We start from the raw sequence: 65,685 nt of genomic DNA, 5'->3' as shown, positions 1-65,685 counted from the left end.
CTTTCTAACATTACATCTAAATTTTCCTTAACAATAAACATTTGGTCCTCTCCAAATAAAATACCCTTTATGGGCATAACAATTCATTATATTGATAATGATTTTAAATTAAATAATCATTTATTACATTTTGATACAATTTATAATTATAAAAAATACAATACAATATAAAATGTAAATTTAAAAATATCGATGGCTCTAAAAAGAGCTTATAGTAAAAATGTACCTAAAAAACATGTATAATTATGTTTAAAAATTTCTAATTGTATTTTTTGTTTATTCCTTTTAAATCAGCACTTCTATTAATATTTTTAATATTTTTAATTCTGTATTAAAAGTAAAATTTGAAATTGATTTTTTTTGCATTACATTAGACAATGCAATTAATAATTTTGCATTTCTAAAAATTTTAAAACAAAAAGATAATTTTGATAATGTGTGTGTGCAAATGCTTTTGCCATATTATACATTTGGCTGTCATGGCTGCATGAATACAACTTTAAAAAAAATAAGAAATTTTTTAAAAATTTTTAAACTTTCTATATCTAAATTTAATAAACTCGAAAAAATATATCTTGAAAAAAATCCACACTTAAAATTTCCTCAAATTTTGGATATACCAACACGTTGGAATTCAACATACCAAATGCTTGAAAGAGCAATATTGCTCAAACCCTATTTGACAACAAATACCAATCATTTACAAAATACCAATCAAGAAAATTATATTAGTGCCTTAGCCTGGAATAATATAGAAATATACCGAGAATTTCTGGAACCATTTAATTTTTCTACAGAGATGGCCTCATGTACTATTACTCCAACAATTTCAACAATTATTCCTTTATATTCCAGTATTTTTGAGCATGTGGAGAGTTATATCCTAATGCTATTTTAAAATAGCTTCTTTAGCTGCCTTAACAAAACTTAATAAATACTATAATTATAATAAACACCTCTTTATTATTTCAACAATGATTGGCCCAAGATTTAAACTATCAAGTCATTTATTAAAGCATAATAATATGGAAACTCTTATTGGATATCTTACTAATGAATACAATATTTATAAAATAAATAATCAAAAATTGCCAGAGATTAACTAGCAATTCCGGCCACCTCATCTAGCTCTGAAAGGGCTTTTTCAGAAGGACGGTATGTTATAACAGACCAACGTTGTTCACTAGATGAGCATACTATACAAGCTTGCTTGTGCCTAAAAAGTTAGATGCGCATGCAAGATTCTTCTTAAATACATAAAATTATTTCCTCTTCTTATATTAAAATTATATCATTATTTTGCATTATATTTTGTATAAATAGACAGCTATGTTACATTTTTAGTTAACTTATTTTGCTATGTTCTTTGTGATAAATAAAATGGTTCAAAATCAATACGTTTATTATTGTTGATACAAAAAATACAAGAATAAATCAAAATTTTTTATATTCACATCACCTAATAAAATCCTAGTTTAAAAAAAGAATTTGAATTCAGTAAAATTTTGAGAGTTGGTTCTTAGCCCTGATTTTATGGTATCATGATTTTTTTTCCCATGTTTATTTAAAATTAGAAATTAAGGGTTTTATAATCACTATTTCTATTCTTTTAATTAGTAATTTGAATTTAAACCAATACCAATATAAACCAATAGTTACCAATATAAACCAATACCAATAGCAATACCAATACAAGAAATAGAAAATATTGTTTAAACCAATACCAATATTTTAGACCCAATACCAATACCAATACAATATTTTGTTAATATTGGGTTTTTACTATTGGTTCCCAGCCCTACCTAGGATGGAGATAAAATTAGATCTGTATATCTCGAAAGATATATTTTAAAAAACAATTATAAATTTAATAAAATAATTTATAATGTTAAACATTTTAGATATTTATAAATATAATAAAATTTATATTGTTATAGTTGTGAAAATTTTTATTTATTTTTAATAATTTATTAAATAAAAGAACAATCGTTTAATTTTGTAAATATAAACAGCATGGATATACGAAAATCTTTTACACATTGTATTAATTATATATTTAAATTATTTATAAAATTTATGTAATTCGAAATAGAACAGCCATCAGTTGATTTGATTACAAAATCTTCAAATGACGTTGGTAATGGTATTAACTTAATATATCTTTTATTTAAGTCTTTCAATTAGAAATACAAGTAATAATATACCCGGAAAACAAATGATTTCAATTAAAGTAAAGATTTATTAGTTACCATTTTATAATAAAAATCTTTTATTTTCTTTTGTCGTTTATTGTTGATTACACTTGAAACGCGACAAATTATTAAGAAAATCTCAGAGTTATAAAAATTTTTGACAGAATAGAGTATTCGTTTAGAGCAAAAAGTGCTCTGCAGGCCCTTTCCATGTGCAATTGCACTTTAGATTCCCCTGCCTAATATCCAAACATTGTTTTTTATTTTAGCTACCTTCCGGATTAGTATCTGCACTAATGAAAGGTATTTTCAATTTTAAAAAGTCTAAAAACCTATTTAAGAAATAGCACAAGTGAAAACTGTTTAAATATATTATCCCTATTAAATATTCATATAGATGAAAATTATATTCAAGATGAATTAACTAAATCTCAAAAAAAAGTAGGCCTCTCTTTATAAACTCAAAACATAAAATTGCATAGCAATTTGATTAGAATATGTTCTTTTAGTCATATAATTTTTATATGCAAAACTATTATGATAAATTTTTACTCATGATATTTATATATTTTTTATATTATACTATTTTTAATGAAAGTATTGTACAATAAAAATTATTTATATTTTGATAATAATAGTCATTTGTATTAATTGTGATTGTTAAATTTATTTTATAAAATACCGTTATTTGCAACAATAATTACTTTGTAATTTTATCAATAAAATAAATACATAGTTAAATAAAGGGATGTTATTTAAACTAAAATATTCTAATAATAAATAATAAAATTTTGTTATATGCAAAAATTTAATCAAAATAATAATTCTTAACTTAGAATGAGACATATAGAGTGATTATAAAAAATGGGAGGTTTGGGGGACAAATTTCCTTTTCTTTCTACACCGAATGGATTGAATTAATTTACTATTGAACGCTAAACATTAAAAAAAAAATCAGAATAATGCATTCAGTCGCTTATTAATCATAAATTTGGCCAAGCTTCGTTACTAATATTTTTTATATTTTGTGCTTTATAGTGATTAGGCACTATAAAGCATAAAATATTGGTAAATTTTAGAATTAGTATATCCAATTGTTCAGCCAACTTTAACAAATATGATATATTGATAACTACTGGAAAATTAATATTATATAATATATTTTAAAGACCCGACCGAACGCTGGAGAAAATGGGATTCGGGAACGAAAACCCCCCAAAAAAATTTACCCCCCCCCTCTATGGATAAATCCTGGCTGCGCATTTTGTGAATATTATTATATAAAAATGAATAATCAAATAAAGTGTTCTCGCACTATTATTTTTATCTAACACAATAGATAAAAAAATAAAATGAGGCAATTAAAAATATATCAAGGAGTAAGTTTAAAGTAACTGTAAGTAAGAATAAAATTATAATTTATAATGACAAAAGAAAAATATATCAAGGAGTAAGTTTAAAGTAACTGTAAGTAAGAATAAAATTATAATCTATAATGACAAAAGAGCTTTTCGCAAATATATCGATCTTTGGGAAATGTTGTTATCTTATGATTAGTGTATCAAGCCATATGCGTAGTCACGGGAGGGGGAGAAATATTTCTCACCTGCAGAAATTCAAACCAATTTTACTAAAATGTCATTGTCAAGGCTATGAATATATTATATTTAAAAATTATGGGCCGGATTGTATTTTAAAACGGGTAATTAGAATTTTCTCCGTATGTATAAAGAATAATTTTTACCTTCATTTGAGGTCTATAATTATTATTAGGAATATAATTGTTACTAAAGTGTTTATTATTATTGAATCTATTGACGTTTGTATAATTATTATTTCTAAAATAATTATTTTTCGAATCCTGTGTTGGCTTATTTTTAATTATTTTATTAACTTCAGTCTGGGTTTCATTTTCCAACGAAGACAGCGCGATCGCTAAACGCACGGTCTCTTCAAAAGTAATATTGCCTTCGATATACTTTGACCGAAGTTCTTTGTCCAACTCAGGTAAGCCTACTCCTAGGATAAATATATCTCTTAAAAGTTCATCAAAAGGCGGTTTAAAATTACAAAGAGAATAGACAGTTTTAACTCTAATTGAAAAGTCAATAATCGTCTCACTGCATCTTTTTAACGTAGAAAAAATTTCCCTATTTACGAAAATGCTCGAACTATCCTTGAACACCAAATTTAAGCTTTTTATTAAAGTATCATGATCTATCATCTCTAAATTTATTGGAAAGTGAAAGTTCTTAATTTTGATAAGATTGTCTATTCCGATATAGGCTAAAAGCAGGTCTTTTTTTATATTTAAATCTATAATATTTCTTATTTTATAAATTAACTTCAAGTTAAATAAGTAGTCCTGAATATTTACTTTTTCTTTGACGAATTCTGGAATATGGAATTTAATAGCTACTTCCATTGAGTCTTTAACTTTAATAGGAACTACTTCCATTGAATCTTCAACTTTAATAGGAGCTACTTCCATTGAGTCTTTTACTTTTACTTTAAATTTATTAAATCAAATAAATCTTCTCTAAAAATCGTCGCCAATGAAGTGTTTTATTAAGTAAGTAAAATAAGTAAAGTAAGTCAAAGTATTCTTTATACACAATATCACGTATATATATATAATGAATTCAATTCTTCAGGTTATGTAATTTACAAACGAAAAGTTAATATTATATTCAATTTAAATTCAATTTACAATTACATTTATATTAGTTTTAAAAAATAGTAAATTTTTAAATATATATTATAAATTGTGGCACTGTGACAGTGACGTTGTTGCGACACGGCTTATATATATTATTATTGTAGATAGATATTATTAGATGTTATTTTTTTATTACATAATTTATAAGTTTAAGTAAAAAACATTAAAATAACATAAAGAGCCAAATCAATCAATATAATAATTCTCATACATTGGACAGGTAAACAAAATTTTTAAATAAATGAGCAGGTAGATGCACCAAAACTTGCTCATTGCAGACCTCTAATCAGGATGTCATCGTAAACAGCAGATCATAATGGATTTTACCTCTGCCAAAGAATCCATTTATAAATGATATGCGTCTGCCACTTTTATTTTCCCATGCATTTACCACTAGAGGTCCAAATGACAACATTTTCAGGTCCAATAGAAATTTAGTTAACATCTCAAAGGATGGAACCACCAAGTTGGATTAAGAAAAAAAATAATCATTGCTGAGATAGGAACCTAAGTCCATCAGATTTGTAATCGCCGCTCTTACCGATTAGGCCATAGATACTTTTCAAAATTCCCGATTTTTTAAATATATATTATAAATTGTGACATTGATAGTCTGATAAGGCTTTTATATATATTCAGTGGCGTAGACAAGAGGGAGGGGGGTTTGGGGTTAAACCCCCCTCCCCTAACCCCTCAAAAAAATTTTTTTTTTTTTTTAAATTTATTTAAAAAACTGTTTCAATTTAGAAATAAAATAAATAATATATACGATATTAAAATAAAATATATTTTTATGAACTAATAAAATATTAAATAACAATTAAATATATATTGTAAATATATTTTTATTGTTTAATTAGATATTTTAAATTTAATAATAAAATTTAAATTGTTAAACTAAATTTAGATAGTTTTTAAAATTTTTATTTAATTCCCACATGGATATAAGAAAATTTTTACTAAATAAATTTATATTTAAATTGATTTAGAAAATTTATGTAATTTGATTTAGAAATAACAAAATCCTCAAATGACGATGGTAATGGTATTTACTTTTATAATATCTTTTATTTAAATCTTGCAATTAGAAATACAACCAACATACTCAGGGAAAACAAATGAGTTAGTTAACCCTTCAATACTCCGGTGGGGTGTAGGAAACCCCAGGCATGCTGGAAATGATATTGCATAAAAACGGTTAATTATCATGATCTGGATTCTTCTGTAGCTTCATCAAATATATCTTAGTATCTATATTCCAAATTTCACATATTTTGGTTGAGTAGTTAACATATAAGCATTTTGTGACTGCTTTGGGTTTGTGAGACCCCACCGGAGTAAATTCGTAATTTTTTTTAAAATTTTTTTTTTAAAACTTTTATAATTATAAATATATACCACTATATTATAAAATTTATTAAACGAAATTTGAATATAACATATTTTGAATGAGATATATGAAATTGAAAACACAAATATTTTTTCTGGTGGAGTTATTTTATGTTTATTTTCTCCAACAAACTCATTTTTTAAATTATTTCTATCATCTACTATGATTTTTGCAGATTCTAAAAGTAAATATAAAATATATAAATGTAATATTTTTTTTGAGGTGATTTGGATAATATAATTAATAGTGAGGATGAAGATTTTATGTATGATAGTGATCATGATTAGAGAACTGCAAAGTATTTTTTTCGCAACCCAAGCCTGAATTTAAAAAATTTTTTTGTCCGAGCCCGACCCGAGCACACATTTTTTAGTCCAACCCGACCCGAGCCCGACCCGAATAAAATTTTGCAATTTAAGTTTTAATATTATAATAACCAAAAAAAAATTTATGTGTATTTATTCAGTTCAGCCACCTTAAATAAAAGTTTATTTGACGGCCATAATCTATTCAAGATATATATTAAGTTGCATTTTATTAAATTTGTAAAAAATATTATAAAACGATTAATATACAAGCGAATTTAAAAATTATAACGATTATATAATATAATAAGCATCATTTATGCGAATATAGGATATAAAAGTTAATAAATATATAAAAAATATAATGAACATATTATATTATATTGACCTCATCAATATCATTATCAAAATTATCACAAAGTGAATAATTATGATATATAAATAAAGAGGCGTCCAGTTTATCTGGCTTTAAACGAGTCCTTCTCTCCTCAAAGGCCCTACCAGCAGCTGAAAACGCCCTTTCACTGCTAGCCGACGAAGAAGGGATAGCCAGGAATTTAAGAGCTAAAATACTCAAATTTGGAAACTCATAATGGTTTGTTTTCCACCATTTTAAAATATTATCGTCATCAATACATAATTTCGGATCTAGGTATTTTTTTAGCTCGTCAACTTCGGCGCTAGCATCAGAATACGCATTGTCAGCCTCCCATAGAGAGAAGTCCAAAAACGTATCTACCACCTCTGTAGTTTCTTAAGAAAAAAATAATCATTAATAATATTAAGATATATATTTACTTTATTATTTTTTAATAAATAGTTTTATTAATAAACCATATTTTCATAAATTTGTTACCAGCACATCGACCCTTTTTCATATATGAGTTTAATATAGGAAATAATTTATTGCGGATACCATCAGCAATATCTACTAAATTTCTAGAAATTGTCGTAGGATTTGTAATGATGCTTTTAACATCAATATTTCCATATATTGAACCAATTTTGGCAAAATATTGGCAACAATCAACAAAGCCTTCCCCATGAATTGTATCAAATGATCTCAAATCACGTTCACAAAACATAGTAAGCACCTTTGTGCACTCTTTTTTCAATTTTGTACAACTTTTGAGTTTTTTCGGATCAGTACCAAAAAGACTATCAATTGTTAATTGTGTCTTTTTACTCTCTGCTGTTGTACTTGTATTTGTATATACACATTTATGTCTTTTAAGTTGATTTGTGCCTAAAATAATTTAATAAGATCATATTTTATGTATAAATATCTAACCTGTTGTTATTGAATTATATACATAAATAAATTTGCATATAATACAAATGACATAATTAAGCTTTTCTTTATTTTCATCATATATAAATGAAAATTTCTTCCATACATCAGATTTTCCATTAAGATTCTCCCTTACTTCATACTCTTTTATCTTAATCTTTTCACCAATTCTTTTTAATTTTGCATCGATTGAGATAATTTTTTTTATATGGCTGTGTCTAAAATCTAAAAAAAATATTTAAAATGACTTTAATCAATTAGATTGAAATAAACAGAGTTGGGCAGTACTGCGAATACTTGTATCTAAGATACATGATCCCTTTATATCTTGTACTCAGTATATTTTGACATTTTTAATAAGATACTAATATCTGTATCTAAGATCCTTAATTCTGAAAAGAATCTTGTATCTTTTTCATTTTCCTGACAAAAGATACAGATTCTTTTTAATATTCATGTTTTAAATTTTACATATCACAGTATACATCTTATTTTCTTTGAGAATCTTGTATTAATTTCCTAATTTTTTTCTGCTATATTTTAAAATATTGACAACCAAAATTAGCTGGAAAATTTACAACTCATATTAAGGTAGATAGATAAAAAAATAATAATACCAAAACGAAATAAGTAAAGATTATATTTTATATATAAATGTAACTTAGAATATCATTACCAATTTTATATAATATTTTTTAATTTCTAGGATGATTAAAATTTATGGTAGTGAAATTTAAATTATAGAAATAAGTTCTCCCGAATCAAATCCCAATCTTAAATTTTATATGGAAATTTTTTAAAACAAATGTTAAAAAAGACAATGTATAGGCTAGATAAATAATAAATAAAACTTATCTTTAGTACATAAAATATGTCTTATCTTGTAATTCACGGGAAACACACAATTTAGTGATAAAATAGTTTAGTATCCGGTTGTTAGGTTTATAAAATAATAATTAATAATGACATGACATGTTAATATGATTGATATTTTAATCCTAAAATGTGATAAATATTAAATAATATAATTTTATAATTAATATTATAAATTATACTGACTATTTAAGATATTAATATTATTATTTATTTTCGGGTCGGACAGCTTTTACAACCCGACCCGAGCCCGAGAAATTTTTTTTTTAATGTCCGGGTCGGATCGGGCTACGGACAGCCCGTGCAGTTCTCTAATCATGATACACAATCTGAATTAGATGAAGAAGATATATTAGCTGAAACAGATAATAAGCTTAAGTATTATTTAGGTAATAATAAAATCATTTATCATAGTATATTTCTCTTTAAAATTAGCTAAAAATAAGGTTACTCAATGGAAAAAGTTGTAAGTCAAAATTATAATCAATATGAAAGTTCTACAAAAGAAGTTGATATAACTGAATTCAAAGCATTATTGGGAATTCTTTATTTAGCTGGAATTTTTAAATCTAACCATCAAAATATGTCTGATTTATGGAAATCTGATGGGTTTGGAATTGATATATTTAGAGTAACAATGCCTCTTAAAAGATTCAGATTTCTAATTCATGCAATGAGATTTGATGACATACTAACAAGAGAAGAGAGAAAGGTGGTAGACAAAGCAACTCACATTAGATATAAATGTTTTTGTCAAATATGCAAAATAAATTTATGTTTAGAACACATTAATATTTTATGTAACAAATGTTTTGATTGTCAAATTTAACATATTTCAATGTTCAATATTTTTTTTATATTTGAATTTATCAGTGTAATTTTTTTTTAATATTGAAGAATAAAGATCCATGTTATGAATTATCAGGATTATATGATGGATAAGTTATTTTTTAAATTTTTAATTTCCAATTTAAAAAAAGTAAGCTTTTTTTTAGAAAATTTTGGCACAAATTATAATTATCCTCACCATCTTTAATCTAAACTTAAGAAATAAAAATAAATAAATATTTTATCAAGTTTAAGGTTAGTTCTATCTTATATTCAAATATTAAATCAAAATAATGAATATAACTGGACATATATACATTTGAAATTGGGGTATATTAAACCCCACCGGACTACTAATGTCATTTTTTTCATCGGGGTATTGAAGGGTTAAAATAAAATCATGAATTGATAATGGTATAATTCTAAATTATCATTTATAAAAATTATGTATTATTAAAGAATCTGAGCTCTCAGTTGATTTGGCTGGAAAATCATCAAATGATGGTATGGTATTTTATAATATAATTGAGTTCTATTTTTTTATTTGTAAATTATATTTTCATTTGAGTTATGCCACAATTTTTAATATCAATTCAATGTGTATATTTTTTATTAAATTATACTTATGATTTTAGCAAAATACTTCAAAAAATTAATTTGGATTTAAGAGAGGTTATGAATAGGGCAAAGGATATTGTTGAAATATTAACAAATATCAGAGAAAATGTGGACGAAAAATTTTATGATATTTACAAGAAAGTAAAGGAGATCGCTAATTTGTTTGGGATTGAAATTTTTAAACCTATAGTAGTTTCTAGACAGTCAAATCGCTTAAATATTGATGCCTCTTCGATTGAGGATTTTTATAAAATAAATATTTTTATTCTCCTTATAGACAATTTTTATTTCAATTAAAAGAAAGATTTATTAGTCATAATTTTATTTTAAAAAGTTTTTATTTTCTTCTGCCGGTTGAGTCTGAATTGTTGATTACACATGAAACGCGAGAGGATATTAAGAAAATCTCAGAGTTTTGTTCTGATGATTTATCAGGATCGTATGATAAGTTACTTTGTGATGTCGAATTTTGGTATAAAAATCTCGACAGAATAGAGTACTCTTTGAGACCTAAATGTGCTTTGCAGGCTCTTTCCATGTGTAATTGCACTTTAGATTCCCTGCCAAATATCAAAACATTACTTTTTATTTTAGCTACTTTACCGATTAGTACCTGCACCAATGAATGGTCTTTTTCAACTTTGAAAAGGTTAAAAACCTATTTAAGAAATAGCACTGGTAAAAACCGTTTAAATGGATTAGCCCTTTTAAATAATTATAAGGAGATTATTCTAGATAAAAATTTGATTTTAGATGAATTAGCCAAATCTCAGAGAAAAGTAGACCTCTCTTTATAAATTCAAATCTATGATTATCATATTTTCTTAGTCATAAAATTTTTATATGCAAAACTTAATTATAATGAATTCTTAGTCATAATATTTATGTATTTTTAATAAAAGTATTGCTTTTGCAATAAGAAATATTTATAGATTATTTTGTATTAATTATAATTGTTAAATTATATTTTTAAAAATACCGTACAAGAATTACTTATATTTTATTGAATTATATATTTTTTAAATATAGTTATTTACAATAAATTTTTAATATAATAATCTAAATAAAAATTTCTACATTTTGAAATTTATTTTATTGTATATTATCATTAAAATAAATGCATAGTTAAATAAAGAGATTTTATTTATACTAAAGTATTTTAATAATAAATAAAATCTATATCTAAAATTTAAGAAAGAATTATTTTTAACACTCAATCAGGTATATTGAGTGATCTTAAAAAATGTAAGGTTCGGGGAGCAAATTTTTTTCTTTCTAAACTATATGGATTAATTTACAATTGACTAAACATAGATTAAATTTTTAGAATAATGTTTTCAGTGTTCAGTCGCTTATTAATCATAAATTTAGCCAAAATTGTAACTAATATTTTTTTTATTCATGCTTAATGATTAGACACTAATAAAGCACATAATATTGCCAATATTTAAAAGTAGAGTTTGGGGGCTTCGCCTTCCAAAAATATTTTAAACCCCCCCCCCCTCCATGGAAAAATCCTGGCTATGCCACTGTATATATTATAGATATATCAGTTAGTTTTAGTATATATATGATTATGTATGATGGTAATGGAAGATGAATGAATGTTTGATAAGATATGATTCTATGGTGATTTTTATTGGACGAATATTTTTTAAAAGAATATTAAAAATATAAAAATATAAGAATACCTATTTACTAGTTTGAGTTTTAAAGTAGCTACAAACTTTGAATCGTATCTATTTGATTAATTTTGCCAGATTAAGAAAAAAAATATTTTGCCAGATTAAGGAAAAAAAAATCTTTGCTGAGATTCGAACCTAAGTCCTTAAAATTAATTTGAACTTAATTTTTATAAGTTAAACCTAATTAATTTTAAAGCTCTTGCCGATTGGACCATAGACATTTTTTTAATATATAATATTATAAATTGTGGAAGTGTGACTGTCACAGTGTGACAAGGCTTTTATATATATTATTTTTGATATAAGAGTGTATGAAAACAATTGAAAGAAATATAAATTTGTAAAAAAAAAAATTCCAGATAAAAATTAGCAAAAAAAAGTAAAAATCAAAACCACATTTACCTTGCTTTATCCAACCCTCACATATTAAATGATAAAGCATCCCTAATAATTCCCCACCACTCTTGGATTTTTGATTTGAATAAGAACTCGTAAAAGAAATTCTATGATATTTGCCAGAATTTCAAAAGTATTATTTATTAGCGTCAAACTTGATAAAAAAAATACTATTTTAAATTTTTAAGGCTTTATTTCCGGGGTTTTTTTTCCTATTACAATTTTTTGTATATATATCGGTGGTAATAAATTTTTGACATTATTTTTAAAATATATGTAAAAAAAAGTATTTATTTATATTAGTAATAAAAAAAATTCATTTTATTTTTCGATAATATATAAAAAAAAATTGCTGCCCCTTCGCCAAATTTTTTAGCAATACACTATTGACTATGGGTTAATTTATTATAAGTTATTGTATTGCATAGGAAATTGTTGTTGATTGAAAAATATATTTAATAAAAAGAAGAGGATTAAACTTTAATGGATAGTGAATACAATTTTAGAGTGGATGTTTGTCATAGTTTATTAGGAGAGTATACAGAAGAAAAAGGTTGAAAAAAATTAACCTAAATATTATTTTGAGCAAAACTTGTAAATGAATGTAAAGAATTGTTATATTTATTTATGATCCAAATTTATAAATTAGTGTAGAAGTATTTTTTTTATTCAAATTAAGTAACATTCGGGTCTCAATATTTATATTATTATTAATTGGAAATCGAAATAAAATAAATTAAATTACTCGTCCTGGGGCGTCCTTACAACTTATCTTGTTAGACAAGGGTGACAGAAAAAAAAGCGGCAATCGATCATTAAAAATTGAGGACATATGAAGCAGGCTGAAGGTGCATCGAACATATCCAGTCTATTACCTAAGGTTGGCAAATATTTTAGGAATGGTACTGGATTTGTCGCATTATTTGATATTAGTAAAATTGTTTTATATATGTAAATAAAACTCAATTACTATCTCAGGGCCTATGGAAAATAATTTTAAAAGGTACCTTAATATCTTTGAAAATTGATATAAAAAATTAATTCAATATAATTTAAGGAATTATAATTTATTCAATGTAAAATAACAATATAAAAAATCAATTATCAAAAGAGGTTTATATAATAATGTTCTTTCGGAATACGACTACCCATGTATTTTACTTTGAGAAGAGGGACGATTAGCATTTACATCAAGAAAAGCATTAAGTGGGTTTATCGATAATTTAGCACCAGTGGGTTATTTCTTAAAAAAAAGATAGAGCGACCCAATAGAAATGGGATGCAAAAGAATATTTGGTTAATTTTAACTACCTTTTAAAATAATATTAAGTTTGTCCCGAATTTCTTTAGACGATTCTTTCGGACCCCTAGTGTTGTTAAACGGCTCGTTTTAAATCGATTTTTATAAATGGCTAATCCAATATTTTATCCAGAAAAATATTACGCATGCCTGAAGATTTTTCTCGCAGATGGCACAAAGGTTAGAATATCTAATTCGCAAAATCTCGAGGCTTAGGCAATATTTTTCTGGATAAAATATTGAATTAGCCGTTTTTAAAATCGGCTCAAATGAGCAGTTTAACAACACTAAGGGTCACTCTTACCATATCTCTGCTTTGACTGTTCTTCTTCCGTTATAGGAATAAGCTTTTATTGTCACTTATAATTATCGAATCATTACACAACACTTGAGTAACTCTGTCATAAAAGAGAATTAAAACATGCTCAAATAACGGGTCTGAAACAGACTTATTTTTCAAATTTGAAGATCCCTGATGGGATTTTCAGAATCCTTAAAAAAAACCTTTCCCATGGTCAAGAAAAATCGAAAATAATATACAAAAAATTTATCTAGAAAGATTAGATTTTTTAGAAGATAAATTACAAATAAATAATGTTAATGAAAAGGTCTTTTTTATAGTGGATTGTAAAGAAAAAATATGGAGATATTTTGAAATTATATTTTAAAAAAATATGATTTACAAAATGTGTTCTAAATATTTTATGCATGGTTGAAAGAACCAAATATAAATATAAACTTTACTAATATATTATATCAAAATAACAGAAAATTTTGAATAACTTCTCATGAAAATATATGTATATTTGCTTTTTTATATATGATATAAATAAGACATATTTTTCACCCATCATCAAATAAATGATAAATTTCTTATTCACCTATCTATCATTCTTTGACGAGCTATCTGCTAGTGCAATAATAATTACTAATATAAACTATATAGACAAATATATGCATGTATTTATCAGTTTTCTAAAAATAAACACTCAAATTTAAGCTCAAATTATATTAAATACGAATTTATATTTTAATTGCCATTATAATAATCAAAATAGTTTCAATTAATTTGAATAGGAAATTACATATATTTTACAGTTAATCGTATAAATTTTTCATATAATTTGAAGATTGAAAAAATGGACGATGGTAAACGGTCCCAATTTTGTTAGATACGACCTGGATAAATATTTTAAAATATATCAAAGAAAGTTCATTTAAAATTCATAACTTATATCAAAATTTGAAACCTGGACTAAAAATGTTTCTAGCCTGGGTTGTCAGATTTATTCGAACAAAAAGCGGAAGAAGTTACCCATAATTAAAAAGAAAAATTTATTAGAAATATTATTCACACAAAATATTGAAAAAATGAGTATACAAATTTTTTATCTCATTTCTATTTTTTTTAGAAGATTTTGTGCTATTTGTTAAATTTTATATTTTGATATATGCTTCTTAAAATTTTTACAAGTATATTTAAAATTATGTTTGATCATTCATTCAGTTTCTAAAGCTAATATTAAGGATAATCAATTATGACCTTTTAATTTTCTTTTTATTAGACTAAAAGTATATGCGCGGAATGGGCATTTGAAGTGGTGATGAGAAGATAATGTTATTGGGGAAATATTCTTTGAAAAAAAGGTACTAATTTATTTTCTGAAATATTATTTTGTTCGATGAATGTTTTTAATGTAAAGAATTCCTAACAAAATTTATCTGATTCAATATTTTTTATATTAAAATTTGCGTAAATTAGTATGATTTTTTTCTTCTAAATACGTGATGGTTTTAATGAATTTATTATGATAGCCATCTTGTTACTGACCATTTAATATCTTAATGATCCATAATTATCCTTAAAATAAATACCCCGTTTGTGGATCTGCTGAATTCGGCGTAATAACTATTTCTATGTCTATCGTGATTGTTTTCGTATTTACATTATTTGATGCATCAGTTAATAAGAAAAATCTACGATTTTCCTCTGAATCCTTTAAGATATGACTTTCAAGACCTAAGATATTTAACACTATATTTGAGTCTTTTGTTCTTTCACATTTTATGGTTTGAGCTATTTTTGAATAAGGAAAACGAATAGGCAATAATTTTTTAGTGCATGTAGATAAATAATAACTAAGTGAATGTTTTATCGTATGGTAGATTAATGTCGTTTCGGTTATTGCAGTATTATCAACACATTGATTATTGATTTTAAAGTATGGATTATTTGATGATTCCTTATTATTTTTGAATTTGAAATATATTTTTGCCTTGTTGAGTGTTTTTTTTTAATCATAGACTTATCCATGACGGATATTAAATTTTGTATTGCATTTAAACAATTTTCTGTTATTTAATGTAAATTTTTTTTTAAATATCTGTAATTTATATATAATTTAAATTAATGGAATAAAATTGAAAAAGAGGAAAAGTTTTTACTCAACTAATAAAAAATTATTAAGCTATATAAAATGGTTATAAATTATAAGTAATATTTTTTTTTAAAAATGTGGAATAGTTTTAAAACTTCTAAAATATTATTTTATATATAGAATTTTAAAAATTATATAAAATTCTTACCACATAAGAATCATTTTCATCATCAGAATCAGAAGTAATTAATATATGTAGGGATGTACCAATATTTTTTATCGGATCGGATCGGGTCGATATTTCACCCATTTTAAAATATCGATTATCGGCCAATATTATAAAATTTTCCGATCCGATCTGATAAAAAATGGCGTTTTTAACAAAAATAAAATGTTATAAAAAATTTTTTTTAAGTTATATCTAAAATCATTTATTTTTATAAATAAAATCGAAATCCATTTTTATGTTTATTTAATAATAATAATTAATTAATAAATATTCAGCCATAATCGCCGGGGTGGCCTAATGGGTTAGATGTATGCTTGGAGACAGAAGGACGAAGAAGGACGCAGGTTCAATCCTGGTAAGGAGAAGAAAAACTTTCAAGTTTTTCTTCGATGACTGATGTGTAAAGACATATGGTAAGATGAATTTCGGAGCTTAGAGATGACACCCCGGTCACCGACAGGCCTGAATAGCCGGGTGATTAGGATACCTGTCCAATAAACAAAATGATGGAAACAAATGGAAATATGAATATGAAAGCTAGGGCGTTCCCTCCAAGCGACGCGCAGGGTGTAGACCTCCATCCTGTGAAAAGTAAAGTAAAGGTCAAAGCAAAGAAGACAAGATTAGCAAGTTTGAATATTGGGACGCTTAAAGGAATTGGCATCAATGTTGAACAAGAGAAAAGTTGATATAGCGTGCATACAAGAGACGAAAGGACAGAAGACTTTGATGATTGGAGATGGGTATAAATTGTACTATAATGGAATTGTTAGCAATAGGAACGGTGTCGGCATCATCCTCAGTTAAGATCTAACCTCCTCAGTAGTAGAAGTCAACAGGATCTCTGATAGACTAATGAAGATAAAATTCTGCATTTGTCAATCAATACTACACATCCTTTTAGTATATGCTCCTCAAACGGGTTGCAAGGAAGAAGAAAAAGATGACTTTAGAGCTATCCTTGATGAAGCTGTAATGGAAATCTTTAAGGAAGACCTAGTTATAATTGGTGGTGACTTAAATGCGCATGTGGGGAAAGCAAGAGATAGCTACAATAAGCATCATGGTGGTTTTGGATATGGAGAAAGAAATGATGAAGGAGAGCACGTACTGAAATTTGCGCAAGCCTTCGATCTTGCCTTAACCAACACCTACTATGGAAAAAAGAGAGTCATTTAATAACATACGAAAGTGGTACAAGGAAAACACAGATAGATTACATGCTAATCTCTCGCAGAAGATTAAAAGATGTAATAGACTGCAAAGTCATCCCAGGAGAAGATATCGCCGAACAACACAAGCTACTAGTCATGGATTTACCTATCTCAAATAAATACACTCAAAACAAGATAAAACTGGAACCATGCATCAAATGGGGCAAATTAAAAACAATGACAGATGCCTTTACAATCAATGCAAACATTGAAACAATAGATTCCTCACAAGTCAGTGATAAAATGTGGACAGACCTTTCATCCAGATTAATAGACACTGCTAAATCGACACTGGGCTTGACAAGGGGAGGTAACAAATAATACAAAGAACTATGGTGGTGGAATGAAGAGGTACAAACCACTGGAGAAAAAAGCCCTTTATAAAATATGGTACAAATCCAAAAACCCAGATGACAAGACAAGATATAAAAATCCAAGAGATTAGCTACAAAGGCGGTGGCTAGGGCCAAATCTATGGCATACGATGACATGTATGAAGAACTACAAACCAAAGAAGGGCAAAATAAACAGATTAGCCAAACAGCGAGAAAAGAACTCGAGGGATATAAACGGAACTCCGAAAGTAATCAAAAATAAAGATGGGAAATTGATAATAAGGGAAAAGAAATAATGAATAGATTGAAAGAATATTTTCAGGAGCTTCTCAACTTTAATCCCCACATACTACATCTAGACGAACACTCCCCATGTCAAAACCTTGTACAACCTATAACAGAACAAGAAATAATCACATGCCTCAGGCATATGAAAAACAACAAAGCTAGGGGTCCAGATGATATTCCAATAAAAAGCCTAAAAGCACTAGGAGATGATGGAATACATCCCCTCACAAATCTGTACAATAAAATACTTGGAAATGAAGAGGTTCCCCAAAAATGGAGGCAGAGCTATATAGTTCCTAACTTCAAAAATAAAGGGGATCCACACAATTGTCAAAATTACAGGGGCATAACTAATGTCACACTGTCTAAAACTATACGAAAAAATAATAGAAAAAAGATTAAGAGACATAATCGAAATAGGAGAGACTCAGTTTGGCTTTATGCCTGGAAGATCAACAACTAATGCAATCCACGCAATTAGGCAAATAAATGAAAAATACAGGGAAGAACAAAAAGCTACACATGGTCTTTCTCGATCTAGAAAAGGCCTTCGATAGAATCCCAAGAAAACTTATCTGGTGGGCGCTACGCCACAAAAGGGTCCCCGAAAAATATATAAGAATAATACAGGATATGTATATGGGTCATACAACAATGGTCCGAAGCACAACAGGTACTTCAGCAGGCTTCACAATAGCCGAAGGAGTTCATCAAGGGTCGGCTCTCAGCCCACTTCTCTTCATTACAGTAATAGCTATATTAGCACAGTCTATACCTCAAACAGTTCCGTGGAATATGATATTTGCAGATGATATTGTGATACTTGCCGAATCCAAGGATGAAATGAAAGAAAGATTAGTGAGTTGGATAAATATCCTAGAAAAGCACGGACTAAAAGTAAATAGAGAAAAGACGGAGTATATGGTGATAGGAGGAGATGAAACAGAGAGTATTGATATAAATGAATGGCAGATAACGGCAATTGTAAGCTGCAAATATTTGGGCTCCACTATACAAACAAACGGCACAATAGAAAAAGAGATCAAGAGTAAAATTAATCAAGGGTGGTTAAAGTGGAGATCTTTATCTGGAGTGCTATTTGACAAAAGAATCACACACAAATTAAAGGGAATAATTTACAGTTCCATAGTACAACCAACTATTCTATATAGTTCGGAAACATGGCCAACCAAAGAATCAGACGAGAGAAATCTACAAACTATGGAGATGAGAATGCTAAGGATGATTGCTGGGGTAACAAGAAAGGATAAAGTGCGCAGTACAAGAATACTAAGTAGTTTAAAGGTAGTGCCCATTAAGACTAAGTTAATGGTAAACAGACTTAGGTGGTATGGGCACACAATGAGAAGGCCTATGAACTACATAGGAAATAAGGTTGAGAGTTTGGAAGTGATGGGCAAACGTAAAAGAGGAAGGCCAAAACTTCAATGGGGCCATAAAGTTAGAGCCAATATAAAGAAGTATAAATTAGATAAAAGAGATTGTATGAATAACATAAAATGGAGAGAGATGTTGAAGGAGCTTACCACCAGAAAAGGTGAAAGCTAAAAAGAAAAATAAATAAATAAATAAAAAATATTCAGCCATATTGTTATTTTTTTGCGCAGTCTGTATATAAAAGTGTGCGATAATCTCTTCAGAATCTGTTTTTAGTGAAGCTGATAATATTGACAGCTACCATCGCCGCAGGCTGACCTCTTATAAATTGGAAATTTTGCTATTTCTAAAAAGAAATCTTCGATATAATAATGTTAATATTATTTAAAATATTTATTTCAAATTTCATAATATATTTGTTTATTACTTGTTATGTATATAGATTAATGTTATTACTTATTATATAAAAGTAATTTAACAATAAAAATATTTTATATACTTTTAGAATTGCAATTGAATTGAATATAAACTATAACTGATCATTATAATTTATTTAAATGATGTAAGTTATGGTATAGTTAGATTAGATTATAGAAATTATACTAATAAAAAGTATATTAAAAATTAAAACCAATGATATCTTTACAGAATACAAAATTAGATATGACATCGGATCGATAATCCGCCGATATCAATTTAATATAGGGAATATCGGATCGAATCGGCCTCCAAAAAGTGGTATCGGTACACCCCTAAATATATGATTTATCATAATAATTCATTATAAAATTAAAAGATATTAAATATTATTATATAAAATTGGAAAATTTTGTAATGAAAAAAATTTATTTTATTTTTTCTAGAATTGTTTCTTTGTTATTTCTTTTCTAAAAAATATATATTTATAAAAAAATTACAAAAATAAGATACCACAAAAATAAGATACCCTTTTAAATATAAGATTTGAATTAAAAAATGGTAGTGTAAATTTCTGTTAAACTATTTTTAATTATTCTATATTTTTAAAAAATTTATAAAAAAAATTGCAAGAAAACGTCAATTTTTTTAGAAAAATTCGGGAGAAAGCGTAAATTAATAGACGGCGTATTTTGGGGTAATCAAGAGTTAAAAAATCAGGAGGTTTAAGTCAAAATAGGAAAGTATAACAACCCTGGTTTTAGCTGAAGCCCCAAACAATTCTATTTCTGATTCCTAAAAGATTTCAAAAGAGTTTATGTATAGTTCCAAACTCTAATAATACATAATATATCATATGTAATATTATAATAAAATTACTAACTTTGTCAAGAAAACGACTTAGAATGACAGTGTTTGTTTGACCAGGAGCTAAATATTTTAAATTTTTGCAATCCTGTGATTAAGGTTGCGAATAAATAATTATTGTATTTTAAAATGATGCTTTAATACATTTGCTAGATAATAAATTTAAATGTACTACTTTAAAATTAAGGATGTATGAATTAGTGTTGTTAAACGGCTGACTCAATATTCTAGCCAGAAAAATATTGCCTAAGCCTCGAGATTTTGATAATATATGTATCTTTGTTCCTTCTATGAGCATATTTTTTTAGATGAAATAATGGGTTAGCCGTTTTTAACGGTTCAAAACGAGCCGTTTAACAACACTAGTATGAATAACTAATAATAGTTTTTCTATAATTTTAATATTATTAATGTATTTTAAGGGAAATAATAACGTAGAGATGAAGACTGGGGTCAAACAGGAATTTCGCTCTTTGGTGATATAACTTTTGTTATAAATCATAGACTAAATAATATACTGTGATAACCTCATAATTCAATCACAGAATAAGAATTCTAATTTTTGAATATCATAAAATAAAAGAGCCACTCCTATAGAATTTAAACTGTAAAATTTATTACTAGTCCCATACCATATTGTTTTGTAATATATTAATTATAGTAATAATTAAAGAATGTTCTATTCCGATATATTATTATTAATTTAAAAAAAATAAAGATAGTTAATAAAGTTTATTAAATATATTATTGGCGATGAAAAAAATTAAATAAAATTAAAGTCAGAGTTAAAATGAAAAATATGGGAAAATCTAAAAATAATTTATAATTCGTTTGAAAATTTATCAATTAATGATGAAAATGGAAATCATGATTCTAAATGCGGATTATTCAAAAATTATTTTAACATTCGGTGACATCTATACTGATATTGATGATTATTTGGAAAATTTGGAATTGGAAGCAAAAAGAATAAATACCTGTTAAATCAGGTATTAAAAAAATGATTTTAGCGTATATTGGAAAATTTAATATATCCAAAAAATATTAAAGATTGTTCTTTTGAAGAAATTTGCAATCAATTAAAAAATTATTTAAAAAAAATAATACAAAATATTTTGCAATAAAATATTTAAAATACTACATTAACTAATCTTTACATTTTAATAATATTAATTCAATTTTTATATATTTTTAAAATTATATAATAATATATTAGAATAGAACGTTCTTTAGTAATTATTATAATTAATATATTACATTTATATAAATTTTTAAAATAATTAATTTTTTTTTTATGAGATCGGTTACTTTTCTCCAAATTTTCATTTTCTTTTTTTAAAATTTTGATTTGATTAAAAATAATTTTCTATTATATATTGGAACATGCATAGCTTTCATTTTTTTTATAAATAAATCACTTTCATTATTTTTTACATTTTAAATTTACAATCCATTCTCAATTCACATTTTTTTTGTTTGAATGAAATTGTTTTAACCATTATTTTTAAAGTTCTGTTCTAATTTTCTTGTTTTTGTAATTGTTTTTCTAGACATTTAATCTATTCATTTCAGACCTAATGATTTTCTTAAATCAAATCTGAATAATTTAAATTTATATTTCCAAACGATCGACATTATTTAATGGATTCAATATGTTGGACATTACTATGAATTGGACATTAGAAACCTCCTTCATAAAAATTGTGGCATTTCAAACATCTATTGAAACTATTAAAATAATTATGTTTAAATTTACAGGAATCACTAAATTATCCTTGTAGACTTGTAAAGAATGTACAAAATTTTCTTTTCATTTTTATTTATTTTACAAATTTCATTAAAAACATTTTTTGCTTCTTAGTCAGCCTTTTCATGGTGACAATAATCCAAAATAATACAGAATAAAATGGTTAATTATTATCAATTTTTTTAAGGCTGTGTTATGATTAGAAGCTTAATTTATAAAAAATGAACGTAGAATCATATATAGCTTATTAAAAGAAATCAAAAAATGTTAATATTATATTTTAAAACTTTTTATAACTTAGTGGACTTTTGAATAAACATTTTTTTTGACTAAACTAGGTGCCCCCTATCAAAGAAGCCTCATTCATAAAAAATAAAAACTTAATCATATTAAGCTCATTAAAAATAAAAATAAAGTTTATATTAAGTTTATAAATTATTTAGAACTAATTGAGATTTTGAAAAAACACTTAATTTCTTCTTTATTTGACTAAACTATGTGCCCCCTATGCGCCCTCAGTAAATATACATTATTTAAAAAAATGAATATAGAATCATGTTTAGTTTTTCAGAGATTCAGAAAGTGGTATTATTCATTTTTTGAAAAAGAAAATTTTTGACTAAAGGTTAATTCATTAAGAATTAAAGCATATTCATATTAGGCTCTAAAAGGAATCAAAAAATGTTAATATTTAGTTTATAAATTATTTATAATTTATGGGCTTTTGAAAAAAACACTTTATTTCTTCTTTTTTTGACTAAACTATGTGCCTCCTATGCACCCTTGGTAATATACATTATTTTTTAAAAATGAATACAGAATCATGTTTAGCTTTTCAATGAAAAAAAAAAGCTAAACATAATTCTGTATTCATTTCGAGGGCACCTACGGGGCACGTAGTTTAGTCAAAAAAAAGGTGTTTATTCAAAAAATGTTTTAAAATATAATATTAACATTTTTTGATTCCTTTTAATAAGTTATATATGATTCTGCATTCATTTTTTATAAATTAAGCATCTTTAATAGGTGGCACATATTTTAATCATATAAAAAAATTATTTTTTAAAAATTTCACTGTTACCATTTTTTTTTAAATAAAAAAAAACATTTTTTAACTCATCTTATAAAGCTAAATGTGATTCTATAATAATGTAATTTAAATTAAGCTTCTTTGATAGGGGGCACGTATTTTAGTCATTCCTGAGTAATTAGTTTTTTTAAGCAACAAATAATTTATATAGTATTAAAATTAGTTACCCTTGAGAGGTCCCATTTTTAAACCTAGCTCAGATTTAAAAATTTGCTATTATCTATCTATAGCTCAAATCTTTTTAAAAAATATTTAGCACTGCCTAATTATAAAAATTTTGTCCATTCAAAATAATTGCCTGTAATTTTGCAATTGATTTCATCAAAGGAATATTGAAAATTGTCTATTATATAAATAACTAGTTAATTGATACAATATTAATTGATTTATTCATTTTAACAAACAAAAGTATTTTTATGCCTTGCCCAGCTCTCAATAAATATTGGATAAAAACACTGAAATCCCTATTTCCCAACCTCATAGGATTTTCACCCTATGTTTATCATTCTTAGGGTGGAAAATCCTATGAGGGGGTTAAAAGGTTATATGTATTAGATTTCTAAACCTTAGTCATCTAACCTCAGTCTCTTCTAATTATAAAATTGGTATAAAAAATTAAACAACCAATTTAATTTCTTCCGCGCCTAACTCAGATAGCAGTGTTAATGGCTTTCCTTTATATGTATGACCAGCATATGGCAAATCTGCTTTGGTGGCTACCATCAAAATTGGTACATTAATGCCTATAAAATTTCTAGAATCAACTTCATCTATATGTCTATTTTGACATTTAATATTGAATAAATCTATATTTTTAACATGTATGGGGCTTGATTATTTTGCAATTCTTTAATCCATTTAGTAAGATTTTTGTAACTTTTATAATTTGTTAAATCATACACAAGTATCAACCCTAAATATTCATTAATAAGATATAAAATTTTTAATATTACCATGAAATGAATTAAAAAATATATTCCAACAATTCTTATGAGTTGTTGAACCCCCTATATCCCAAAATTCAATAAAATAATCCTTTGATAGGGGAGTACCCTCTTTAAATATATGCATCTATATGAAATAACACTAAATGATATGGAAATATTTAGAAATAACTTTTATATCAACCAATGCTCCAATAGTCCATTTAGGATTTTCTAGAACATGATTATTGCATATTAAATCTGTCAGCGATGTCTTACCTACTCCTATTAAATATTTCAACTCATTCTCATATAAAATAATAAATTTACCAGAATCTCCCAGTATCAATATTTTAGCACTTTCGAAATCATATGGCAAACAGTTAGTCATCAGTCATCACATTTAACCTAATGGCAATCAAAAATGTTGTTTTTTAACAGTTAATGTATGACAAATACTGCCCAGTCATATAAAAATTTTCTAAAACACAATAAAATTCATATAAAATTCATTTTTTTATATATCAAGTGAAAGTTTATTGGAAACATGCCCCTTCAAAATATGCTTTAAACCTCAGAAATAAAATTTTGCGCATTATAATATAGTAATCCTAAGAAATCTTATAATGAGCCACCATTTATAGCTTACAGTTACATACCTATATTTTTTAGCAATGTTATATGCTCTTATATTGTATTCTTTATTTTATTATTTATGCTGAAAATCTTCATTTTATGAAAAAAATGATTAGATATAATAAATTATATGTTAATTAGTTATTAAAAAATTTAATGTTCAAATGAAAATTATTAATATTTTAAAAAAATTATCCATCGCCCACTCCTGTAGAAGATTTTTAGCTAAGCGCCTGTTAGATATAATTATTTCCTGTTCCCTGGTATCTATGCCAATGTATTGAACTAGATACAAGAATCAAACTTAATACTTACTTTATAACTATGCATATTATTTTTATCTACTTCCTTGATATTGACTAAGATACTTATACTTACTTAATTAGATTAGACACACTGGACAGAATTTTAATTAGAATTAGTTGCACTTGACAGAAACTGTTTTTTTTAAATATTTTATTTTATTTTATTTTTCGATTCAAAAAAAAAATAATAATCAACTCTTTACGCCCAATATTATTTTTATATAAAAAAAAATAATACATAAAAAAAATAATACATAAAAAAGATAATATAAAAAAAATAATACATAAAAAAAATAATACATAAAAAAAAATAATACATAAAAAAAATAATACATAAAAAAAATAATACATAAAAAAAATAATACATAAAAAAAATAATACATAAAAAAAATAATACATAAAAAAAATAATACATAAAAAAAATAATACATAAAAAAAATAATACATAAAAAAAATAATACATAAAAAAAATAATACATAAAAAAAATAATACATAAAAAAAATAATACAACATGTACCCCTTTTCAAGATAAAATTCCGGGTACCATGTTACAATTTTCGCGATAAAAAAGATTATATACATAATTTACCAAAATTTTCAAAAACCAATATATATATACAAAGAATCAAATCAAAAGATTGCCGATAATGGATTCGATCCTAAATTTGTCAATTTTCACTGGTTTATGATCCTGACAGGATCGTGATCGAGATCATTTTTTTTAATTTTCGATCCCGATACTTTTAATATTAATTTTTTACTTAAAAAGCAATAAATAAAATAAAAATTTTGAAAATTAAATAAAAATATTTTTTAAAAAAAATATCTATCTACATTATATTTTCTCAACTTCCTATCCACCATTTTTATCTAGAACGAGATTTAGAGCCTACTAGTTTTATTTATTTAATTATATTATATATAATATAAATAAATAAATTATAGGTTTTAATAATTTCCTCCATTAAAGATTTAGAAAATAATACATTATTGATGTGACAACAGATATAAGTGAGAATGAGAATCTTTTACCATTTCATAATTTATGTAAGTATTTTACTTTATTTAAAATGGATGGAAGTAACTATAAAATTGTTAATATATTTGAATTTTATTTTAAATTATATTAACTTAAATTTTACCTTACGAACTAGTATTATTTCTTTCACTTAACATAATATTAATCTAATTGTTATATTGATTGTTACTTACTTTTGTAAAGTATATATATATACTCAGCGTCTACATGAGCAGGAGGGGTAGGAACAGTTCGCATCCTATTTTTTAAGGGGGTAGGGGGTAAGCTGCTTTAATGGGGGTAGGATAAAATTTTTGGCCAGTTATCTATTAAATTTTGAGATGAAATAGGACAAAATTTAATGCTGTAGAAATTAATACTTTTATTATAGTATTATTATAATACAATTCATCGACCAAATCTATATATTGCAAACAATCATACACATTGTTTTCCAAATAAACTATCCTTTAAATGTAATTTAAAAGGTTTAGATATTTCAGCAAGCTCATAATGCCATAATAATTAATTCATTGTAAATAATGGAAGTTTTAATTGAATTTATTATCTAAAAAATAAATTCTTTATATTCACAAAATATCGATAGTTGGTAGTAGAGATAGATTAATTTAAGTTATCCTTTATAAATTCTTTGAAAAGAGTATCAATAAATAAATAGGTGAAAATAATAATAAAGAGACACCGCCACCGAAGGCGGCGGGGATTTTTTAAGGAGGTAGGCAAAGGTTTTTGAAGGGGGTTTGCATCCAGTAAAATCTTGTCATGTAGACGCTGTATATACTAGTAGATAGCCCGTCAAAAATGACGGGGAATGAGATAATTCTTCTTACTTTTATGCTAGATGTTACCTGTTATTTTAAAATAATATCCAATTTTTATTCTTTTTACCCCCTCCCTTTTTCAGGCCGAAAAAAATTTTAATCCTAAAATATATTTTGAATATTCATAGGATGTTCGAAAATAAAATATTCCTCTTATAACGCGCAGAAATAGAACGTTTCAGAATATTTAATATTAAAAAAAATTCCCAGGCAAAGTACAAAGCCATAATAATTTTGAAAAATTCTTCCAAGCCCAATGAAAGATCATAATAATTTTGGTAGTTGAGAACTAAAATAAAATATCTAAATAATCATAATGAATTTAAAAATACAATCAAAATCAGATTTACCTGGGCCTTGGTTTTTTGATCAGGCTGAGCCAAGGACTGCAAAAAAATTGTTTCAGGCCAATATCTGACCCATAATTATTAATAAAAATATTATCAGCATCCAAGCTCACAATAATTTTGAAAAATTTTCCCCAAGCCCAGCCCAATATAAAAATATTTTCCAAGCCCAGCCCAACCCATAATAATTTTATAAAAAAAATTTCTAAATCTCTAAAAACCATAACTATTTTAACCCAGATTACCCGACCAAGGCCAACCCATTAAGACTAAGAGTGAATACTATTTTTTTTAATAAAAATATATTTAAATTAGCTTTTACCTGAGATATATAAAAATATTGTGTTAAATATTACACATATGCCTTATATTAAAAAAATTCCCAAGCTAGGTCCTCGCACTTGGAAAAATTTTCTCAAACTTGCCTTAATAATTTTGATAGTTGAGAACTGAAATAAAATATATATAAAAAGTCACAATGCATTTAAAAATACAATCAGAATATGAAAGTTGTATGGGCCTTGGTTTTTAGTCAGGCCTTGCCATGTCTTAAAAGAAATTTTCCAATTTCTAGCCCATATTTAAAATTAAAAAATTTACAGGAATCTAAGACTAAAATAATTATGAAAAATTCTCAAGCTATGTCCAAGTCTATAATAATGGTGAAAAATCCCAAGTCCAGAAAAACCTAAAATAATTTATTTTTTCCTTGGATCCAGAAAAATAGGTCTGATATAAGGGTTTTATAAGAATTAAATCTGTCTAGTATGTACATATTTTTTTGCTATTTAAAATGAAAAATTTTTCAAAATTATTATCAAATGAAGGGTAAATATCTGATTTACCTATCATTTTACTGGTTAGCTCCTGGTATTTATATGAAATTTATGAATACATATTAAAGTACCATGCTGAAAATATGTTTATCTTAATTTAAATTTTAAACAAACCACCACCCTTCATGATTTATTACTTAGTTACAAAATATAAAATTAAATTTAAAACATTTATTAAATTACAATAGAAAAAATAAAAAGATATTTCTTAGTTAACAAATAATAGGAAATTAACTTCAATCATAGTAAAATTATATATAAGTAAAACAAAAAGGTTATACAATTAATCAAAAATGTTATAGGTTATGAATAACATACATTCTACAAATATGAAGTTATGAGAAAATATAAAAAAATTTCCTATTTTATGAGGTGATATTTAAAAATTTATATTTATTTGGGGTTATTCTAATATTTTCCATTATTTTTATAAAATATGTTAATTATGTATATATTTAGTAATTTTATTTATGTGTTATTCATTTGTATTTTATAATCTAAAAATTTATTCCTGCTAGATGAGAGTTTTGTGTTACCAAGGTGTGTTTTGTGCCTTCCATTATTAAAAGCCCGCAAGGATCCATTTCATAATCTATTAAATATTTGAATTTTATAAAACTATAAATTTTTCAATTAGGTAATTATTATGGATAAGTAAATATTTGCATCTCTTTTATCTTTTTGAAATCCCAATATAATGGTATAAAATTCTAAATTATACATAAATTAAAGAATTAAAATAGTTAGATAAATCTCTTATTTCTATTGAATTGGTACTTGATGCGTTTAAAGTTCTACTGATCCCGAAATATTCAGGAATATGTATAATATTAGGCATGTATTCAGTGCATTCAATGCACATTGTTGTTCTTCTGGACTGATATTTTATAAAAAAAATTTTGATTTTTTAACTCTAAAATATTTAAAAATTATTTATTAATATTAAAAATTTACTTTGATATAAACTACTATTTCTGAAAGTGCCATCTGGATATTATTGCTTTGATATGTGAAGTGAATGAAATGGTAAGTTTATGAATGTTTAGTTTGTTAGGTGATTACTATTGGACCGATTACGCTATAATCATTTTTATAGGACAAATATATTTTAAAAGAACATTACTGGCTAAATTTGATTGAAGTTTTTTGAGGATTATTATAATATATAGAATTTATTAGGTTAATAGTTAGTTCTTTTTTAGATTAATGTAAAAATATAATAAAATCTTTTACACCATATTAACAACAATGATCAGTGAAAAATTCTCTTTATGTAAGAACAAAATATCTTCTTCAAAGATTAGTAGTTCAAACCTCAAAAGGCATTTAGAAGTAATTAATTCTTATAAAAATACAGTTTTTATTATTTATTTCTGACAAAATTAATATAATATCTATTGATGTGTTAATAAGGGCTAAGTTTTCAGACGCCGGATTTATATGAACGAACACTTATTTAATAATAAATTAATTATTTCATTCATTGTATGATGACAGTAACATATTGGCAGCAATAATTCACCCAAAATTTAAGTTAAATTGGCCTTATATTAATCTGCCACAAAATCTGTTGGTAAAAGAAAAATTAATTGCCCATTTGGAAAATATGCAGGATAAATCACATGCAGATGCTTCAAAATATTGGATCAAATGAATGCAAAGATGAAATAGATAATTTTTTGGGAAAAATTCTTCACAATTAATATATTTTTTTATTTAAATGATGATTCAATATATTTTTAATACTAATGTTAATTTTAAAAAAATATTTATTCCTGTGGAGCGCTTGTGTAAAGATAAACATGTGCTTATTGATAGACGTGGATGTTTAAATAATAATAACTTAGAAAATATTTTATTATTAAAGGCTAATTTTAGTAATAAATAAATAAATTATATTATTCAATTACAATAAATTTATACCATATTTAATTTATATTTATATTAGTTAATTTTGCATAGATCAGAAATTTAAATAAGAAAAGGATCGCGCCCTTTTTAAAAAAAGGTCGATCCTGTATTTGGATCCACTTTTTTTGAAAAGATCATAATCGGGATTCGATCTTTTGAAAAGGATCGATTAACAAGCCTGTATATATATATATATAATCTGCTAAGCTAAATAAAAAAATTGTATACTAACTATAACATACATGAGTTCATTTGTAATCAATTCCTCCATTTTATTTTGAACTCTCATCCATGACAATATCTTCCCTGCGTATAACGTCGCAAATGTCATTTTGCACCAGACATATCACTTCCTGTCTCCTCTGTCCTATTCTTGAATTGGTCACTTGCTGTTCCTGTTGCTGCACTACATTGCCTCCTGTTACCATCATAACTGTTCCTCTTGATAGCGGATGAGAAACCGTCATCTTCGGGGAGGTCCATTCTGCTGCCATCGGTGATGCCCATTGGCCATCCGAGATTGAATCATTATGTTTGGACATTCCCTTGTAGCCCAGTCTTCCACATATACAACATGATGTTCAGTCCTCTGTGCGATGTACCTCTGAATGATGGCTTGATTAGATATACTCAGCTTATTTGGTATTAGCCACATCTTGCTGATGAATCCAGCAGTCATGCCATTTATCTGCCAGAGAGTTTGCATACTTAGGGTATTAATTTAAATCATATTGGATCCGGATTTAATGTAAAAAGTTTTTATTGTTAAAAAAAATTAGATTTTTTTTTAAAACAAATTTTGCTTTTAATTTTATTTAATTTTCTAACAAAATAATTTTATATATCACAACATACATTATTTTTATTATTCGAACACATACTTTTATTTATTATTTTCTAATCGCACACAATTTAATCAACACCTTCCAGTTGCCTTCTCATAAAACAATTTCCTTTAATATTCCTTAAATTTATAGTTTTTGACTCTCTTTTTCTACTATAAATATTTTTTTTCCTCGTTTTACTAATTCTCTTGATTAATTACTTTTACTTTTCTCTTTAATACAAAATTTTTTTCTCGTTTTATCAGTTTCCCCAATTAATTATTTTTACTCAAAATACATTTCTTTACCTCCTTCCTTATTTTATAACTTTTATTATATCTTTAATTTTTTCCTTTAAAAACGAATTCTACTAGACCCCCTACCCAACTTTCTATAATTAATTACTTTCAATTTTCCTTGAAGCCTAAAATTTTAACATTTAACCCCCCTTTTTTATAAACTTTTACTAAATACTCGTTTTTATTTTTAAATCTTTATTATTTCTGGTTTTACCGATTCCTACAATTAATTGCTTTTACACCTATATATTCCTTAACCTCTTTACTTCTTTTACAACTTTTAAACTTAATAAATTTGCAACTTTTATATAAATATATTTAAATCCTTTAGCTTTCCACCAGCACATTATTACGATGAAACACATACACTACCAACAACCTTTGAGCTTTAATGCAATTGCTACTACCCTTATATCTTATTTAATTTATTCTTTTGATTTTATTTAACATCAAATACATCCCCTATTCTACTATATATATTCTCTACTCCTTAACTTACTATATAAATTATCATGATATAATCTGAAATTTCAAAATGAACCAAATTTTATCCCGAAATACTTTAGTTTATTGAACCTTTCCTCTTCAATTTTCCGTTACTTTTCACAATTTCTAATTTTTAATTTTTTTTATTTTTATTTCAACTTATTCTTCATAACTCAGATAATTATTATATTCTCATATATATTCCCAAATTTTTCCCTTTATTTCCTATACCTTTCCCGTTATTTTTTATACAATTTAGTCCCATTGCACTTTTAATCCTTCTTGGATCTCGATGTATTGTAACCTCACTATTATCCTTCTTTTTATCACAAATTTCTTCACATTTATTTTTTAAATCCATCACTGATTTTTGCAACTCTGTCTGATTTATATCAATTTCACCCACCACTACATTGTCCTCAATTTTTTTTTACTAATTTTGCTCGTATAATTTCTAACACCGGCCATTTATCTCTTTCAAATTTTATTTCTTACGATTGATTATTACCTAAATATTTTCTTGTAGCATTATTTTCTCCTCCAAATATTTTCTCAACCTCCAACTATTGCCCATTTCCTAATTAGCTATTTCTTTAATATACATCTTTTCCACTTCCATATTTCCACCATAAAATTGCCTTCCCCGCTCTCATTTCTCTCATCAACTACTTTTCCCCAATTTGTATTATTTATGCCATTCCTCCTGATGCCACTTTACATTTCCCGTATTAATTTCTTCTTGATTATAGATTTCTTTACTTTCTTCTGGCATTATATTTCCACTCTCAAATTTAATATTCCCATACATAAATTATTAGGCGGTCCAATCTTCACTATTCAATTCTACCCCATTACCGATTCCGCCTCCTTCGCTACAACCTAATATTCCTATACATAAATTATTAGGCGGCACTATTCAATTCTACCCCATTACCGATTCCGCCTCCTTCGCTACAACCCATAAAGTAAAATTGAATAATATTATCCATCACCACTGGTAAGTTGACTCTCCCTAAAACTATCATATCAGATCCATCAAACGGTTTCACCTTATATCATCTTTTATTATACCTATATTTGGCTACACTTACCAACTCATAAATCATAACCGAGATAGTCGCTCCCGTATCTAATAACGTCACTATTTCTTATTTCCGACGGTCATCTTTACCACTGGACAAAATCAAAATTCATATCATTTTCTACCAACAATTTTGTAATCATATCACTTACAATCTCGATTTCCTTTAAATTATCTTTCACCTCACTTCCTTTAAAATTATTTTTTAACAACCCCGACTTTTTATCCCATTCCAGATTTATTTTAATATTTTCCACAATTACATCATCCCTCAAACCACTTCTCATATTTATTTATTTTACACAGTTTTCACTAACTTTTTGTATTAAATTTCTCTTTCCTTGTCACACTTATTTATTATATTATTTATTTTCTCCTGAGAATCTTCCGAAGCGAAATTCCCCAATATATCCCCTTTTCTATCATACAGTCATTCCACTGGACAATCCATAGCAAAATTCCCAATTTTTTGTTAATTATGTGACACTCCCAACATTATTTCTTTCATATGTACTTTTCCTCTCAATTTTTACATATTCCACAGCTGGAAATGGTTTGGAATCTATTTGTTCAATTTTAAAACATTTGTCTTGGGTATGTCCAAAATTTCCACACTTCTCATCTAACATCTTATATACCAGAACATAGCATTCTTCTGCATTGTATTCTTTATTTCTACATCTTTTACATACTCTCGATAATATTCTTTGGTTCCTTTCATTACAATCCTGCTATGTAGCCAAATTTTCCACAGGTATAACACGCTCCATTCAATGACACTCTATGATTTATTTTTTCTTTTCAATCTCTGCTTATGTGGCAATATTTCTCACATGCAAAACATTCCCCTAGATTTTTATAATTATTTACGTTACATCTTTGAATTCCTAATTTCCCCTTCCATTTCTACAACTTTTCTAAGCATTCTCTTTTTCTTTATTTTCTCTTTTACACATTTCATTAAATAATTTTTCCATTTCTTTTTTAAATTTACCAAATTTTTAATTTTTTTCTATTTTCCTTTGTTTTAACATTCTTATTTTATTTGCATCTTTATTTCCAATTCTTTTTTTATACCAAAAATAAATTATATCCCATAATACTAAAATTACTGCCACAAAGTAAATACCTAATTGAGAAACATTTTTAATTTCAAAATAATTATACGTTTTTATATATTTTCTATGCATTTAAAAATTTTATTTTCTATCAAAATTTTTTAAATTCCAAATTAAACTTTATTTTTTTATATAAAACTAATTAATAATTTTAAATGATAAAAAGTAAGCTAATGTAATTATTACAAAATTACTAGTTAAACAATATATTAAATTTTAACAGAACAAAATTTTATCTTAATTCCGAATTAACCCAGGTTTCATTTCCAGAAGAGAACGGCACCACTTTTATCTACTTCCTTGATAATGACTAAGATACTTATACTTACTTAATTAGAATTAGACTCACTGGACAGAATTTTAATTAGAATTAGCACTGGACAGAATTATATACAACACTGTTTTTTTAATATTTCATTTTATTTTTCGATTTTCAAACAAAAAAAATAATCAACTCCTTACGCCAAATTTTAATTTATATAAAAAATAATACAATTATATTTTATTTATTAATAGCATATCATACTAAATATTTCGGTCAATAATTATTTTTACGAATTGTATACTATCTGGTTTCTTTTAAATTTCTATTATAATATACCTCTAATTTTTCTATAATCTTACGCAACTAAGAAATATTAAATTTATACAAAGTTTGCATAAATATTATATTGTCAGTTATGAATTTCAATATCACTAAAAATATAATATTTAATCTATGCACGTTAGTTATAAATGTCTATATCACTTTAAAAAAATAATATTAAATCTTAACATGTCAGTAATAAATGTCAATATCACTAAATATAAATAACAGGGTTCAATCCCACCTTGTTATTTTTAACACGGGAATAACGCAGGCGTCGTTTATGAAAATCACATCGACGCACCTCCGATTTTCATATCAGTTGTGTATGGCCGGCGCGAAATTTTATACAATTATTTCCATTATTTATACATATTTATTATAATTGGTTAACATCACTATTGTAAATTTTTTTATATCAATCAAGATTGTAACGAATTCTTATGCTATATATATTTTAACATCATAATAATTTGCAGAGTTGTTAAACGCGTTATCTTCTTTGGTAACTATAGCAATAGCGGCTACTTTTTTTGAAATTATTACTTAGCTACTTTAAAAAAATATAATGAAGGTAAGTATAAACATGAAAATTTAAAAATAATATCATAATTAATTATAATTTTTATGATTTATTATTTAATTTTGAAATTGAAATATATTTTCAATTTGTAATTTATATTTTCATTTGTGTTATAAACCTAAATCACGTGTTAATAATTTAAAATATCATCCCCTATGGATATCCAAATCGTTGAAAGTGATTCAGACAATGATATTAATGAAATGGAAGATACCAGGGAAGAAAATGTTCTTAATAGCTATAATACAAATTTCCTATTCTCTAGATTTGAAATTTTTTTAAAAATACGTGATACGTGATATAGAACGTTTACGCCCTCTAGTTGTGAATATAACAGAGCTACGTTAGGTTTTCCTCAATATCCATCTAACTGGACAAATTAAAAGGGGATAAAAATGAGGAGCCCTTCACACGTTGGGCAAGCCGCACGTACTTGTACGCGTAATAGTCCAAGGACTATTACTTAAACGTATATGGGCTGATGTGGAAAGGACAAAATAAGCACAGCCCACACCCATAAGATGCTTATATACATAATAGATTTTAAAGGCAAAGGGGGACCTAACTTTATTTATCGTTATCATAAATGTGATGAATTTCGAAAGGCCAAATATAAAAACCAAAACTGGTTTTAAATTTATTTGTTTAAAATATAAAAAAATATTTCCTCAAATCAATCCAGTAGCTATAACCTTAAGAAACCCCTAAAGGTAAATTGTCATATTTACATTCTAATAGTATTTATTTTATAAGATAAGACTGTTCAGGCCAATATTTTTTAAAAAATGGAGAAACATCTAAATAATTTTGGTATAGGCGACACTACATCCAAAAAGACTAATTCAATTCAAACCAAATTAATTAATACTACAAATGTCAATATTATTTATCAGAAATTGGCTGATAAAGTTATTGTTAATTTTATAATTATACTTTCTGATCGTCGCTCTAGAATTGGGGATGATAATATTGAAATGATTTTACTATTAAAACGCAACAAATTACCATAAATATTTATTTTCTTACATAAATTTTTATAATCATAACTAACTATTTTTTAATTTATAAATGTTTTATATATTTACTATATAATAGCATTATAAGCAAAAAATAAAACAAATTTGTTTCTAATTTTTTTTATAAAAAGTAGCTTAGAAAAGTAGCTCTTTTAAAAAATAGTAGCTAATAGCCCGTTACGTTTTTTGACAAATAGAGATAGCGGTAGCGCGCTACGTTTAAAAGTAGCGTTTAACAACTCTGATAATTTGACATCATTTTAAAATTCAATCAATCAAAAATTCCAAAAGTTATTATTTTACAATATAAAAACCGCTTATGCTTGGGTCATGGTTTACATATTCTGGTTACAGTTAATAGTATAAATGCCTTTTATCGAAAATCTTAATGGAATAAGAAAAATTATTACTACTACGAAACTACAGGATTGAAATCGAGTTTAAGGCAGACCAAAAATTGCTTAAGCACTGATACCCATTTCAAATTGGCCATTCCAATGATGATAACTACAACAGCACACATGAAAATGTTTAAACCAGTGACACAGTATATGGATATTTTAAATTTCTGAAAAGAAAAGAGGATCGAACTTCCTAGTCTTTCCACGCTAGCTAAAAAAAATCTTGTGTTCCAGCAATTAGCGTATTGATTGAAAGATTTGTCAACCACTCGGTTGATGTTGTATACAAGGAGATCATTATTATATCCGGAGAATTTAAATAAACTTATTGTTATATATAATTTACAAAATCGATTTTGAATTGATGAGTTTTCTCAAAAAATATCCATAGATATATTTAATGTAGTGTATATTTTGAAAAATTATTAGTAATTAAAAAAATGTTATTAAAATTTATAACGGTGGACCGATTTACCCTGTATGTTTACTGCGATTAAATATTGGCGCAACGTTGGCAGCCGATTAGCTTATTGAAACACACTAGCTGCTGATAATTTCGTCGGCCCACAGGTCTAGGGTTAATGATAACTATTTTATAGAATATTTTAATAGATCGAGACCCCCACCCGTCTCTGTGTAAGCCACTGAAATAAAGAAAAAAATTTAAATATGCCAAAAATGTCGATTCATTTTCTTTTCCAACCATTACCGTTTTGGTTAGCTTTTCAAAAAAATATTTTTTTGCGTTTATTATCCTGAAAATATTTTATAAGGACCATAAATATTGTTAAAATGAGAAATCAAAATCTTAGTTAAAAAAAATTGCTTCTCTATCATATATGCTAGGTGTTGGCTAGATATAAAAAATATGAAAAAGATAAGTTTTTGACTTTATAAAAATTAAATTTCTATATAAAGAAAAAAAGGGATTCATGTCAAGGCCAGGGTTTCCCCCCCCCCCTCAAATACATCCCTAAGAGGAGATGGATAATAACATTTCCATGGAAGATTTTATATCCCCTGTACCTAACATGATTTCCTTCTTTATTAATTTTAGTTCTTTTACATTTTCCCCAACAACAATAAAAAACATATCAAAACACTGAAATAAATATTTTTTTCTATGTATGCCATTTAATATAACTGAGAAATATTTAATATTTTTCTTGAAAAAAATCATGCAAATATCAATATCCTAGTCAAAATAAATTTCATTCTTTAAAATAATATAAAACTACAGGAAAAGAAGAAATATATGGCCTATAAGATTACTCAACAATATCATGCAAAATATTTACAAATTATTTGGTAATAATAATTTATTTAATCTCTGGGGTAGTTATATCATCATGGCTCAAAGACTGGCTGGAGACTTTTGAGCAGGATCAGACAACTTCTAAAAAATTTTTTAAAACCTTGCTGAGCTGGGATTTTACAATTTTTTTTAAAGCTTAAAATAGGCTGTCTTTTACAAAGGGATAGACAATTTATACAAAATTATTTTATGGACTTGGTAAAAATAATTACAAGTCTGGCTGAAATTTTTCTTCAAAGATTTCCATAGGCACCAACCTTTAATAGCTATATCTGTAAAACCTTCCAATTTATAAAATATAAAGGATCATAAATTCAATTAAAGTGGTGTTTAGCTTTCAAAAATATAAACCATAATCAAATGTAAACAACAGGTCTGCCAAGTCTGATAAATATAGGACTGGATTTGACAAACATTTTTTCATGTGGGGCCAGACTTCTTAATTTTACTATTTTAGTTTGGGATTGCTAGATTTGCACAAAACATTTCTTTTTTGAGCTGTACCTATAAAAACTTAAGACACGATTGCTTTTAAATTTCATTTAGATATTTGAAAATAAAATATTCAGATTAGAAAGATTAGACATAAAAAATAAGTCTGATTTAATTGATGGACCTCATATTAGAAAGAATTCATTGTTAATTTTTGTATAATTAAAATAAATCATCTAGCTTTATTAATCCATCTGCTCACTTTAATCAATTCAATAAAAAGTTAAGGATTTTCAAATAAATAAAATAATATAACTAATATTTAATAACATATCAGAAATAGAATTTGCAATTATGATATATTTCCAGCCATTTTTCGTGCGTGGTATCCAAGACATGCACATATTCCCATTATTGATATTGCCAATCCAATTAATAGAGCTAAAATATCGCCACCATCCCATAAGCCGGCAGTAACAATATCAATATTATAAATGAATAGAGTTAAGCTAAAAATTAACAACATTTTTATAATAAATATATAGGATCAGCAGCGAGCTTTGACCAATATACTCACATGTTTATTATACCTATTAAATGGCTGCTTTAAAATACATTAGGTAGTTTAGGTCTTGCGTTTAGGAGTAGAGAGTCATAATGGTTGAGTTGACCATGTTAAATGCACTATTATCGAAAAATAATAGATTCTTCTGATATTCTTGTAAATTTGGATACTACCCAAACTTCAGGATTGCTTGCTTTACCGTTTAATCACCATTGATATTGATTTTCAATACGAATATATTAAGATTATTTCTCTTAGTAATATATTATTCTGTCATTTTTTACATAGGCAGTTATGTTTGGAATAGCATTTGCAGTATTCAGCGTAATCAAGATATTTAGAGGCAACAGACAAAGCATTATATTTCTCAATTATTTTCCTTATCTCCTAATACTCTTAAGATTAAAGAAGTAATTAAATAAGGTTATTCGGTTATTCTATATTACTATGTTTCCGAATATTTTAGACGTTTTGTCACTCGTCACGATAGAAAAATTGCACTAATAAGATACGCCTACGGATAATAAAGCCACATTTATAATTAAATGTATGTATATTGCAAATTATATAAGAAATAATTGAAAATATCATATTTAGAATTTTTATGTGCTAAATTATGGAGAAAGTGCATAATTTAAACACTGAAGAAGCTCATGATAAAAACGAATTATCATCTGACAATGAGGATATTTTTGATGAAATGCCTAAAATAGATAATAAAGATAATATTCAAATTAATGGAAATAAACCTAATCAAATATTTGGTAATTTTAAATAATATTTCATTGTATAAAGTTTTTCTATAAATATTCTGTATTGATTAATTTTCAAAATATTGATTTGTTATTCATAATAAACATTTTAAAAAAAGTGTGAAAACAATATGATGTATAGGATTTATAAATTTATTTAAATGGCATTTTTAAAATTTTATATCACATGCCCATTAGCCTCAAAAAATTGCCTACACTAAGTTTTAATATTCTATTATCTTTTTTATAATCCATAAAATTAGTATGTAAATTTGTTTTTTATTTGAAATAACTGAACACTTGTTTTATTATTAAAACATAATTGGGTGAATAATTAAAGCCTCCAGTATATTTATGAAATGTTCAATATTTTTTATCAATATGTTTTAAAATTATTAATACTATAAAATATTTAGTCAGTATAAATAATAGAATATCAGTATTAAATAAATCGTTCAATATTTTTGATCAGTATAAAATATAATTTCTGGATAAAATTTTGATTTTGCTGTTTCTAAAATTTGTCACAATTGAGCCATTTAACACTGGCAATTGAATGTTCTAAATGACTGACTTATAACATAATGTTTTTAAATACTTTAAAATACTACTAAAATCTATGTTTAGTTAAATAAGTCTTATATTTGCTTATCCAATTAATATTAAAAGTTTAAATTAAGGATAATATTTATATATTATAAATTATTCTTAACTAATAATACAATGCTTTTTATAAAATAAGGAGGGATATTATTTTTTATAAAATTTTTTAAAATAATTTGAATGGAATATTTTAGATTTATGTTATAAGATTTAAAAAAAATATAAATTTTGAACTATCTTTATAATTAAGATAACTGAAATATTTTATTTGTAAGAAATAGAGATGCACCCTTGCCAATGAGCCTAACTAGGCAAATTTAAAAATTATAACAGATTTGGCAAAAATAATATTGGGCCAGGCCTGACATAAAATTTTAGCTAAGTTATTTATGGAAAAATTATAATGGGCTAGGCAAAAAATTTAACAGCAAGGCCAAGCAACTTGTGCAAAAATTCATAACTGGCCAGAATGTGTTGATCTATAATACTATAAAATTAAATTCCTTATAAAGTATATCTAAATCGTTTTTGAGGGAACACCACCTAGACTTGTTATTTTTTCCACTTTCGCTATGAAAGATTAAGGATCAGATATTTTTTAAAAAACTATCATCCAATAGGGAAAATCTGGACTTTGTTGGATGCCAGATCTTGGATCTGATTTGTGTTTTTAGTAAACTTGTTTAATTATATTTTTAATAGTTGTCATGAATCAATATGCTTTGAGATCTTTATATTTGTATGAAAGGAAATAGAACTTTGTATTCTTAAATATTAATAAGTACTCATCTTTTTACATTTTAATTTGGGACGATATTTTAGCCAATATTGAAATGGCCTAATTATAAATGTGTCCATCTCAGAATAGGTGTGAGATTGACAGTCAATTTTTTTATGCATCAACATCTTGGGATTTCAATATAACATCACAACATGTTATAAAACAAAATAATTTTAAGGAAGCGTTTAAGAATCAGACAATTTAAAATTTGTAACTGATCTAAAACATATGCTGATTTTATTTGCCACTACCATATTTGTTTGATAACATATTTTTGAGTGTTATCATCATTCCAAGATGTTTTGTATCAATTTTGAAATATACACATTTATAAAAAGCCCATTTTAATATTGGCAAATCGATGCACCCCTAGTAATTTTGCTTATATCATTAGGTATTTTACAATCACTAGACTAGATTGAAAAACAAATTTTTAGTATATTAAAAGTCTGTTTTTATATGGCATTTATGTTTTTTGATATTAAAAAAGAGAATTAATTTTAATTCTTTCTTGATGAATAATCCGGTTTATGATTTATGGGTAATTCATATGGAAGGGTTGAATTTAAGGCGTTAATTTAATTTTTAAATTTACAAGAATAAAAATTTTTCTGATGATAATGATTGATATAGGCAAAGCTTATGACTATATAGTGGTGTTAAACGCCTCGATTTCGTCAATTTTTAAGAGGCCTATATCACGATTTTAGTCAAAATATTTTTACATATGCTTCTAAGTTTCGCCAATGGACGGCCAAACCTTACCACCTACGGGCAAGATATACAAGCCTCCTGTAAAATCAGTTAAATCGTCGTTTAACAAAGTTGCTTAATATGACTAGTTAATTTCAAATTTTTTTCTTGTTGCGGACAATATAATATATTTTTAACTACTCAATCTTTTAAAATTGATTTTTTTTAAACATTACTAATAAATTAAATTTTTGCCCCATTTATTAATTCATTAATTATTATGGAATTATATATAAAATAAAAAATATTATATTAATTGTTAGGGATATTAATTTCCCTGGAAACTATAATTGAGGGAAATTTCCCGGGAAATTTGTGGAAAAAACGGGAAGTTTCCATTAAAAAATTATTTCTCAGGTCAGTATTGATTTTTTTCTTGTTATAATAAAAATATATGAACTATTAATACATTAAAACTAGTATGATATAATTTATTTAATGTTATCTTAGTTAAAAACGATTCCAGATCTCTAAAATCGAGCAATTTGTCATTTGCCTCGCAACATTAAATCTAGGATTCAGAAAATCAGTTTATAACATCTGATCCTTTATCAACAACTTGTCTTTAAAATTAAATCGTCAATATCTTGGATCAAGTATATGAGCAGGGTAATGTATGTCCCGGCAACAAAAATCTTTCCCATTTTTTTTATAATTTCGTGATATGAATAAATGGTTGAGGAACGTGAGATAAGTTTGATTTGTCCGCTTTGATTTCCTCTATTTGTGTTAAAATGACTTATAAAATTGTATAGATGTGCAAGAACATTCAAAAAGTCTAGTATCTATAAAAATATAGAGTATTGCCGCAAATTATCTTTATTTTTTAAAGACTGTTAATTATCATACTGTTCAAAGAGTTGGGTGGGCTATGAAACTTAAAGAAACAATCCTATTTTTATTTTAAGTGGTTGTTTTTCCTTAAATGTGTAAAAGAATGTTGGATTTTACATATTTTATAATAATTTGGGCTTTTGTTACTAAAATTTAAATTGGCAATATTTTATTTGCTAGATTCTTTTAAAAGCAGTCCATGAGGTGCAGACCAGTGCATTCCATAATTGGATATTTAATTCTCACAAATGTTCTGACATTCTTCATTACTTGCATTATTTATTATAATATTAATTTTTGTGTTTCCTATTTCTACAATTATTTTGAATTCACTAGATATAATATACTTTCCCCTTTGCATATTGGTCCCTGTTTCAATTACTTCATAGAATATGGGACTTGGGATTGCTATAATAAAACTTATAATACATTCCAATCTTACCACCTATCATTAAGAAGGGTCAAATTTTTATCTTATTTTTCGGTACTATATTTTTATTCCTTTCATATTCACTATTTAATAAATTTTTGCTGAAAAATCTTTTGGACATTTTAAAAGCTGTTTTTAAAGTTTGAAAAAATTGATTCACGCTTCATTATGAAAAATGAACAATTTAACATAAAAATGGTGTTGCGAAATTATCAATACATATTTCATTAAATTATTTTTCATAAATTAGTTGAATTAAATTAGAAGAGGAAGTTGGCCTTATCCTGTATATCTTTCTGATCGGTTTTTCTAAAATCTGCTCGATCATATGTTTTTTAAAAAGGCAAAATATTGAATCCGATTCGATATTAGATATCGTCACCGCCCTATTATTTTATAGATCCTTCAATATTCCCCTTTCTTTTTTAATTGGATTTGATGATGAAAGTCTTCCCCCCTCCCCCACCACTTTTTTAAAACTAGTAATTTATTACATTTATCTGATTCCTGAAGTTATGTTAGGATAAATTTATTTAATATATATTCAATTTCTATTTTCTTTGAGAATATATGATGCGATTAGAGCAAAATTTAATTTTAAAATAAAGATTCAAGACTCTTATCGATAATTTTACGAGGGAGATTAACACCTGTATTGATAACTTTTGTCTTTTTTTTTTAATCTTCACTCTTTAACAGAAAAAATTCTAAACAAAACTTTAAAAAAGCGAAAAATATTTATAAACAAATGAAATCTATCAAATTTCAAAGTTAAATTAATATAAAAAATTAAAATTTTATACTTAATCATGTAATTATAAAATAATTTTCATATTATACATTGAAAAATGGCGAAGTGCGTCGTTACTCTTTAATAGTGTCGAGCTACTGTCAACGGTATTTTTTAAGGCAATAGCGCGTTATTAGCTATCTTTAAAAAAAAATAGCGATGAAGGGTAAAAAAGGTGGATATGCGTTACCCTGCATTCATAATTTGCGGTAATTTGCGACTTAGTATGCAAAAATACAGCATATTTTGCATACATCACTACGAATTCGTGCTAGCTATAAATACAGGGTTAGGGTTGACAAAGGTTTAATTAAACTGCGAATGCTGCACGAAATTTTGAGGTAATTTATTTTGCGTTTTATTCCCTTAATAAATATAACGTTTGAGTGGTAAGATGGGAAAAAATAACGTGAAATTTTAATTTTATTCATATTTAAATATTAGCATCAGGGACCCGGAATAAAGGCATTTTTGTGAAATTGTTCCGTTCTAGCTTTCGGAACGTTTATAGAAAAAATCTAATCTATATATATTTTTTAAATCTACACATTTTAATTAATCTTTATTTAATCATTAAATGAATTATATATTTATTACATCAGAGCTATATTTTCTAAAAGATTAATATTTGTTTTTTGTAGTGTTTATAAATTTCTGGCTAAAAAAATTATGAAGGAAAATAAAAAGGACTTATAATATCCTCCTGTTTGGGTGGATTATTAATTTAATTTTAGAAAAAATAAATAAGAAATTTAATATAATTTTAGGAACGTACCGGGAAGGTTGCAGAATACACGTACCAGTTTCGTTTACGTTTCATAAATTTACCCATGGGTAATTCAATTCTGTTCCCTGTCATTATTAGTATATAAATCTCTTTTTTTTTTAAATATTAAAAGGTATCTTTAAAAAAATTATATAAAATTAAAATTGGCATTTTTGCTTCTAAAAAAATCATTCAATAATAAATACATGAAACTTCACACAAACATAGTTTAGCATATTTAAGAAACTACTGAAAAAAAAACCAGGTCAAAATATCTATATGTTTTTTTTGTATTAACAATTTAAAATCTCTTTGGCGTTCCTTTTTATGAAATGTAACTTGCAACTTTAGCTACTTTTCAAAATCCCCCCCCCCTCCTTTAATATAATGATATATTTATTATTTTAAATGATGAAATTTCAAAATAATACCTACACTTTGGTTATTCATAATTATTATACTAATAAAAAATACTATTAAAAAATTGACTGAAAATTTCGAATCATGGCCAATAATGCAATTTAATTGCTCTTTAATCATTCAGATACTTAAAAATAATATATAAATTCATTTTATTTACTATAGTTATGATCATATTTTAAATACCTCTTTATATATAAAAATTTGGTTCAGACAAAGTTTCACAATCAACAATACAATCATCATCGATAAAACAACCTGAAAAGTATGTTTTTATAAAAGATATTTATTATATAATAATAATAAAAATCGAAGGCCTGTCGAAGTCGAATTCTTGTTTAAAAAAAAGAGTTATTAAGCTCAGTCTGGCCTGATTTAAAAAATTTTGGAATTTTATTTCGTAAAATGTTTTAATGGAAGAACTTGAAAAATATAGTGGATACATATTGATCTATTATCTGATTTTCCAACTAGTTCTTTTATATACAGTTTTGTAATTTTTTTTTGAACCCGCCTGATGTGGGGCAACGCTTGCGAGTGCTTTTGTTAAAAATGTAATATGTTTTTAATTTAATAGGAGCATAGCACATTAAATCTTTAAGAGGTGAAAGGAATGTGTAGTCTTTCTTTACCCATTGCTCACATTAACAATAATAAATAGCAATTTTTTATCCTTTTTGTTAAAAAACGATTTTTTTTACCACTTAAACGTCTCCCCCACCACAATGAAACTTATAATATTTATTAATCCTTGCTTATTAATTTATAAAAGTTTGTTAAAAAAAATGATTACAGGAATTAGTCTTCGATTTTTAAAAACGACCCGATTAAGATTTTAGCCAAAATAATATTATGTAAACCTGGAGATTTTGTTCATAGATGGCAGATGGACCTGTATTTGCCAAATATTGAGGCTGACAATTTTCCACTTATTTAAAAAATATTTTATCAACGGTAATTTGGGAGGTTTTTTTTATCTCCCAACATAAAAAGGCCCCATAACTTATAAAAATGATTAGTTATTTAAAGATACTTTTAATTATATAAATACAGATGCATGACATAAAAATGTATCTAAATATAGATTCATATAAAGGGTCTAAAAAATCTGGATACAGATACCCTTATAAAAATATTTCGATTTCCCAGTTATTTTTTATGGATTAGGATATTTTTAACCCCCCCCCCCCTCCCCCCAACCGCTTCTCCATTTCACTTGGATAAGCAATCAAAACCACAAATATAAATAAAACTTAGATTATTAAAGCAATGAATATTAAAAATTACCATAATTTTGATTTATTATTTAAGTATCTTAATTATTTTTGATATCAATAAATGGATTTTGCAATTTTTTTTATATTACCTAAACCATTTTACATTTGAATTTAGGAGCAAACTTGTAACGGAATTAATCAACTATATATGGTAGAAAAATGTTCAACTTATGGGTTTTATGCCCTTAAATTTAAATGAACGCGACCATTCCATCCTAAATTTAATTACAAATTATATCTAAATTAGAAAAAATTTTACGTATATATATTTTTTTAAAATTATTTATTCCCACATTTTGTTGGGCCTCGAAATTTTAAAAAATAAATAACTATTATTGCCTAAATCTCTCAATTTATATCTCTCTTTCCGGTTCCAACTTTTCTTCTAAAAAAATCCCACCCAAACCTTTATTTATAACGGTTAGTATGTAAAAAATTATCGGTTCATTTCAGCTAATTGTAGAGGTTTATAAAGTTACTTAAGTTAATACATTGTTTATTTATAAAATAGATGAAATTAATTTATTTTTGTTATAAGAATCTATGAATAATATAATAAAAAATATATAAATATATTATTAATATATTTTTTAATATAAGTGGATTCATATTTGCTTGTTGTGCCGATACACAAATTTTAGCCCCGAAAAGGCTCTTTTGATAGAAACTTGTATTGCGGGAACCTTAAATAATATAAGAACAAGTTTTTTTGGATATTCAAATTTTTTTGATTCCCAATATATTAAAACTGATGATTATTTATACATCTTTTCAACACCTTCAGACGAATCAATAATATTTCTAATATTATGTTCTTTATGGACATTTGAAGGAACTTTTGGAGGAGTTAGGGGTAGATTGCAATATCTCCATTTCTAAGCTATCATTTTTCAGGGCCTATATATTTTAAATGAAAAACTATAATTAATAAATACGGACATAAGGCTAAATAAAAGATGTGGACCTGAATTCAAAATCCTATAAATAATATATAAAATTAAAACATTATAAATTTGGTCATTTTGAAATTTATATGGGAATAATGGCACTTCTATCAAACTACTCATGGGTAGGTGGTGATATTATACTTAAATTAATTAAATAAATGCAACTAACAAATTGGTTATTTAGATATTTTGCATACTAAAATAGAGAAAATAAAAATGCTCTAATACTATTTGAAGCAGTTAAAAGATTGTGGATTAATTTAAGTCATAGTGAAAAAATGAATACATACTTCTTATGGATATTAAACAAATATTTTAGTCATTTAATAATTATAAATAACGACGAGATATGGAAAAATATGTAATACACTACAAGGGAAAGAATGTAAAAAAAGTAAAATTTTATATTGGTTGAATTGAAACCGGTTACCAGTTTAACTTTTTTTATAAAGTTTTTTTTACCCCTTCAAAAAATAATTATATCGGTTACGGTTCTGATAATTATAACGGTTTAGCGGTTCATTCTGGTTCACTCCGGGTCCCATAATAAATAACTAAATTTTATGACACTCTTAAGTATAAAATTCCTTTAATTGACGTTTTAAATGCCCGTAAATTTCTATTTGGTATTTCCTTATCTCAAATAATAGCATACTCGTTAAGTCGGACGCGTCGCTTGCTGATGGTGACTCTTCGTCTTCCGATATTCAGGAAGAAGAAAATGAACCCAATGAAAATGATTTGGAAACAACGGACCCAGAGGGTAAAGGGGATCCAAATGCTTCCCTTCATCTTAGCGATTTGACCCGTTCACTCATCCCCAAATATTTTATTCAAGTGGTGAGGATTAGCGTCAACGATTTTCAGCTCAGCGAAAACGCTAGGGATTTAAATGGTTTAATCGGTTATATATATCATAACGGGATTTGAAATTTATAGGGGGGTGGAATCATTTCAATTTTAAGTCATTTACCGAAGGCTATATTTTGACTTTAAAATCTGAACTGACTAGAAATGTATTCCTGACAATTTTTGCCATGGAACTACCTTTCAATCTATATTAATTATATTATATAGATTTTTATATAAATTTAAAAAAAATACGTTCACAATAAAAAATCGTCTGATTTATAGGATAGATGCTCATACCAGTTGAAATACATTTTCGATCAAATGAGATCTTTTAAATTTGAGAAATTTAGAATCCTCACTGATTACATGTTTTAATTATAATTATTTAGTGTACATTGTAAATAAAATACAATTTTTTTTGGTAAGCGTGAGAACAATTTAATATGGCGCATGTGTCTATGACGTTATAGAATCGAATCTATGGGAAGGAGTGGGGAGGGGGACAACCTTTAAAATGTTTTCTTACATAAATAAATCAAAACATGATTTTATAAGAATTGGATTTTTATCTATGGGAGGCTGACAATTAGATTTCTGAAAATGTGGCAAATTATTTTATGTTTAAATATGAATTGCAACTGTAATATATATGACAAAGACAATTGATAAAAAATAATTTTTACATATTTTTTTATTTGTGGAAGGGGCCGCCATTTAAAACATGGGGGTAAATATTCTGATGCCCCTTCCCCCACCCATAGAGGCGCAGTTTTAAAAAGAGAATATTTACGTATTTTTATCCATACACTGATAAATGGCCAGCGCCATTGTTTATTGATGTTACATGGTTTAAGGATTTAGCATCTATTTTAATATGCAATTTAGGGAGAAATGCGCCATATTACAATAATGGCGATAACGATTCCTCGAGGAACAATAGCGGATATATAGCTAACACTCCTTCGAATAAAATTTTGTATACGATTCGTTCCTTAAAGGTTCATAAATATTTTATTTGTCCAAAACTTGATTTTATATTTTATTTGCCCAAAACTTGATTTTATATTTTCATCCAACCATAAATGAAAGGAACCTTTTTAATTACCTTTTTTTAAAATAAAATCAATCTACTCAGCCAGAAATAAAGGATTGGCTATAACTTTAACAGATTAAGGTTAGCTTGATTTGCATAGTATATTATTTTTACAATCTATAAACTCCTCCATTTATTTATTTGATAGAAATCCGGAAGAAAAGATGTTTTTGTTGTCAATAGGTTCCATGAGGATATAGAATGGTTGGATCACTGCCTTTTGACTCAAAATAAAGCGTTAGGCTTGATTGTAAGTAAATTACAATTACTTTTTGTTTCATTAATTTTCCTCTTATTATTTTTTATTTTAAAGAAATTGCAGTGGCAGCGTAAATAACGAATCTGACAGCTATTTTCTCGGGCAATGACGTTTCATTCATTTTGAATGTATATCAATTAAAATCAGCTGATGTCACTTTTTTATAAAAGCTTTGATATATGATATGATATGATAAAATACGGAAACCAAAAATGGCTTGACAACAACTGATTTTTATTCGACGACGCTTCAAAATGCATTTTAATGAATGAATGAAACGTCATTCTAAGTGAGTATTGTATGTCATTGATCAGGTCGGGGTCCTAAATATTTTTTAGTCAGACCAAGCTGGATTCCAATTACGTTTTCTAAATAAGACTTCCGACTCGAATCTTTGGAGAAAAAAGATCGGATGGTCAGACATTTTATTTCTTCTCGAATCATCCCCAACTTGAAAATTGGTCTGCCGCAGAACTCTATATTTGTACTGTATTATATTCATTTCTTTTTTTCTTCTTCTCTTACATCTTTCTTTACCTCGCTCATTATTCTATTCATCCACCAAGCTCATGTGTTCTGTTTCTTATCGGAAGCGTCTGTGGTGGCGTAGGTCGAATTAACTACTTTAGCCCAATTTATTTGAAAATCCTTGAAGTAGGGCATATATCGGGTTTTAGCCAATAAAAACTTGATATTTGCAACATTCGATCGGTCTATAAAACGCAATACCCCATACATCTCTATAATTCTTATAAATATATATATTTAATCGTAGATTCCGCCTATCTCTTCCAAACCCATAGAATCATTTTTCCTTACATCCTACAACGTGAACAATCCACAAAACGCGCCGGAAGGTGATAACGATTACAATTACATTCAAGCCGACCAATCCTTGACCAAATCCCCTTATGACAATTCTATCTTACAGCACATTCATCATTCCTTCAATTACGATTGCTTCAATTTGGAAAGGTTTCTTTCATTTGATAATGATATATTAATTTAACAAACACATAGCCATATTTTGAATTGCAAAAATATAATCTCATTTATCTAACTACTTTAAAAAATAGAATGAATGAATAATTTTTTAAAATTATAATTTATAAAAAAGATACCTGACTCTACTACTTCAGCATCCAGTATTTGGTTCGGACATTACTCTCAAAAGATTTTTAACTGAAAAAAATGTAATAACGAAAATATAATCAATTGTATAATACCATTTTCATCTCTAACCCAGCGACTGGGCTATCATAGGGAAGGTTTAAAGTATTCCCATATTTGACAGTTATTTTTGAGCATGCCTACGTCAAAAATCTTCTCGAATGGATAGTTGATAAGAGAATAAGGCGCTAGTGACTCCACTAGTACCTATTTTTAGATAACTCTGAATTAATTTTAAAGAATTGGAATGACCGAATTCCTAAAAAAGACCAATAAGTCAAATAATTTTGTAAAGACTTTTTTTTCTAGTTTCGATTTTAGAACCCCAAACCATTTATTATGGCCAAACGTTGAATTTTATTTAAAGTGTTTCATTGCGCTTCGTAAGATTTTAAAAATCATTTTTTTTTATAAAAAGGCACCTCAACATGGAAATTTTAAAAAAGGATTTTTCGGAAAATTCGCTTCCGTCGTCAGCGAGATGAGAAAGGTCAATCAAGCGGTAAAATAAATACTTATATATATGTAATTTTTATTTTTTAAAAAATAATGCGAAAATCGCTTTATTTTAAGCCAGTTTTTGAGGTACTCTACTAGTCTCATTAACTCCAAGAATTGATCTGATACTTTATTATTGTATTATCCATTTATTTTGTTTAGATATGTAAATTGCTAAGTTTGAGTTAGAATAAACTGTTAAATTTGATTAATTTTAGATTCCGGCACCTGAGTTGTTGATTTTGGGACTTCACCACTACATAAATTTAATTTAAATGATGAAATTTGAGGTTTAACAAGATATATAATATGATTTAATTAATTGAGTTTCCAGGTATAGGCTTGGGCCAATTTATAAAACTATTACCGTATTAAATTTCTATTTCCCTCAAGAAACATTATAATGAATTATATTATACTGTGTTTATGATTTATAAGGTAATAATTTTTAAGTATTATTTAGAGATGTAAATATTGGGATCAGTCAAAAATGTAAAAGGAAATAATAAATCAGAAAATTACTCATTTTTTATAAAAATAAATAAATCATTTTAAATAAACAAATTTTATGTTATTAAAATTAATAATGTAAGATAATTTTTTATCATAGATTTTTTAAATATTTATATATCATGAAACCTATTCAATTCTGGTCTGTCAATAACCTTACTTACTTTTTCACTCCTCTAAAAATAAAATAAAAGGGTTACATTTTTATACATGTATAAAATACTACAAAATATAATCTAGCATATTCCAACTATAATTTACCAAATAATTCATCCTCGACTCCCTTTCAGGATTTATGCTGGTTGGGGCTTCTGAATAGCCTAAATGTTTTTCTTTAATTTGGAATATAATATGCCCCAGAAATGTTATAAATAGAGTTTAAATTACCAGGTGGGCTTAAGCTATTGATCCTAAATTTGGTATAGAACAAAAGCTCAACTATTTTATAATTTGACAAAAGTAAATTTGCGTTGTTTTCGCAGTTTCTATATTTTATTTAGATGTAATATTCAGATATTTATTAATATAAATTTGCATAATTTATATTGAATAATATTTTAATATAATTTAATTTGGGAAGGAGTATTAAAATTATTAATTCAAGTTAGATAATCTAAGTGTAAATATTTAATTTGTTCTGGTCGGGGCTGATTTGTTTTTTTGAATATTGGATCGGACTGATATTTTTAAAAACCGATTTGATCCGATATTTTTATTGTTTTTGGTTACATTATGATTTGAAGATACAATTAATATCTTTTATTTTATACGTTATTACTTATAATAATAAATTCTTAAATGGAACCAAAATTCAATTTATTTGTGATGCTTAAAAAAATCGAATTATTTTGTAATAAAATTTAATTTTTTTGTTATATCTGCAACAAGAAAATGATTTTAAAATATCTAACGAGTCACATTAAGCTAGTGTTTTCGAATACCTCATGATTTTCGCTAACAATAAATTATTCAAGCTTAGAGATTTTGTCTACATTTGACCAAAAGGTTTGGACATCTATTGTAAAAATTTAGAGACTTAGGTAATAATATTTTGGCTAAACTTGATAGCTCTTTTTAAAAATTTGGTAATCCAGACCGTTTAACAACACTACATTCAGCCTTAAACATTGCTCATATTTTAAATGAGATAATTATTTTTTGAGAAAAAAAAGAAACAAAATACACTTAATAATTCTTGAATTTCTTGATTAGAAAATATTATTTATGGCATTTATTCAAATATGGATGGTAAATAAAATCAATTTTAAATATCGGTATTGGATCGGTGAAAAATTTGTGGATCGCCACAGCCCTACTTATTATATCTGACTATTTGGCAGCCGGCTCATTGTGTACCATATTAGATGAGCTATTTAATGGGAAATTTTATTTTTAGAGTAACGCCGCATTTATAGTAAGCACCGTTGGCTCCAGCGATGCGAAATTATTTGCTACATAATTTACATATTCAAGGTATAATTTATGCGAATTGACAAAATTGCGTCAAAAACATATGCTATGATAGATTCTCAACTGTGATTTCGCTAGACTAATTTCGCATCACTTGAGCATATCGCACTTACTATAAATGCCGTAATGAAAAGGTTACCAAGATCTAACAATGCTCTTCATCGAAATATCATCCAACCACGGATTTATCATAATAATTTTTATGGTTGTGACCATAATATATATCTTTTTTACCCGCTCATTTTATCCCATAATATTTTCTCAGATAAACACATTTAACCAACAACTCGGGGCTTGAGGATTTTTTACGATTATATTTTTGGATATATAATTAATTTTTAACTATCGGATTAGACGTTTGTTAATTCTTCTAAAATATCCACCTTTTTTTTCACCCGAAATAATTCAGGAGTTTGACGAGTTTTTTCAACATGAAAGATTTTGGAATACTGAATATAGCCTATTGCTGAGAGATACATTGCAAGTAAAAAAATAAATATTTATTAATGCATTAATTTTAAAAAAAATTAATTTTTTTAAATTAAGAATTAATTTAATATTCTTTATGCCCTGAGATCTACATTGATCTATAAATATAGCGATTTGCTAGTTTCTCATGAAACCCAAATCAAGGGTCCCCTCGAATATAAATATAAGATTTTCAACTTATCCTGGCTTCAGGCTGCGTTTTAACAAGTCAGGTGGCATCGATTAGAAATCTGCAATAGTAGACCCCGCTTGGCCCGTTTTTTTAAAGAATCGGGTTCGGGCTGGGCCGGGCCTAATATTTTTTAAAAAAATCGGGCCTGGTCGGTTAGAAATTTTTAAATATATCAATTTTATATTGAATTTTTTTTTTAATCGCCGGGGTGGCCTAATGGGTTAGATGTATGCTTAGTAACAGAAGGACGCAGGTTCAATCCTGGTAAGGAGCATAAAAACTTTCAAGTTTTACTTCGATGACTGATGTGTAAAGACATATGGTATGATGAATTTCGGAGCTTAGAGATGACACCCCGATCACCAACAGGCCTGGACAGCCGGGTGCTAAGGATACCTATCCAATAAACAAAATGAAGGAAACAAATGGAAATATGAATATGAAAGCTAGGGCGTTCCCTCCAAGCGACGCACAGTGTGTAGACCTCCATCCTTTGAAAAGTAAAGTAAAGGTCAAAGCAAAGAAGACAAGATTAGCAAGTTTGAATATTGGGACGCTTAAAGGTAAGAAGAGAGAATTGGCACCAATGTTGAACAAGAGAAAAGTTGATAGAGCGTGCATACAAGAGACTAAATGGAAAGTACAGAAGACTTTAATGTTGGAGATGGGTATAAATTGTACAATAACGGAATTCTTAGCAATAAGAACGGTGTCGACATCATCCTCAGTCAAGATCTAACCTCCTCAGTGGTAGAAGTTAATAGGATCTTGATAGACTAATGAAGATAAAACTCTGCATTGGTCAATCAATACTACATATCATTTCAGTATATGCTCCTCAAACGGGTTGCAAGGAAGAAGAGAAAGATGACTTTAGAGCTATCCTTGATGAAGCTGTAATGGAAATCCCTAAGGATGACCTAGTCATAATTGGTGGTGACTTAAATGCGCATGTGGGGAAAGCAAGAGATAGCTACAAAAAGCATCAGGTTTTGGATATGGAGAAAGAAATGATGAAGGAGAGCACATACTGAAATTTGTGCAAGCCTTCGACCTTGCCTTAACCAACACCTACTATAGGAAAAAAGACAGTCATTTAATAACATACGAAAGTGGTACAAGGAAAACACAGATAGATTACATGCTAATCTCTCGCAGAAGATTAAAAGATGTAATAGACTGCAAAGTCATTCCAGGAGAAGATATCGCCGCACAACACAAGCTACTAGTCATGGATTTACACATCTCAAATAAATCCACTCAAAACAAGATAAAACTGGAACCATGAATCAAATGGGGCAAATTAAAAACAATGACAGATGCCTTTGCAATCAATGCAAACATTGAAACAATAGATTCCTCACAAGTTAGTGAAAAAATGTGGACAGACCTTTCATCGAGATTAATAGACACTACCAAATCGACACTAGGCTTGACAAGGGGAGGTAACAAATCATACAAAGAACTATAGTGTACAAACCACTATACAGGAAAAAAAGCCCTTTATAAAATATGGTACAAATCCAAAAACCCAGATGACAAGACAAGATACAAAAATCCAAGAGATTAGCTACAAAGGCGGTGGCTAGGGCCAAATCTATGGCATACGATGACATGTATGAAGAACTACGAACCAAAGAAGGGCAAAATAAAATATACAGATTAGCCAAACAGCGAGAAAAGAACTCTAGGAATATAAACGGAGCTCCGAAAGTAATCAAAAATATAGATGGGAAATTGATAATAAAGGAAAAAGTAATAATGAATAGATGGAAAGAATATTTTCAGGAGCTTCTCAAATTTAATCCCCACATACTACATCTAGACGAACACTCCCCATGTCAAAACCTTGTACAATCTATAATAGAACAAGAAATAATCACATGCCTCAAGCATATGAAAAACAACAAAGCTAGGGGTCCAGACGATATTCCAATAGAAAGCCTTAAATCACTAGGAGATGATGGAATACATCTCCTCACAAATCTTTACAATAAAATACTTCGAAATGAAGATAATTCCCCAAAAATGGAGGCAGAGCTATCTAGTTCCTATCTTCAAAAATAAAGGGGATCCACACAATTGTCAAAATTACAGGTGCATAAAACTAATGTCACACTGTCTAAAACTATACGAAAAAATAATAGAAAAAAGATTAAGAGACATAATCGAAATAGGAGAGACTCAGTTTGGAATTATGCCTGGAAGATCAACAACTGATGCAATCCACGCAATTAGGCAAATGAGTGAAAAGAACAAAAAGTTACACATGGTCTTTCTCAATCTAGAAAATGCCTTCGATGGAATCCCAAGAAAACTTATCTGGTGGGTGCTACGCCACAAAAAGGTTCCCGAAAAATATAAGAATAATACAGGATATGTATATGGGCCATACAACAATGGTCCGTAGCACAACAGGTACTTAAGCAGGCTTCACAATAGCCGAAGGAATTCATCAAGGGTCGGCTCTCAGCCCATTTCTCTTCATTACAGTAATAGATGTATAGCACATCTATACCTTATGATATTTGCAGATGATATTGTGATACTTGCCGAATCCAAGGATGAAATGAAAGAAAGATTAGTGAGTTGGATAAATATCCTAGAAAAGCACGGACTAAAAGTAAATAGAGAAAAGACGGAGTATATGGTGATAGGAGGAGATGAAACAGAGAGTATTGATATAAATGAATGGCAGATAACGGCAATTGTAAGCTGCAAATATTTGGGCTCCACTATACAAACAAACGGCACAATAGAAAAAGAGATCAAGAGTAAAATTAATCAAGGGTGGTTAAAGTGGAGATCTTTATCTGGAGTGCTATTTGACAAAAGAATCACACACAAATTAAAGGGAATAATTTACAGTTCCATAGTACAACCAACTATTCTATATAGTTTGGAAACATGGCCAACCAAAGAATCAGACGAGAGAAGTCTATAAACTATGGAGATGAGAATGCTGAGGATGATTGCTGGGGTAACAAGAAAGGATAAAGTGCGCAGTACAAGAATACTAAGTAATTTAAAGGTAGTGCCCATTAAGACTAAGTTAATGGTAAACAGACTTAGGTGGTATGGGCACACAATGAGAAGGCCTAAGAACTACATAGGAAATAAGGTTGAGAGTTTGGAAGTGATGGGCAAACGTAAAAGAGGTAGGCCAAAACTTCAATGGGGCCATAAAGTTAGAGCCAATATAAAGAAGTATAAATTAGATAAAAGAGATTGTATGAATAACATAAAGTGGAGAGAGATGTTGAAGGAGCTTACCACCAGAAAAGGTGAAAGCTAAAGATAAAAAAAAATTGAATTTTTTAAGTAAAATAAAAATATTCGATTTTAATTATGAAAGCTAGACTCCATATAACATATATCCCTTATTTTGAGTAATTATAAAAATTAATTTCTATATTTAAATAAATTTGGGCCAGGCTAAGCTGATAAATTTTTTTTAAAAAAATTTCGAGTTCGGGCCGGACTGGCAAAACTTTTTAAAAAAATTTCGGACTGAGCTTGAAAAATTAGGCCCAATTCAGATCACTAGCATCGGTATCTAATTACCGCTATAACTTTCTCTTTCAGCCTTTATCTCATCCCACCTAGTCACTCAAATTATCATCAATAATATATCCACTTCTACTGACATATCTCCGGCCTTTACCTATTGGGACAGCAACAGTTTACCCCCCCCCCCCCTCCTGTCCAGCCTCCATTCAAAATGATTGGGATGCCCCTTTGATTGCCTGATCCATTGAATAAAATTGAGTAGGCTCTTCGAGGAAAACCCAAATAACATAATATTAAATGCAAACTCTGGCTAGGAATGGTTCGGAGCCATCCAGTTCCAGACCTGGGAACAACTAATCATATCCATAGCTCTTCTCCTTGGCTGTAATGCAGTTGTATCCTCCATTTTCTTCTATTGTGGCCAGTCCATCGATTCAAATGCCTACCATCCCTTGCACTTAAAGTTTTCCTGCCGACGTCAACCTTGTCATAAATTCATTAACAGTGGGTTTTTCAAATGAAACGCCCTATGCCAGCATGGTATATCCCATCCCCTGGACGAAAAGTCTCTCACTGGGGGCTACACTTATATCGATTTTGCATTGAAGACTAACCTCTCATTTTTTGCCATCGAAAAGGCAGAAGTCCTTAAAAAAATCAAATACGTTGGCCTTACAAACACAGTCTTTATAACAATAGTCACCATTACCTTAGGCATGTTCGAAAATGATAGCATTAATTTCATAAAACCATAGGCGAAAAAAAGAGATAGATTTCAGGCATAGACTGCTCAATTCCCAATTTTATAAGGTTATAAAAACATCGCTCATTTGGTAGCTATTTGCAAAGATACAACATTCATTTTAATAAGGTGTTTATAATGACTTTAACATTAAATATTTCATTGTTTATTTTTTATTTAGATCGTATATAAATTGCAAGATATAATATAAAAAGAATGAATTATTTTTTAAAAATTCATATTTTAATGAATGTAGAAAATTAAATATATATATATATATATATTAAACAATTTTTATAATAATGATTTATAATAAGAAAATTAAGTCAAAGAAATTTTCGCAAGATAGAACATTTAAAAAATTGACGTATATTTTTTAAACAAAAATAGCGGCTTAATTTACAACAGAATAGGAATATATTTTATAATATAAAATGACATAAATTTAAAATTTATGTAAAAGGTTTTTTTGTTCAGTAAAAATAAGGTTGTATCTTTTCCATATGTGTAAGCATTTATTTATATATTTTTGTTTTTACTAATAATACATTCTTAAATTTTCTTAAACCTTTAACAATCTTTATATAATGAAAATCAAGGTACCTTTGAATTATAATCAAGGTATCTTTGAATTATAATATATAATATCATGATTAAAAATATAATTCTATAATTTTAATTAATATTATTTTTTAATTTACGGACATAATGTTAATATATCTGACTTTTTTCTACTATTTTTATTCCTAACTTTATTATTAAATAGAATAGGATACAGCTTTGGATTTATTATTTTATTTTTTAAAATTATTTAAGTTTCCATTTAACAATAAAGCTCTTTTAAGTAAAATGGGCCCATGCAGTTAAAAGACAATTTTTTAAACCAAAAAATACTCAATCTTTTTATTGCACATATTTCAAATGTTTTATCCAACATCTACAAATTAACATATTTTAATTTATCAATTAAATAAATGTGTTTTTACAGGATTTTTAAATTCTCCCATTAACAAAATATTTGCAAGCTAAATCTAAATGGCCTATATATGTGGTAATTTCAATGGAAGAAATAAGTTCCTTTATTAATTCAAAAAATAACTCGCTAAAAAATGATATAAAGTTAAAAAAATAACACTTTTCCGGAAAAAATACATTGCTGCTAACACATAATATTTTCTTTAATTATTAATTTAAATGAATTAAAGCATTAATATGAGTAAAAATATATTTTAATTAATATTTTTTTTTAACATACATATTTTTTACTATTTTTTAATTTAGAGATATAATGTTTGTTACATATTCGTAACAATTTATTTTTTTATTGTGTTAAACGTTAATATGCTTGTCCATTTAAATAATGGTGGTTTAAGGCGATAATGTTAATCGTGTGATATATTAAATTAAACTTTGATATTATTATGTAAATTGAACATATTAAACGTTATTTTATATGATATATACCATTTTTCAGAAAAAGTATAACGATTAAATATTTTATTTTGTTTCTTAATTTATATGAAAGATATTTAGCCATATTCTTTTTTGTTAAATAGTTTAATAATAAAGAAAAAATACATTTTGATAAAAAAAACTACTATCGACGACAAGACATTCTAAAATACTATTACCGACAACAATCGATAATTATTATCATTGCAAGCCCCCACCCCCCACTTGCAATAATGTTAATATCTCTGACTTCCTTTTTTCTATTATTTTTATTCCTGATTACTTTATTATTATAAAAAATAGGATGTGGCTTTGAATCAAAATGATTATCATTTTTTAAAAATTATCTAGGTTCCCAATTAATAATAAAAAGTAAGTGCACTCATGCAGTTAAAAGACACTTTTTTAAACAGCATATGCTAGATCAGGAATTAGGATCCCTTATTAATTAAACTCTAATTCCTAGATATAAAAATATTTTATTTTATCATTTAGGAAAGCTTAAATTTAAAAATAAATATGATAATTAAATTAATTAAAAATATAATTAGTCTTAGGCCAATAATTTTTTTTCATTAAAACAATTTACTTTTTTATGGAGTTATGCTTTTATGAATTATTTGGGTTTTTTTTAATCTTTCATTTTGTAATTTATCAATTCATCTATTCTTCCAAAAAAATTAAAAAATTTTTACATGAATTTTAAATTGATATCATTTTATATTATAAAACTAATATTGTTATATAAAATGTACAAATTAAATTTTTAAAAATGCTCCATTTTTAAAAATCCTCCATTTTGCGGAAATTTTCTTATTACTTTCCTTATTAATATATTTTATGAATTACCTCAGAATTAGGAATATCATAAGTATCTTTATTAAATAAAACAACGCTAAAATTCCAATAACATAATTTTGAAAAAAAATTATATTGATTAGTGTAAAAAATTATCATTTATATAGTATTTTAAATTATTTAACAAGACAAAAATTAATATGTCAATTTAATATCTACAAGAAAATAAATTAACTTTTATAATTATCGATAATTAAAATATTTGATTTATAGCCTCAAAATAAAATACAAACAAGATAATATAATATCATAAATAAAAGACCATTAAAATATAAAGTAGAATATATATAATATTACTACATATATTATTAAAATTGTTTAATATATAATATATATATATATAATTAATTTTTTACATTCATTTATATATGAATTTTTAAACAATGGTTAATTATTTTTATATTATATCTTTTTGAAAAATTATATATCTTGCTATATTTTCAGTGTTGTGATGATTTAATGAAACATATTGACGATTAAATTAAAACCCATCCATATAAAATTATAATCTTTGCAAAAGTAAATAAAATATAAACAAAGCATTATTGAAATTTCTTTTATTATTCCTGTTATTTTATTTTGCAAAGATTATAATTTTATATGGATGGGCTTTAATTTAATCGTCAATATGTTTCATTAAATCATCACAACACTGTATGTACGTATAAAATAAAATTTTAAAAAAAATCATAAATACATGAAATATTTATAACCTTAAAGTCATTATAAACATAGACTTATTAAAATAAAGTTGTTTCTTTGCAAATGGCGATTAGTTTAGGCATGTTTTTTAATAGTTGAGATTATAGACTTATATTAATATATATGTCTATAATTACAGGTAATCTCAACAAAATATTTTACTTTAGTCACCTCACCAGATTTCTCTCTAAATCTGCCGATCCAATTTCCTAAGTATTCAATACTCTAGAGTGACATTCCCCCCCCCCCCCTTCCACCTTTTAAATTCTTTTTTAATATTTTTGTATTATATTTAAAAATATTTCCATATAATTTTAAATATATTCTTATTTGCTTTTTTAAATATATTTTGATGTCGTTTATATTGTATCTTATTTTTTAATTTGAAACCGTTTTTTTAAATTATTTGAAAATTAAAAATTTTTTAAATATAAATAATAATTTTATTTTATAAAATAGGCATTTAGCAAGAAAGTCGAAGCCATATACCGTAACCCTATACATACATATTTATATAACTATGACAATTTAAAAAGAAAACAACAAATTTACTTTATTATTATCAGTCAAACTTCATAAATAAAGATATTTACATTAATATTATTTTATATATGTCCTATTTGGATATAAAGTTCTTTAATATTAACTGAAGGGTAATTTTTTAATTTTAAAAATCCGATTTGATCGGAAATGTATAACACCATATATAGATGACCCACGCCAAATTTCGAATTTTTTTGTACGAATTTTAGAACTACCCTTTAATTTATGTGAATTGATTTTTTTTAAAAATTTAAATTAAAAATGGCGAAAGTTGTTAGGAACCTATTAGTGTAGGTACACCACACATGCCGGATTTAAAAAATTTAAAAATCTTTCTCTGTACATGGATTCCATATCTCAATCATTGATTTATATATACTACTAGATTGGCGATTTATATTAGTCCTCATAAGAGTCAACTGTAATGCCATTTTTAATTTGCGTGTCTATTAAATGACATTATACAATTAATGGGCGTGCACACCACAAAATAGCGCTACAGCTGACTCCTGTATAAGGACATTTTTAATTAATGTTCATTAATCTATTAATATATATACACCCAATACGACATATATAACTGAGTTTAAATTTTTTTAAATTTTTACATCTTAGAGAATCCTCGAATTTTTTTGCACAAAAAAAAGAAAAACTGTTTAAAATACAACTATTTATTTATTTTTGTAAAGAAAGAATTGTAATTAAATTATTGAATTAAATTTAATATTTGCGAATTTCCTTAAAAAAATTTTTATAATTGTATTTTGACAATTTAGACTGAAATCCAAATATCATCATAGTTCATTATTTTAGATTTCATGACATCTATTTTATTCATATTATGTTCAACATATAACGTTTAGAGTTGGCCCAAGTATCCGGACATTTTTCCACCGCTCTCTCTATGGCTCATTGCAACGGACCCAGTATTTACCTCGATTTTAATCAGTAAATAATATACAGAAGCAAACGATATCTGAATTATTCTCCCTCTTTTTTTGTTGACCAATTTCAAAAGAAAAATTGATGAACCCCCTTTACTAGAGATTTGCTAATACCGGCCTCGAAAAAGCTGATCCTCTTATGAGTTAATTATAAGATTTATTTTTTTAATAAACCCTTGATTAAAAAAAAGTTTTAACCACATACCACACCCAAGTCCTGCGTTGCTCAAAAAAGTTCGGCCTACCATTTTAATCTGATTAAAAATAGCTAACTCAATATTTTGGCAAGAAAAATATTGCCTAAGCCTCGAGATTTCGTTATCCAAATCTTCAGGCTTGCTTAATATTTTTCTGGCTAAATAGTGAGTTAGTCGTTTTTAAAAATCGGCTCAAATATAGCGATTTTGCATTACTAGTTTGGAGTATATTTTTAAAAACTTCATTTTTTCGGGCCTGTTTAGCAAATTCTCTCTAACCTTAAAAGCGTCTCATTTCTTTTTTTTTAAATTTAATTTACTTATATTTTAGGACTTTGCAAAATGTGGGAAATCTTTTCGAGAATCTTAAAGTACTTATCTATTTATTTATTTCAAAAAAATACATAATTTAAATTTAAACACTTTATTTTTCATTAAGAAATTTTTAAACCAATTTTTTTAAGCAAAAGAATGAAGAATTACAGGCCTACTATCAACTCACGCTAGGCTTCGAACTCGATTTTTATTGTAGATATTTAGATTCGCACAAAGTAAAAACCATTTTTAAAATCAGTAAAATAACACGCTATAAATATTACTCTGCATGAAAAAAAAATCTTTTTACTTTTTTTGCAGAATAATTAAGTAATAGCGTTACTTTATAACATTGCTTGTATATCATAAACTTATTATTTAAAAAAAATAATATCAGGACACATTGAATAGAAGAAACTGTTTGTTACTCGAATACGAAAATAACAAAAAATTATACGAAAAGGCCAAACCAAACAAGAAAGAAATGGTTGTTTTTTATATTTAATTAAATTTTTAAAAGATATTGGAAAACGATATATATATATATTATATATCATTCATAATTGAAATTTTTATGATTATTTTAGGCCAGACAGGTGAAGATATTGGCTGAAAAAACGCTGCAAGAATGCTCGGATACCGCCAAAAAAGAGGTTTATAATTTTAAGCATTTTTATAGGTTCACTGAAAAGCGTATTTCAGCTTAATTTCTTCCCCTTATAAAATTTAAAACACTTTACACATCATTTTTTCCCCCCATTTTAAAAATTAATGGCGTTAGATGAGTTATAAAAAAGTTTAACTAATTTAGTATATTATACTAAAAACCATTAATGCGCATAATCTGTAGAGAGGGAAGATGATTGGGTGAGATATATTTGAATTAAGAAAATAACCACCATTAGGAATTCATATAAATTACGTGATTGTTACTTTTTAGTTCCCAAACCAACTTATTAAGAATAATATTTTAAAATTGTTTATATATATTTTTTTGCATACATTATCCAAAGTTCAATCGATTTCACAATGACCAATCAGCCCAAATTCTGCGAAGCATATATAATTATGCCAATGCGAACCTCCAAAAATCAAAAGACATTTACGAGATTATTTCCTTTTCCCTTAATCAATTGCAAGCCAGTTTATAATCAAAAGATATTATACATCTTAATTATATATGTATTTGAATTATAAGCGAAAAACGAAACAAACTGAATTGTTTTTTTTAAAGTTCGACAAATATTTTTAACATTTTTTTTTAAATATTAAAATGCCCAACAATGTATCAATTATTTAAAAAAATATATATTTTTTTTCCTTAAAAATAATTACAAATTATAACTTAAATTTAAAATAATAACCTTATAAATCACATTTATACAAATAGTATAATATATATATACAATATATATTTTAATAAGAAAATCATATCAAGTTTTTACTATTTGGTTTTTTTATAAATATAACCCCTCCGTTCTCTCAAATATTAAATTGAAACAACTTATGATCAGATTGTGATTATGGTGGAATTAAAATTTAATATTTTCCCAATATTCTCATTTTTATAACCGATTATTATTATATATTTATTAAATATAAGCCAACATAAATAAGCTCTTTGTTTTAAGAGATTTAATTATTTCATTTAAAAATTTTTTTTTATTAATAAATATATTTTGTTTTAACTTCATAAAATTCTAATGCTTATTATATTTACTTTTTATATTATTTAAATTTAAAAAAAACAAAGTTAAGCAAAACAAATAAAATTGTTCATATTTTTAAAATATCATCCAATATATACGTTTAAACTCCCTAAAATGTTTAGTTTCCTGAAGCAAGAATTTAGATTTATAGAAAACACAAAGGATTTACTTTTAGACTTAGAGCAATCATGTCATTCTAGTCTCCATAGGTAATACTTCTCTAAGGTCAGCCGTAGGGACAACCCTGATTACACATAGTATCCGTTTCTCTATCACGTGGTAGGAGGTTTGACGCAATAATTTTAGTAATTTTATCTCATTTCATATGGATGTGTCTAATTTCAATTTTATGATTTCGGGCGTGGGCTTAAAATATAAAATTGGCCATGGGTCCAATGCTTAAATATATACTTGTGGTTGCTAACAACAGACGCTACACTGTGAATCAAATTATAGATGATTAATATTAGTGTTGCTAAACGGCTCGATTGAGCCGATTTTTAAAAACGGCTAAATTAATATTTTAGCCAAATAAAATTAAGAATCTAGGAAAACGCACCTAACACGAGATTTCGCTAATAAATGAAATGTAATTATCATCTTTAAAATACATGCTATATATATAGTATTTTTAAAAGTATTTGAATAATAAAATTAAATAAGAAAAATAAAAGTAATAACCTTTCACAAAAATGACGTTTTCGTTAAACAAATTAATTTAAATAAAATATTAGTGAACACGATATTTTTGTCAAACAAATT

General features: G+C 26.4%; 2 protein-coding genes across 3 annotated transcripts; one reads left to right on the top strand and one right to left on the bottom strand.

Annotated features, from left to right (window-relative positions):
• Positions 1-14,575: 14,575 nt before the first annotated feature.
• On the bottom strand, positions 14,576-24,945 carry LOC135931775 (rab-like protein 3). Of its 2 annotated transcripts, none has more exons than XM_065469072.1 (7): positions 24,814-24,945; positions 24,677-24,768; positions 24,514-24,631; positions 24,380-24,473; positions 24,185-24,338; positions 20,740-20,811; positions 14,576-14,776 (listed from the first exon to the last, which is right to left on the bottom strand). In XM_065469072.1, the coding sequence occupies exons 1-7, from the start codon at positions 24,872-24,874 to the stop codon at positions 14,696-14,698; spliced, it is 672 nt and encodes a 223-aa protein (XP_065325144.1). In that variant the 5' UTR covers positions 24,875-24,945; the 3' UTR covers positions 14,576-14,695. The 2 variants fall into 2 exon arrangements, with proteins under 2 accessions (XP_065325144.1, XP_065325145.1); XM_065469073.1 differs by having other exon boundaries at positions 14,636-14,776; positions 20,740-20,786.
• A 14,612-nt stretch (positions 24,946-39,557) lies between these two features.
• On the top strand, positions 39,558-64,841 carry LOC135931374 (sorting nexin-5-like). The gene is made up of 17 exons (XM_065468436.1): positions 39,558-39,632; positions 39,683-39,849; positions 45,428-45,479; positions 48,089-48,333; positions 49,176-49,288; positions 49,532-49,633; positions 50,418-50,617; positions 50,760-50,835; positions 51,231-51,314; positions 53,700-53,774; positions 61,675-61,705; positions 62,622-62,706; positions 63,231-63,270; positions 63,364-63,450; positions 63,612-63,701; positions 63,802-63,867; positions 64,228-64,841. The coding sequence occupies exons 2-17, from the start codon at positions 39,702-39,704 to the stop codon at positions 64,363-64,365; spliced, it is 1,632 nt and encodes a 543-aa protein (XP_065324508.1). The 5' UTR covers positions 39,558-39,632; positions 39,683-39,701; the 3' UTR covers positions 64,366-64,841.
• The last annotated feature ends 844 nt before the right edge of the window (positions 64,842-65,685 follow it).

Source organism: Gordionus sp. m RMFG-2023, chromosome 1, assembly GCF_954871325.1.
Source record: "Gordionus sp. m RMFG-2023 chromosome 1, tfGorSpeb1-WG-v2, whole genome shotgun sequence".
NCBI lineage: Eukaryota > Metazoa > Nematomorpha > Gordioida > Chordodea > Parachordodidae > Gordionus > Gordionus sp. m RMFG-2023.
The sequence above is the reverse complement of the archived record's forward strand: the minus strand, read 5'-3'. Positions and strand labels throughout refer to the sequence as shown.

Coding starts and splice junctions, on each gene's coding strand:
- LOC135931775 (XM_065469072.1), bottom strand. CDS start 24,874: ATGACTAACTGTTTGCCATATGATTTCGAAAGTGCTAAAATATTGATA. Junction 24,474..24,513: donor ATTTTTTAATTCATTTCATG/GTAATATTAAAA, acceptor ATGAATATTTAG/GGTTGATACTTGTGTATGAT. Junction 24,339..24,379: donor AATAATCAAGCCCCATACAT/GTTAAAAATATA, acceptor ATGTCAAAATAG/ACATATAGATGAAGTTGATT.
- LOC135931374 (XM_065468436.1), top strand. CDS start 39,702: ATGGAGAAAGTGCATAATTTAAACACTGAAGAAGCTCATGATAAAAAC. Junction 62,707..63,230: donor ATTTACCTCGATTTTAATCA/GTAAATAATATA, acceptor CTTATATTTTAG/GACTTTGCAAAATGTGGGAA. Junction 63,868..64,227: donor CGGATACCGCCAAAAAAGAG/GTTTATAATTTT, acceptor CATTATCCAAAG/TTCAATCGATTTCACAATGA.